This window comes from Piliocolobus tephrosceles, chromosome 2, assembly GCF_002776525.5.
Source record: "Piliocolobus tephrosceles isolate RC106 chromosome 2, ASM277652v3, whole genome shotgun sequence".
NCBI classification, from domain to species: Eukaryota; Metazoa; Chordata; class Mammalia; order Primates; family Cercopithecidae; genus Piliocolobus; species Piliocolobus tephrosceles.
Genome location: NC_045435.1, coordinates 99,878,401 through 99,950,489, shown reverse-complemented (window position 1 = coordinate 99,950,489; position 72,089 = coordinate 99,878,401). Strand labels below are relative to the sequence as shown.

Here is a 72,089-nt window from a genome sequence, read left to right as displayed (position 1 = left end):
GACATTATAAATAAGAGGGAATGTGTTAAGTTCCACTTCTCACCCTGTCAAGTAGTAGAATGGTGTTTGTGAGTTACCAGTTACTGCAAGCCATCTTAAGGAATATGCAGAATCACATGGAGCAATGGTTTGCAAACTCCTTTTTGGTCGTGGAACCCTTTTCTTCTTCAGGGGGAATCTTATGAGGAACACATAGCGGAGATGAAAGTCCAGAGCTTCCCCTATTTGAGACATACCCCATGGCCTCAGCCAGCTTCTGAGACCCCTCTAGAAATGCCCAGGACTCTACAGAGCACAGAAGTAAATCAGGAGTGAATGAGAGAATATTGGAGATCTAGGTGCCTACACCAGCCTGACCTATATCAGCCTATTACACTGGGCTAGTTATGTCATCATTCAGAGTCTTGCTGTCTTATCTATGAGATGGTACTCCTTTGGCTCTGGGATTCCAGTTTCTTTATTATATTGTAGAAATACTTCATATATCAACCTTTGATTGAAGGTTAACCCCCCAACCCTGCTAACATGATTCACAGCTAATCCTACTCATCCTTCAAATACAAAATTCAACTGTTTGATAGTCCCCATGCATCAGTAACACTGCTGTGACACCTACTCTCCTTTATTGTTTATTTGATGAAATACATTGTCTTGTCCCCCTGCTACCAGCAGGGGTGCAGGGTCCTTGATCCTGGGAGATTTGGGAGAAAGAATTCAGCCAAGAGACAATTAGTAATGCACGCAAAAGTTTTATTAAAGACATAAGAGTACAATCCAAGAGAGGATTGGGCTGATGCAGCTGCAAAACAGCTTCAGGCTGGCCCAGCTGGAAAAATAGCAATAGCAGTGTCGTCGAGAAAATATTTACAGAGACAGTACAAAAAGGAGTCAGAGTGGGCTGCCTGAAAGAGATGTTGAGCCAGTAGCAGCTAGTGCCGCAGGACTCTCTTTATGAGAATCCTACATGATTATTCATGTAAGGGCATGAGAGGGTGTCACTTGCAAGCACGTTTTAGGAAGTCCCCTTGGACATGCATGCTCTGTGGTTGTACGTGCTAGTACACACATTGCATGTCCCACTAGCATTTAAAATCTCCACCAAGGGGTGTGTTTTTACTATAATGGGCAAAAGGGTACTCTATGGTGAGTTATTGGAGAAATGTGCATGCTTGGCAGCAGGGAAATTCCCTACCATGGTTATCTCCAGCAAGGGCCCAATAAGTCCCCTTCAGGGTCAGAGGAGCCCAACCACAAGGCCAGAAGCAGCCAGTGTAGCCATTGTCTTTTTTTTTTTTTTTTTTTTGCTGTCAGTGGTCAGCATCTCCAGGACTTCTTTTCCCAGGGACTCCCTTGCCTGCTCATTTCTGGCTGTCTGCCTATTCTAACACCCCCATGACTTATCACAATAGGTACATAGCTGAACATTAGGACAAGGCTAAGCAAAATCTTCTGTCTCTTGCTTTCAATTTTCCTTGGGAAACAAGGGAAAATCATGGCAAAGCTACATGATTAATTACTAAATATACGGAGCAGAAACTAGAGAGCTTCAGGAACCCAAAGATCCATGGACGATGGAAAATATAAGGGGAACATTTTTCAACGGTCTACTACATGGACTTAAGGGTAAAATAATATAATGTTTGGGGTTGCTTAAAAACTCTCCAAAAACATAAAAAGTGGAAGGACTGATGAAACAAGATTGGCAAAATGTTGCTAGCTATTAAAGCTGAGTCTTAGGTACAGAAGTTTATAATGTTCTCTACTTTAGAATATATCTGAAATTTTTCATTATAAAAGGGTAGATTTTTATGGACACTGTGTATGATGCCCGTCTTAAACATTTGGCACATTATATTGTTTCATCTTTAAAAATGAAGAATCCAAGAGTCAGAGTGATTAAGTAATTTACTTAGAGTGATGAGACAGGATTTCCCTTGAGCTCTCTGACTCTAAAAAAGGCCCCAAGAGGTGGACTTTGAATTGTTCTTTGACTTCTAGGAAGGTAAAAATATTCCAGGAGGACAGCAACATGAACAAACCCCAGGATAATATCCACAAGTTGGGACCAACAGTATAAGGAGATGGTTTCACAGCTCATAAATATATATTTTATTATCCAGTTAACATAAGCCAATTGTCTCATCACCTAATCAACCCTGAATAAACTAATTGAGGCAGATCAATAAGGCTGAAAATCAAGTACTGGAATAGAAGAATGATCAGTTTGAGTATTCAGGGAAATGAAAGTAGGACTTGAAAATACCCCATGAATTGCTCTGTCTCAGCTGTGTCCTAACTCCAATGTGAGAATGAAAGGGACAGGGTATCCTGGATGAGGCAGAGGCTCTGGATCCTCTTAACTTTCCTTTCTCCTTCCTTTCTCACTCCCAGCTCTGGGAAAAAAAATTAAAATTAAAATTAAAATTAAAAATTAAAAATAACTTACTAAGCAGTCGGCAGCATGCTAGGTGCCAGGCTGGATGCCAGAGGTTTGGAGGTACAATAGACCTGTCCAGCCCTCCAAGAGCTACAAGGAGGAAGCAGACCCTACATTTCACTATGAAGCAAGAATGGAGCTTAGGTAAACAACTAGAGAGGGCTGCCCAAGGAAAGGTAGGCATGTTTAAGATGTATTTGGCTGGAAGGTGAAGGTGGGAAGTGTTACTGAAAAGTGGTAGAAAATAAGATTATATAGGATGGTAAAGGATTGCCTTTAGACTTGAGTGCCAGGCTAAGGGTAGTGCAAAGCCATTGAAGTTTTTTGAGCAATACAAAGAAGTATCTCATATGCACTGTGGTGGATTACATTTTGAGGGCCAATTTTTTTACAGCTCCCTATGTCCACACTCTTTCCCATGTGATTTTCCAGTTCCATGTGTTGACATCAGTGGAGTGTATTTCACCAACCCTTGATTTTGGGGTCAGCTCTGAAAGTTGCCAATGGGATCTGAGCAGATGTGTCACGAAGCTGAGGCTTGAAACATGCTTTTGCAGTGGAGTATTCCCTGTGTACTTCTGCCATTGCCATAATAAGAACATGCCCTGGATAGATTGCTGGCCCAAGAAGCATGAGAGACACTGCCAAAGAGACCTACAGACTTGCAGTGAGAAGTAGAGCTTCCCCAGCCATTGCAGTCAAAGCAGATCCACTCAGCTGCGTAAGATCAGTCAATCCTCAGCCAACTCATGATACACAGGCAAGCTCAGCTGAGATCAACAGACACGTCCACTAACCTGTAGATGAATAAGCTAAATAAATGCTTTTTGTTGTCTGTTTCTGAGATTTTTGTGGTTGCTCGTTACATATAATAGCTGACTGATACACTACCATATTTCCCTCCAAAAAAATTATGGAATACTTTGTCAAGGAAACTAGTCACTACGTGATCAACAGTGAGTGTTTGTGAGGTTAAGGCGAGGGAGAATTTCTCTCCTCTTTTTGTGGAAGGAAGGGTAGGAGAGTGCTGGAAACAACTGTGGAGAAGTCATGGTTCTGGGTGAGACAATGTGCTGATACCCCTCCGATGTATCTGATCCAGCCTAACTCTCCCAAACTTTCTAGAAAAAAAAAATATATATATATTCTAGAGGGTTCTGGGAAGTGTTCAACCAATCCTGGAGAGTTGACTAGCAAACTGCCCTAGAAAAGTAAATATAAGTCACCAAAACCTTGACACCCTTCCACACAACTTTCAAACCTAAATATTTCTCAGGTTTTGCAGCTTGCATCCATAAAAAACACATTTTCATCATATCAATGGAAATCTGGTTTATAACAAATTGATCTTTTTCAGCATATGAAAACCCACATATCTGAAGTCATAATCAACATGGCCAACATGTCCTGGGCATGTCTAACTCATTTTAGTCCTCTGATTTTAAAATGTTGGCTGACCTCAACTATTTTAAAAGGTTAAAATGGTATAGTCCTCATAACTGTCAGCAACTCTGTTATTAGAAAAAAAAATTGTACAATTTGAACATTTCAGTCCCAAGACCTTATCTTCTCTTCATGACAGCTAGTTCCAGGCAAGCTTGGGCAAAGCAGCCCTATGCATTTATTACTACCCTGGTCCAGAAATTGAGGTTTTTAGCTGGTGAGAGAAAGAGAGAGAGAGAGACTGACATTCAAACCCTAACAAATTTTCTCTTTCTCACAGACAGAGATGGGGCAGAAATGCACCTCGAGTGCTTTGCAACCCTCAAGTGTGGCCACAACCTCACAGCTGTCTCCAGGCCCCCAGGCCCTGTCCTTCCAGACATCCCTTTATAGCAGATGCAGCTCAGCTCACGTCCTGGTTAATCCCGGAAAACATGCTCTCCATGGCTGGCACTGCCCATAGGATGAATCAGAAGATCTCAAAGCAGCAATTTAACAAAGCCCTTCTAACTTTCAGGACTTTAATCTAGCTTTTTATAGCAGCTGTAACAAAATGGACCTTATCAAAGTGTAAAAACCACTCTTTTATGCTTTTTTGTAAATGTGCATAAGCCCCTCCCACAACCCCACAGCTTCCTCCAGCGTCACTCAGCATCTGAGCCCTTCCCTATCAACAGCCCCATCCTCTGAGCCCCGACAGCCTCAGCTCATCCCTCTCCGGCTCCCTGTCAAAGCATCAGCCCATCCCTGGCCCTGGTCCACCCACACTCTCCCTCGCTGACCTCTGGGATGGAGGGAAGCTAAGCCAAGGAGATTGGGTGAGTTATCAGGGACCAGGTCTGCACATTTAGAGCTTATCCATGAGGCTTGTCATTGCCATGAGCAAGAATATCTTGTTATGATGACACAACCCTTATCTTGTCAGACAGAAATATTCCATTTTGAGAGAATAAACCTAGCATGGCATAAAATGAGAAAGATACCAAACACAGATTGTCAGGGAAAGCATTTATCAGAAGCCAATATAGCTCCAATCCCTCAGGTTTCGGGTCAGGGAGCATGATGCAGGCCCAGGCATTGTGGCACCTAACAAACTTCAGTTGCTGCCTGATCACAGCCAAGCTAGCGCCCCAGGCCAGACACACAGTGTCCCCTGGTGACAAGGATAGATTTTCTCCTTGCCTGGGATGAGAGGAACACGGTACTGCACATGGCACCATATCCTGGCTCCTTGATGATGTGCCAAAATGCAGAGCCTGAAGACACCAGCAAAACCTAAACCAAAAGGGTATACCCTAAAAGTCAAAACTTCACCCTGCTTTTAATTCTTTCTCTCACCTGCTCACTCTTGTTCAATTGCCAATATTTATCCGGTCCTGGTAATGAGTATAACAGGGAAAACTCAGACATATCCAAGTTCAATTTGAAATAAAGCAATTTATTCATTTTCTTTGTTGGGGTGCATTAGACATCAAATCAGCCAGGACCACTGTTGGAATGTGCCAAGATGTGTTCTTTCCACCCAACTGGGTGTAGGAAATGACTATTTCCAGGTAAAAGTATTCATGAAGTCCCTGCCATGATAACTCTTAGTCTTACCAGGGGAACTCTAGCAGATAAAGGGGACACAGAATGTTCTGAAAGTGAGCAGGAAAGAGAACCCTGCAGCATTATAAGCAAAGCAGGTCATCAAGGTACCATAAACACTTGACAAAGAATACATCCTTTGAGATATTGACTTGTGTTCTGTTCAGTGCTCTTTTCCTCTCATTGGATTTCATGCAAGCAGCCTTTGTAAATCTTTGCCTTAGGGCATTTTTGCAGAGCCAGAGACAGAAGCTACTTGAGGTCAGAAACCTGTTCTCCTGTTCCCTGTAACAACCCCCTGATGAGGAAATACTGGGGGGTTCCAAAGACAATGGAAAGAGGGATCCTAGGCTGGCAACAAGAGAGTGCAGGGCAGAACTCCTGATGGTAAAAATGTCTATGAGCCCCATGAGTTTATGGGGACAGTATTCCATGTAGGTCCTAAGACCTCCAGGGGATACTAGGGTCCGGGGACTGGACCAGTGACCCAAAGCACCAGGCCTCCTGGCCTCACCAAAGTTTATGGTGTCTCAAATGGAATGTAAACAGGTCTCAGCACTAGCCAATGTGGACCCATGGCTCATGACTGGAGAGGTTTCTCCCTTTGAGTATCTCCATGAAGGACCCCAGGACCTTGGAAAAATCCCAGGGTGAAGAGATGCCCACAGTTATACCAGAAGTGAAATTTCCTGTCAGCCTGACAGAATGGAGCTTCTAATATTACAACATAAAAAGGCTGGTCATGGTGGCTCATGCCTGTAATCCCAGCATTGTGGGAGGCCAAGGCAGGTAGATCACCAGAGGTCAGGAGTTCAAGACCAGTCTGACCAATATGGTGAAACCCTGTCTCTACTAAAAACACAAAAAAATAGCTGGGCATGGTAGCGCACGCCTGTAATCCCAGCTACTCTGGAGGCTGAGGCAGGAGAATCACTTGAACCCGGGAGGCAAAGGCTGCAGTGAGCCAAAATTGTGCCATCATACTCCAGTCTGGGCAACAAGAGCGAAACGCCATCTCAAAAAAACAAAAAACAAAACAATATTACAACATGAAAAAGTTGATCCTCCCTGCACATCTTACATTAAAAACTCAGGTTTATACCACCCTAAACACATAGGCAGGAACAGACTTTGCAAAACCTGCTACTAGAATTATAGGGACCCAGGAGGAAATACAAGATGGAGACTGAGAACAAAGACTCAGAACTAAGGAATTAAAATCCAAGCATTTAAAACCCATAGCCACACATAGTGCCCACAGTGGACCAAGACAAACCTGGTGTTTGGCCTATATTAGTGAAGAGTGACTGGATCCTTAGTGAGGGGCACCTGGAAACACAAATCAGAGCCTCTGATTAGCAGCTACAGCTGTGTGTGTGGTCACTTTGCCCTTTGAGTTCTAAATAAAATTGGCTCAGGCATGTTTCTCACAATGTATAGGAGGTTTGGTGAATTTCTGGAAACCCATAATCAGAATATTTTTCTTAACAAGACCAAGAGAACTGGCAGGGTCTCTAAGATTTTTGTCTTTCTTTCCAGACAGGCCTTATGTAAGACTTAGATCTATAATCAGTTTTGTTCTCAAAAGGCAATTACTCAGTTGTCAAAACTCATCAAACTAAACATTTAAGATCAGTGTGTTTTATTTTATGTTAATTAGCCCTCAACTTAAAAAAAAAAACAAAAAGCCATACTTGCTATGGGAGTTCCTAAAATCTGGAAGCATAGACATATGTATGTCATCAAAGATATCTTCAATCTGATGTTATAATGTCTATGAATCCCACACTTGAAGACGCCCTAGGCTTGAGTTACATTATTGGAAACTGGATGTATATAATATTGTCGGTCTATAGCATGAGTTCAATCTATTTCAACAATAGGGATTACCTGGGCAAGACAGACCCAGGTGAGCAGCCCCTAGCACAATGCCAGCATGACAATGTACATAGGTTTTGCACTATGGTGGGGGAAAATTCTGGTGTTTTTAAAAACCGGATTGGAAAAGACTTAAGCTGTGTTACTCATCCACTCAGCTCCCTTGAGCAAGTTTATTTCCCCTTCCTGGGCATTAGATATCCAGATGCAAGAGGAATAGGGTGAACAAGATGATAGCTACATCTTAAACTTTATGATTCTACGTTTAATATCTCCAGAAAAACTCAGGGTGACTTTCATCATAAATCATATAAGTGAGACATCCTATAAATGAGCATCCTTAAGAAGATGCTGTTATTCCAAGATTCCAAATAGAAAAACAAGCCTTAGTGTAGTTGAGACCACATAGCAGATTGAAAACAAAGTGTCTTATGATCCCACACTGTTGAAGAGAAATGTATACTGGGATTTTCATGTTGCTAAGGGTAAAATTACCAGATTTACATTTTAAAGCCGCTTTGACTGTTTGCAGACTAGAGCAGAAAGGACTCATACCTATGCCTTAGCATGAGAATTGACCCGCTAGCCTACAAGTGTGGGGCTCTGGAGTGGACTAGCTTAGAAAGATCCAGCCTGCCTGTATCTAGGGAGGTACAAAGGTCTCCCCAGCAAACCACTGGCTATCAGGCTTGGGCCGGCATTGCTTTTATAGCCCAGAAAAAAAATACATATATATATATATAGAGAGAGAGAGAGAGAACGTAGCCCAAGGACCAAACTGCAGCCCAGCAGTCACTTGCTCATGCTTCACTAGGCTAAGCTTGGCTGACTCAGCCCAGATAAGGTCATCACACAGAGGGTATTTTTAAAAGATTAAAAAGCAAAAAGCCCACTGCAATGCAACACCAGTAAATTATATCTCATAGACGACCAACGCACCCAGAACGGCAGGCGCTGTGTGATTCCAACGTCAAGAGCACCACCTGCTGCCCACGCTGCGCAAAGTCTGGTTTGTCCTTCCTTTCTCTTCAACATCAACAAAAAGTGCTTCAACGGCGAGCATCTCAAACTGAATGAGTCTACTGGGGTTTCAAAGTCCAAGATGTGTGATCTATTGCATTATTTTTCATTTTTATGAGACATTTTTAAAGTTAATCGAAACATATGCCAGGTTGTCAGACTGATAAAGGAAAATCGTAAAACCAGATTCCAGACCTTTATTTTGCATTGTTAGGATATTGCTAGGAGGTCGGGTCAGGTGCTATTATTTTAATTGTTGAAGTTTAATGAAACAGAACAGAAGTGGACTAACTCATTAAGGAAGCATTTATACTAACAAAAGCCAAAGGACTCAGCTGCAGGCTCCACAGTGATTATGGAAAAGTGATGTGAGACTTAAGTGAGGCAGGGTTCACAAGGGTATAAGCACACCTAACTCAAAAGAACCTGAGACAGAGCAGTTAGGAGTTTGTTTGTAGTGCAAAAAACAATTTCATGAAAGAAAAGCATCATGTACCCCATTAAGTTGACACAGATATTTTAACTTAATTTGCAATGTTATTTTGCTTTATGATTACTGATTACAAGGGTAAGAAATGTATACCTAGTATTGTTTGAAATATTTAAGTTTCATTGGATAAAATTATTTAATTCCTTCTAACTGGTCTTTCTCTCTCTCTCTCTCTCTTTCTCTCGCTGTCTCTCACACACACACCCAGTATTATCTGTTAAATGAATTAATAAGTGATATCAACACAGAGAGTTTGCCAGAATTTCTTTCCTCTAAAAAAGATCCATACATGACTCAGTATTAGTCGGGTTTTGGCTGAGATAGTGCTATGCTGTGTAACAAGCAGCCCCAATGTTTCAATGACTTACAGTAATAACCATTTGTTTTTCTCATTCACAGGTCTGCCATTCACTTAGGGCCACTCTGCATCAGTCTACAGGCCAGGTTCATGTCTGCTCCATGTGTCTCTCATCTGTGAACCAGAACTTCTCAGAGCATGCAGATGGCAGAAGCACAAGAGGTCAAACTAAACAGGCAAACATATGTAAAGCCTCTGTTCACATCTCATTGGCCAAAGCCAGTCACATGGCTAACATCAATGAAGTAGAGAAGCACATTCCCTCCCACGGAGGTTGCCTAGGATGAGGGAGAGGTGGAAAGGTAGAATCATGGGTAAATAATACATCTATTGCAGATCCATATTTTAGAAACACTGCTTTCAAGGAAAGGAATAATTCACATTCCCATGACTTCCTTTAAAAAATGTAGAACCTCCAATCTAAGTGGTAAATTAAGTCCATGTAATTTATTCTCTTCCCCCATCAAATCGCCATCAAAATAAACTTAGGGTAAAAAATTCTAAATCGGCCGGGCGCAGTGGCTCATGCCTGTAACCCCAGCACTTTGGGAGGCCGATGCGGGCAGATCACAAGGTCATGAAATCAAGACCATCCTGGCTAACACGGTGAACCCCCGTCTCTACTAAAAATACAAAAAATTAACCAGGCGTGGTGGCAGGCACCTGTAGTCCCAGCTACTTGGGAGGCTGAGGCAGGAGAATGGCGTGAACCAAGGAGGCGGAGCTTGCAGTGAGCCGAGATCACGCCGCTGCACTTCAGCCTGGGAGACAGAGCGAGACTCTGTCTCAAAAAAAAAAAAAAAAAAAAATCTAAATCATAACAGGCTTCTTAATGGGAAGCCAGAGAAGGGCTTTAAGCCTAAAACTTAAAAACTGAAATAGGGGTTAAACTGATATAGGGAACTTAGAAGAAGTGCTGTCCTTTTCACCATCTGCTGCATGGACGTCTAAGAAGGGCTCAACTGGACATGAAGTGATGGGATCCCAGGAACCTGGCTTTCACCCGAGCTTGGGACCAAAGACGCTAGAGATGGAGGTGGATGGTGCTTGCAGTCAGTGGAGAACAATGCCTTTCAGGAGTGGCCCTGTGGCCTGCTGCCAAGGTCCCATGGAATGGAACTGAGGGTGACCTCAGCTCTCATTGGCGATCACCCTGCATACACTGTACACGGGGATAGCCAGCCCTAGGGTGCATGGGCCCTGCTATAATGACTCCTGCCATTGGCCACTGGGCTGGGTGGTGAGAAGACCTTGATCTTGGCAGCCTTGGGCTGCTGACATGAACATGGAAGAGAAAATGCTCAAAGGTGGCACTCCTATGGTAAGATGCCTCCCTACATGGAGAGGAAGCCCTCCACTGACCCTCACTGGACCTGTCCCAGTGTCCAGTATTATGCATATGAGACCAGACTTGTCTATGAAGATGAACAATGGAAATAATCACAGGATGTGAGAAATGACTCCACAGTTCAAAAGAAGCAGCCCATCTGGGCACGGTGGCTCACTCCTGTAATCCCAGCACTTTGAGAGACTGAGGCAGGAGAATCACTTCAGCCCAGGAGTTTGACACCAGCCTGGGCAGTGTGGTGTAACTCCATCTCTACAAGTACAAAACTTTGCCAGGCATGATGGTGCATGCCTGTAGTCCCAGCTACTGGGGAGACCAAGGCGGGAGGATTGATTGAGTCGAGGGGGTCAGGGCTGCAGTGAGCAGTGATTGTGTCACTGTACTCCACTGTACTCCAGAGTGACAAAGTGAGACCCTGTTTCAAAAAAAAAAGGGGGGGGAAGCCCATACTAACCAAACTGTTGCAACTCTGGCACATGGATTCACAGGTTAATGAAACAGAATATGGTCTGCATATAGACTTAATGCATAAGAAAATGTGGTATATAATAAATGAGATATTCTTGAAAATTTTTTTTAAAAAACGAGTAGATCAATAAGAATTATGTCAGGATAAGTGATGAGCTCCTGGAGGAGAAAAATAGAGCTGGATTCCCTATTTAACTGCTTGCACCAAAAAAAATTCTGGATGGATGAAATATTTACTGTTTAAATATTTAATAAGTGTATACACAGGACGGTGTTTTAATATTTAAGTTGGTGCGGGGAAGGCCTCTCTAAGCAATCTACCAACGTCAGAACCCAAAACAGAAGGCCAGAGAGTGAGAGTGAGACTACAGAAGACCATGTTTTCTTGAAAGGAAAGCTTACCGGGCTGTGCTCCAGAGTGATGGGCAGAAAGCAGGGAAGTGGCACTTAGGGATGGCACTAGACACTCTAACCATTTCCTACACACCCAAGACCCTTCTCTTCTTTGAAATCTACCCTCACTCACTCTTCTATAAAAAGGCCAGCCCATGTACCATGTGACCTGCCGCCACTGGCTGACACAGCTAATTGAACTAGAGGTGGACACCTGACCCAGGCTGAGCCAGTTTCTTCCCCAGGAATTTGGATATGGAACCCTGAGAATTTCTTTCCTCTAAAAAAGATCCATACATGACTCAGGTTAGCTCTGAGGAGACAAGCTGTAAGGTCATGGAAGCTCGTTGGGCTGCATGACACCCATAAACGTGAGTGAGCAAGACCCATGAAGTCGGTGTGAAACGCACCGGCGTGCAGCAGAGAAACAAGAGAACGCCCTGTTCTGAGGCCTTGCCAAGAGCCCACTGAGCCGCAGAGGGGCGGCGAGGCTGGAGAAGCCAAGCAGGTGACCTTCTTATTCTCAGGAAGATCTTTTCCTGGAGATTCCCGCCATCACCTTTCAATAAGCCCCCTTTCCAACTGAGTTGTTTGGGCTGTTCATCTTTCTGGCAACTCCCTGATTCCTGATGAAGATGCAGCTCATAAGGCATGGATCCATTGTCAGGAACAGTGCCATAAGCGGGAAGGAACAAAGCAGAGGTAAGGGGAACCCGTGTGTGAGGGACGAGACCCGGCTGCTGCCTCTATTCTGTTTGAGAGGGATGTGAGTCAGTCATGAAAGCACAACCTGGGAAAACAGAACCAGGGAAAACAACACTCCATCACTCCGAGCTTATGGAAGGGAAGAAGTCTGTGTTGGGAAGCCTGGTAAAAGAAAAAACCCTCAGAAGCAGCAAATGTGGGACAAAATGTCCCATGTGCTTCTATTTATTTTCAAGGGAGTAGACAAAGCAGAGAAACAGAGTGATGTTCAGCCCTTCGATGATTTTTATGAGGGCTGAACGAGTCAAGTCAGGCAGCTTGAAAGCAGCTGCTTCGCAGGTACAAAGACCCAGAATCCTCTGATTCCAGGAGGATCCCTGGAATCCTCCGTTGACTTTTTACAACCTTATATTGTTTCTCTGATTTTTATTTCTTCCTCCTTGAGGGGAAGTTTGAAGAGAGAAGCACAATAAAAGGAATCACCCACACGTTTGAAGCCTCCACGCTCCCTCCTTAATGATAGTGCTGAACTGGAGCCACTGGGCAGAAGTTGAGCCTTTTATAAAAATAGAATCAAACTTCACTGACCTCAATTTGGGGAATGGAGACTCTTCTTGAAAAACTGTTTTTGGTTTTGTTTCTTAACGAGTCCAGAAGTACAGATCAGCCTCGGGCCACAGCCAGAAAGTGAGGAGTTGAGCCTCAAAGAAATAAGGAAAAATGAAACTAAGAGACATCCAGCAGGTCATGGGCCACTGTCATTTCTTTTTTATTTTTTATTTTTTGGGATGGAGTCTTGCTCTGTCACCCAGACTGGAGTGCAGGGGCATGATCTCAACTCACTGCAACCTCCACCTCCCAGGTTCAAGCAATTCTCCTGCCTCGGCCTACCCAGTAGCTGGGATTACAGGCACCCACCACCATGGCCAGGTAATTTTTGTATTTTTAGAAGAGATGGTGTTTCACCATATTGGTCAGGCTGGTCTTGAACTCCTGACCTCGTGATCTGCACACCTCGACCTCAAAGTGCTGGGATTACAGGTATGAGCCACCGCACCCGGCCCCACTGTCATTTCTGTTGTAACTTTACTAGCAGTGAGACTGTCTCAGCTGGCTATGTCTCCACAGCCATGAATCTGAGCTGAAAGGCAACTTTAATTCCAGCTGATGATTGAGGTGGATGAGGGAGCAAGTGTCTTCCTTTTTACATACCTATCCAAGATATCAAACACAGCCTCATCCTCTCCCTGGTATTAGAAGCATAGGTGGGAGAGCATTATATATATATATACTCTTGAGGAATGAGCTCTTGAGATAAAGCCCATCCCTCTAATTCTATGTGTGGCTAAATAACATCCGTAGATAGTAATTATATGGTTTTTCCACCTTAAATTTCCCCTACCTTTCTCTCATTTCCAACTGGTTCTTAGGATACATGGCAAGAGAGAAAGGAGGCATGTATTAGTCCATTTGCTTGTGATACAGGAATACCTGATACTGAATAATTTATAAAGAAAAGAGGTTTATTTTGACTCACAGTTCTGCAGGCTATACAGAAAGTGTGGTGTGGGCATCTGCTTCTGGTGAGGCCTTAGGAAGATTACAATAATGGCAGAAGGCAAGGGGAACTACCATGTCACATGGTGAGACAGGGAGCAAGAAAGAGAGAGAGAAAAAAAAAGAAAAGAAGCAAGAGAAAGAGACAGCGGATTCTTTTCAGCAACCAGATCTCAAATGAACTCATTACCAAGTGGAGAGCACCGAGCCTTTCATGAGGGATCCACCCCATTCCCCAAACACCTCCCATCAGGCCCCACCTCCAACACTGGTAATCACATTTCAACATGAGATTTGGAGGGGACAAACATCCAAACTATATCAAGAAATAAGCCTTAGGATCTACCGTGTTTGTTCCCAAAATCCACAACCGGAATTAAGGTGAGGTGAGTGAGGCACTATCCTCAGTTACAAATTTTTTTTTCAGCCTCTGGGTCAGCCTCTGTTGCCCAGACTGGAGTGTAGTGGCATGATCTTGGCTCACTGCAACTTTCGCCTCCCAGGCAAGCCATCCTCCCACCTCAGCCTCTCGAGTAGCTGGGACAATAGGCACATAGCACCATGCCTGGTTAATTTTTTATTTTTTATAGAGATGAGATCTCACTAAGTTTCCCAGGCAGGTCCCAAACTCCTGAGCTCAAGCAATCCTCCTGCCTCGGCCTCCCAAAGTGTTTGGATTACAGATGTAAGCCACTGCACCTAGCCTCCTCAGCTGCAAAATTTAAGGAGCTACCAAAACACTCAGTAATCAAGGTAAGTAATATTTTCATGCAATAGTTTAGAAAAACAAAATAAATACCAAAAGAAATCTGATTTTTGAGGCACACCCTTAAATATAGTGGGTGAGGAGGATACCTGATTCACCTCACCTGATCCCAGCCCTGCCCAGAGTAGGATTTGGAGGTCTGTGGAAGATGTAGGAAGACAGAAAGGAGTTTACAGAGAGAAAAGAAGAAGAAAAGATTCTCCTGAAACCATCCAAAGAGAGCCTTCCTAGCTCAAGGAAATTGAGAAAAAGAATTCTATAGGCTCTGGAAACCCAGGGAACCAAGTGCTGACATAGCAAGGGGTCAGGACAGCAAGGAGGAATCATCAGTGTGCCATGGAAAGAGGGCCATGGGCAGTTGTACAAAGTATTCTTCGACCCTAGAGAGACAACGAAGCAGCAGGGAACCACTGGGCAGGGACAGTAAGTGAGTCAGTAGTAACCTCAGGGAACTAGTGACTAAAGGATGCACCCCATGACTTAGCACTTCACAAGATGCAGGGACTGCAGTCCAATGTGAAGTGACAGCTAAGATCACCGCCTGCTGGCCAGCAGGATGGAGGTACACAGTGAAAACATAATTAGGTTTACAGAAAATAAAATTAGGCAATAATTAAGCAGCTTGATTTAAGACTGGATAATCTATATTTGCTGGAAAAACATCAATTTAAACATGTCAATTTAAAAAGACATCCAAGGTTGAGGAAGTATTCTTATTAAAATCATACTTTCTGTTTCCAGAGTTACCTCCATGATGCTCCTGCATAAATCTCTCACTGTCAATCTCTCACTCCCACCAAAGTTCTTTTGGGAAGTTGGAGCTGAGAATGTATACAGCATGCTTCTTTCTATCAGATCAGGAGAGAGACCAAGTTCTCACAAGTGAAATTTGCTTTCAGATCATGATGAAGTTATTGGCTTTCTGTTGACATAAATTACACAGGTACCACATTGGAAGACACATCATTTTCTCTGTGCTGAATGGCTTTTATAATAGCAGCTGGATTTCTCAATGTAATTTTTCTTAAGGTCAAATTTTCCTCTCTGAGTATATTCAGAGATATGAAACTTGTCAGAATGAATCTAGATATATCTTTATGTTCTTTTATTATTTGATTCCAAGATTCTATCAGGAAGATAGACATGGAAAAAAAACAATATACCATTAACAACAAAATAAATATCTGATGCTACTCTGTACAGTACCTGTGTAAAACAGAAAGAACACAACCCAAGGGAAAGGGAGAAATTTCCACTATTTATCTCAACTACCATTGCTTTCTGGAAAACAACTACAGGGTTTTCACTGCAATCTATTTCCAGATTCTAGGATGTCGTCACTGTAAGATACACCCTGGGTTTAATAAGATCTTTCAAGGGGAAAAGGAAACAATATTAAGCATTCATCAACAGTAAAATGCACTCCAATTGAAGAAATTCTAAAATGTGAAAAAATATTCATTCAGTTCAGGAAAAACAGCAATGGAGATTCTATCTCAGAAACTCAGTCGTTAGTATCTGCCATAGAGGAATGACCATGGGGATTTTACATCAGGACTGAAGGCAGGATGCTAAAACTTGGGATCAAGATACAGGAAAGGAGAGAGGTGAGTTTTCCAGGTTTCCTAGGCAGGGTGGCATGGAGGGAAGATCCATTGTCTTTGATAATTATGAGTTCAGATCTCAGCTCTGCCATTTATGACCTGTGTGACTTGGAGCCTCAGTTCCCTCACTGATACATTGGGAATTGCTTCTTGCATACAACAAATATTTATTGTGAGCCTACATTTTTCTAGGCTCACAATAATACAAAAGGAACAAGACAGAGAAGCTTTCTTCCTGTCCTCCTGAAGCTTACATTCTGAAAGAGGGAGTGGTGGGGAGCAAGCAGGTAGACAAACAAAATAAACGAGATTAGTTCAGAGGCTGGGGAGTGCACTGGAGGAAACGAAACAAGGGGATGGGACAGCATCTGAGGGAGGCCGTCTCTCAGGGGAGACAGTATTTGTGCTGAGACCTCAAAGAGCTGGAGGAAAATCATTCTGGAGAAAGGAAATGATCAGTGCAAAGGCCCCAAAAGGAGATGACTATGTATGAGAAGCCACAGAAGCATTTGTGTGACTACAGCAGAACTAGCATGTGGAGAGGGTGGGAGATGAAATCATTGAGGTAGGGAGAGCCAGGTCATTTCTCTCCTCTAGGCCATGGTGAGGAGGCAGACTGAGTTCTAAAATGTATTGGGAAGCCATCTTAAGCTGTGGGTGACATGATCAAATTTCTGTTTAAAATTCATTCTAATGATGGTCATTCATGCAAGAGATGCTGGGGTGGGATAATAATGCCTATACAATGAGGTTGTTTGAGGATTTGCTGAGAAAATGTCAAGGACCTGGCATATAGTTGAAACTTGCCTGGCTCAAAACAGGACAGAAGTGGCAGGGAGTTCACACACCAAGAGAAACTCTCAAAGAACAAAGGACAGGAGTTGGTGGATACAATCCAGTTTCCTTGTGCAGCAGTGGGACAGTTCTGAGGTGTGTTCTAGAGGGCTCCCAGTGGACGTGAGCTCCAGTTGCCCACAGCGGCCCTCACAAGTGAATGCACGCTTTCTTGGCTTTCCTCTCTTCCTGGACTCACTTCCCCATTCCCTCTCCACACTTCTTGGGTTTGCCTCCCAAATAAACTATCCACCTATGTCCTTATCTCAGGGTCTGATTGAGAGAACACCGTGTCCCCAGATTTCTCCAGGTAGGCTCAGCTTTCTCCCACTCTGGCCAGCAGCATCTAGCACTACCTGGGTGAGCTGCTGTCCACTCCTCAGCACAGCTATTGGGCTGGACCCCAGTTACTCACACAGGCCCAGCCCGTCTTGCTCACACACTGGAACTCGTTCTAATCTCCCTTTTAAATAAAGAAAACCAGAATTATTTCTGCAAACCCTCTGAGTTTGCTGGCCCTGGATTACATGGCTAAAAGCTTCCTCAAAGCCAGCAGTTCTGGGACTCAGAGAGCCCTGAACCCAGAGCCGATCTGTACCGTGGTCCTCTGGGATCAGCCTCAGTCTGGGAAGCCAAGCATTAGGCAGGTCCATTCCAGTCAAGAGGGGCTAGATGGTCCCCAAGCTCAGTGGCCTCCTGCTCATTCTGGAAGCAGACACTGAGAGAGAGGTGTGTGCACAGGAAGTTTACTGGGGACTGTTCTGTGTCAGCACCTGCTGGGGAAGAAGGTATGAATGGCGTGGGACTGAGTAGAAGAAGTAGCTAACTGTGGTCTAGTTGAAGCAAAGGCCATGTCTGATCCCACATGGAGCTACAGGGTGGCCCTATGGAGCTGTCCTGAGTTGAAGTAAGGGGACTGGACCTTTTTAACCCAGTTCGACCAGTTATTGGATGTGAGCTTCCCTGGAGAAAGATATGACTGAGTGAGGAGACTCAATTCAGCCCAGGGAAGCACCAGGATAGTGGATGCTTCAGGGATTGATAAGGCAACCAGAGTCTCCACATCAGTGTCATGAGTTTTCAGAAGAGAGAATCAGAAACTCCCCTGCCACCTAAAGCAGGTAAGAAATACAAAGCAGTTGCCTTATGATTGCCCAACTCAGGAGGAGCTGGAGCCAAGCCCTAGAAAGAACACAAGTCACTTGACAGTCACCCCTGGGGCTTCTTCACTGGAAGTGTCCCCCTTGGAAGGATCAACCATGACTCCTAAGCCACTTCCACATTCACCATCAACTCCCAACCAATCCATAGGTGACTGGGTTGCATGTGACGCCCCTGGCCCCGCAGTACTGGCCACTGGTTCAAATACAGCCTTCTAGGTCTCATGAAGTGGGAGGACTGGGGCTGGAGTTAAAGGAGCCTCTAGAAAAAGTACCTCTGTTGCAGAAAGGAGTCTTTTTAGTATTGCTCATCCACAGGCATTTGGGATCTGGCCTTGCAGGATCAGACACAGAGCAGAGGCTGGGAACTGAAAGGATGGTGCCGCTCTGCACTGTGGTGCTTATCTGGCAGCTGGCATTTTTTGTAAACCAAGTGATGATAGGCAAGTCAGGTTATTTCTCTGCATCTCAGTCTCCCCATCTGTAAAGTAGGGCTGAGAATCATAGCCAGCGGTGCCATTGTTCTGGGTGGAAATGAGATACACACTGGAATTCACTCCAGGAGCTCTATATTAAGTGCTACGCAATTGTCAACATTTTTAACACAGCTTTGTGGTAATAACAACACAGCTTCTGTGTTATTTCTCAATTATGTTCAAATATTATCATTTGGGTAATAAAAAGCAAAACCATGCGGTAAACCATGAGAGAAAAGAAACTTTCATCACTGTTTATGGGAGGATAAATTAATTCAAAATCAAGTTGGCAATATCTGATCAAGTTGGAGATTTTCTCTCTAAGAAAAGAAACTCTCCTACACACGCACGAGGGATGCATATAGGATGGATGGTAAATACAGCATGTTTGTAAGAATAAATAATTACTGAGAAACAGCCTAAATGTCCATTGGAAGAGAAACTAAGGAAGTTAAGTGGACAGATCCAAGCAACACTGAGGAAGTAAATCAATGAGGATGGACTGATTCAGGAGTCAGAGAGTGAGGTATCAAGGGTGATGCCTGTTTTGAACTTGCTGAACACCACCATTCCCTGAGCTAGGGAGAAATAGGGGAGGACCAGGCTTGGGGACTCTGCTGTAGAGGAACTTCTGATGGCTGTGCACGGATATGTTCTGTAGGCAGTTGGAAAGGTGGGCCTAGAACTTAGAGAAGCCTTGGATGGAAACATAACGGGGGGCAGGGAAGGAGAGGCTCATCCGCAAATAGATAGTGAGTGTAAATGAAGTTGCCAGATGAAATAGAGTGAAAATAGAGTCTAGGACTGAACTTTGAGGACCTGCAACTATATTTTTACCAACTTTATTGAGGTATAATTGACACACAATAAACTGCACATAGCAAAAGTGTACAATTTGGTAAGTTTTGACATATATACCCCCATAAATCCATTATTACATCAAGAAAATGAACACATCCCTCATCCCCAAATTTACCAAGTGTTCCCTTGCAATCCCTCCTCCCCGCTCTCCCCATTTCCATCTCCAGGAAACCCCTGATCACTTTCTGTCACTGTAGATTCACTTGTATTTTCTGGAATAGTACGTAAATGAAATAATCAAAATGTAGTCTTTTTTTTCTTCTTTCATTCAGCCTAATTCTTTGGCGGTCCATCCATGTTGTTCATGTATGAGTAGTTCATCCCTTTTTTGTGGCTGTTATTCATTGTGTGGCCATACAATCTGTTTATCCATGCACCAAATCATGCACACTCAAGCTGTTTCCACTTTGGGGCTACTACAAATAAAGCACCTATAAATATTGTGAAGTCTTTATAGGACGTATGCTTGAATTTCTCCTGCATAAATATCTAGAAGTGCAATTTCATATGGTAGGTACATGTTTAACTTTTAAAGGAACTACCAAACTGTTCTCCAAAGGAGAAGTCCCATTTTATACTCCCAGCAGCAAGGTACGGGAATTCCAGTCACTCCACATCCTCGCTAGCAGTTGGTACGGTCAGTCTTTTCATTTTAGCCTTTTAATTTTAGCTATTCTAATGGGTGTATAGTGATCTTTCACTGTGATTTTAATTTGCATTTCCCTAGCCACTAAGGATGGAACTACAGCTTTTAGCAACTGGAAGAAGACTGAATCTATACAGGAGATCCAAAGGTATAGGAGGAAAAAAAAAAAAACAGAAAAATGTGCCATCATGGTAGTCAACAGGAGAAATTACTCAAAGAGAGAGTGGTCAATAGGGTCAAGTGATGCTAATTTGAGGATTGAAAATTCTCTTTTGGATTTAGTGAAATGAAGGTTACTTGTGTCTTTATCAAACGATGTTCTAGTAGCAACTGAATCCAGCTTCCAGCCTCTTCATGTTTTCAGAATGAGTCCCATTACACTGCCTGCTGGGCAGCACCCTCTCCTCAGGGGTCTGAGTCCCAGCTCCACAGGGCCCCTCCTCCAAGCTTCTGAGGTTAAAGCACCAGCTGGTACTTCTTTGATGTGGTTTCAAGTTTCTAGGGAGTGTCAAGGGTTTGGTTTCCTGAGAAGCCAACTCTGAAATCCAGATTAGCATCCAAAAGGCCTATTAGGGAGTGGTCTCAGGATCATTGCCTCTGGAAGGAAAAGGAAAGAAGCAGGATTGGGCAAGGGAGAAGCTGGGCTGTGATGCAGTCTCAACCAACAGTTCAGCCAACCCCCATGAGCAGGTCAGTAGTTGGATGGCCCTTCAGTATTGTCCCTATTTGGGACAAAGGAGCTGAGCCGCCATACCCTACCTGGACTAGTCATTTGATACGGCCTGCTTCAGGAGGGAGCTGAAACGTGTCTCTTCCAGTGGAGGGTAATTCCTGTACAGGGTTGAAAGCTGAGGGCCATAATCCAGCAGCACCCCAAGCAGCTTATTCCCTTCAGTCTTGGAGGACCTGAGTGGCATACTACAGTGTCCACTGCAAGGAATTTCTCCTTCAATCTCTTAGGTTCTAATAACCCCAACTTCTTCCCTTGGTTCTCCACCTAAGAATGGGAGCCACTTCCCGCAGTTACTATCTCTAAATTATACCAGAGCCTCCTTTGTGCTTTTTCCATTTTCCAAAACCTGATTAAGCAATTCCTTATGTTGAATTCTCTAGTACTGTTCCTGTTTTCCTAACTAATACACCCCTCCACCCAGATGGCTCCAAAACTGTTAGGGAACATAGAAGTGAGACAGCCACACTCTTGACTGGATTTGTGGCCTACTGACCAGGGCATTCATAATCTAGGAAGGTAAATTTGGGAAATATTAGGATATGTTTTGCTGTCAGCCCACACATACTCCCAGAGTCATCTGCAAAGACCAATATTTCAGCACAGAAATCTGGAATGTGTCCTGGGTGTATGTCCTGCAGGTAGGAATGTGCTTGAACTCTGAGCTCCTTCAAGTCTCTGTGTAATCCATTTACTGCATTTCTGACATATTAATGTACTAAATGGCTCCCTCGTGATCTGAAAATGTTAACACAGTCACAGCCTGAGTGCCTGACTTCACATAGAAGTGACTCAGGCTCAGGGATAATTGGGCTGAAAAGCAGTATAATGGTATTGCAGGAGCAAGAATGATTCAATAGTTTGGTTTTTTCTTTCCATGTCTCAGACTGCACCAAAACTGATTTTTGGTAAGACTGAAATGCTAGAGACCAAGAATAGTACATCCTAAATAAACACGTCTTGTCAACTCATCAAGTGTCCTTCACATCTATATGTAGTCATATCAGCCTCCGGAGATCATTCATTCCCTGGCCGTCGTCACCAGCACAAAGAAGTAATTGGAATACAGGCCCACTTCTGTTATTCAGAGCACATTTTATTAACACGGAAAGACCACAATGCACCTTATTAATCTCACAGGGGGAGTTTAGACCCTGGTAAGCACCACTCCTGTAGTACAGAATAAACTTGGTTACAAAGAGGAAGCAAAACACATCATTATTACCAAAATTCCTCACTGATGACAATGCTTATCCCCCAAAAATGTATTAAAGGCTTTAAATATACAAATCTAAAAATATGTTGACATTTAACATTTACTTAATTTTTTTAATATGCTTTAAAATACACTGAGTGTCTCTCCCTCTGATTCGCCAATTATGTGAAGAAGCCTCTTTCATTGTTTTTCTCTCAAACTTCCCTCCTTATCTCTGTCTTTGAGCAGAACTGGGGGCTGAACAGATTCCCGAGGCGGTGACTACGATACCTGTTCCGCAACCCTCTTGTGCTGGCTCCGGAAGTGACCCTCGCTGCTGGGGGACACCTGCTTCTGTCGTTTCACTGTATTGGTCTTGCCAGCCGTTTCAATCCAGGGGTGCTGAAGAACCTGATGAGCTGTGTAGCGCTTTTTGGGGTCTACCACCAGCAACCGGCTCACCAGATCTTTGGCAGCTGTTGGAATGAGTGAAGGGAAAAATGTGATGAATGTAAGTGGTTCTGAATTTTTCTTCCCCACACATGAAATAAGAACACAAACATTCACGTCAGCACCATGGCTGGCTGAAAGGCTCCTTCATATTCTAGAGCAGCACAGTGCAATAGAAGGCAGGAACATTCTCTATCTGCACTATCCACCTGTGATTATTGAGCATTTGAAATCTGGCTTGTGAAACTGAGGAAGTGAATATTTATATGATTTACTTTGAGTTAATTTACACTTGCATTTAAATAGCCATGTGTGGCAGCGGATAGGGGGCTACCATGTTGGACAGCACAGCTCGAGAGGATGCTCATTCATTTCTCTAGAATCACGGGGCCAGGCCCACTCTTAACATCGCAGGCACTCAGGGCAAAGGAACAAATGGAGACCACATGCTATACATCTACATACTTTAAGATTTCAAATCAAAACTAACACATTGTTAAATAAAATATGTTCAATCTTCCCAAGTCAATACATATGCCTTCACGTTGACAAAACTGAAAACCGTGTAAAGAAATCTAAAAAATAAATAGTGCAAATTCAAAATTAATTTTATTTTCTGCCGAAGACCATGACTGGATTGACTTTAGAGAAACGAGGGGCCAATTGGGGAGCCCAGCAGCAGGCAGAAAGCAAAAGAGATTTCCCCCTGGCTTGCTGGCTCTCCCAGCCTGGCTCATTGAGCCTGCTCTTTCAATCACTCAAGAATGCACAAGAAGAAAACATCCACCTTTTTGTTGTTGTTCTTTGCCTTTATTGAAGGCTGTCTTTTACTCAAGACCAGCTGCTCACCCACCAATCACCGCTCCCGTACACCGATGTCCAGCCACCTCCTGAGCACAGAAGGCCCAGATTCCTCCTACACCACCCAATTCAAGCCGGGAAAATTCTGCCCACAAAAAGCCCCAGCCCCACTGCTGCCAGAACCACTCTCTCCGGGTCCTCAAATGACTCACTCAGAGGCTGGAAGGCCAGATTTAAGTTGAGAATCCTCAGACTCTTGTGTACAAGTGTGGACAACCAGACCCCCCAGCCAACATGTCCAAGCTCTGTCTATCCGCTCCAGACAGCCACTCCTTGGCTACTTTACGGCATAGTGGGAAGAGGCTGGAAAGAGGTCTCACAAACCTTGGAAGTGGGCTTGGGCCATTTGGACAGGGAATTCATGGGTCTTAAGGAAGTGACCTAGAAGAGGGGACCTGGGCTCTGGGGGCACACCCCCTAAGCCCCATACTCTCCTCACTCTGTAGAGAAGGATGTGACTAGCACAGGCCCCAGGACGAGGGCCACCCATGCCCAAATCTAAGGAGTGCTGCACAGAACTTTCTAAAATGATTTTTAGTCCCTCAATTCCCAGTTGCCACTGCCTTGTCAGCTCAAGATCCTCATCTACTGTGACAAGCCACCCTCTCCCTACCTTATTTAGAGGGGGAAAAATGAAGATTTTCCCTTTCCTCATCTTCCAATCCCAGTGAGGAAATAGAGGCTAGGGATGGAGGCAGTTCAATAACTAAAATTAAACAGCATGTTTAGGGAAAATTGAAAAACAAAATGTTATCATTCTTATTCTACTTTATTTTTATTTTTATTTTGAACCAGGATCTCTGTCACCCAGGCTGGAGTGTGGTGGCACCATCATAGCTCACTGCAGCCTCAAACTCCTGGGCTTAAGCGATCCTCCTGCCTCAGCTTCCAGAGCAGCTGGGACCATGCCTGGTTAATTTGCTTTATTTTTTGTAGAGAAGGGGTCTTGCTAGTTGCCCAGCCTGGTCTCGAACTCCGGGCCTCAAGCAATCCTCCCACCTGGGCCTCTCAAAGTGCTGGGATTATAGGTATGAGCCACCACACCTAGCCTCCTATTCTACTTTTTAAGCTAAAGACTCAAAATCCCCAATTATCTAGTTCTCAGTTTTACAAGGACAGGGAGTAGTACAGACAAATCCATAGAGACAAGGGGAAGGATTTCATTTGGAATCAAATGGAACAGAGGGCCAAAAGCAGGGAGGACCATGCAGGCTCCAGGTCACTAAAAAATAACTGAGATCTTCATTGCAGAGCCCCTGTGCTCCAAGTGTGCTGCTATAGGACCCTTGGTTATGCACACGTAAAATAAGCATTTTCAGTCGTTCCATTCACAAACACTTCTGTATATAAGATGGCCTTTCTCTTTCCAAAGGAGAGTTATAATGTTTCTGATATTTTTCAGTTCTAAGGTTCTTGAATTACCTTAAGGAAAAGTACTTGGTGACTGTAACTGGTGGTTAGGCTTTTTCACTAAATCTCAAAGCACTAAACTTTTTCACTAAAATCTCAAAGTTTTCAGAGTGCTACACAAACCTACATGAAGCTACTGAGGAAGTAAAGGATGAGACATGACATGGTGACAGTCCAACTCTGCGCCGGGCACAGTGGTGGGTCCTCTACACATCTGACCTGAAAAATCCATCCCCTCCTCTGCTGTGTGAGGAAGCCCCAAATCTCACCATCAGAGATATTGTCCCAGTAAGGGGGGAGGAACTCAAAGTGGCCCAGCTGGATGATGTTAAAGAGCTCGTCCTGGTCCCTCTCAGGGCTGCGGAATGGCGGAAAGCCACACAGCAGGATATAGAGGATCACACCAGCAGCCCACATGTCCACCTCCAGTCCATAACCTGTGCAGACAGAGGCAGAGACACAAACAAACCTGAGACCAGGCAGGGTCAAAGGTGACAAAATAAATGATGGAGTATTGTGGTTCTAAATAGATCTAAGTTACAGAGGATCCCAGCTCTCAGCAACCAAGAGCCACTTCCAAACACAGCTCCCTTCTAACTCCTATAGATAAGGATTCTACACCATCGTTACTCAAAGTGTAGTCCATGGGCCACTGCCACTTTGCAATGCCTTATTACTGGTCTGTAATAAAATGAGCACAGAAACACTTGAAAGCAAGTGTTTGGAAACTCTTATAGCAATTTAACAAGACTGTGACATTCAGTTGCATGATTGAACGGCACATCTCGTTGAACAGCACATACATCGGTTCAGGCATTGTCACACACATGTGGTGAGTCACATGTGGCATGAGATGTATTCTAGTCACATGCAGCAGGACTGTGAGTCCACACTGTACTGGAAATTTTAAAACTTCATCCTTCACCAGAGATAGTTAGAGAAGCCCGAGTCTATACTAGCAATCTCTGCTTCCTATATATCCATTGCCTTCTCTCTCACTTAAAAAATATCATTTACTGGCTTTTTAAATGATTTTTAAAAGACTGATGTTTACTAGCTGTATCCCCCACATGTGCACACACTAGTACACAACACACACACACATATGCACACACCCATATGGAGACATGTATTCTTTTCTAAATAACATTTTTATTTACTTTTCTACATAAAATTAGGATCACGTTGCACTTACACTGTATTTTATTTACTTAATATTATATAATGGCACTTCCAACATAAGAATTTCCTATGAAAAATATAAAAAATATTTTTTACAAACATGATTTCTAACAACTATTAGTATCCCCTTTACATAATAAATTGCTATGTTGTAATTTAAGTTTTTACTAATTTTTTTACAACTGTAAGGAATTTTCTGATGAGCATTTATTAAATATTTGTGCACATGTCTGATTATATTCCTAAAATAACCTTCCAGCAGTGAAATAGACAAAGCAATATAAAGATTATTAATACATATTACACATTGTCTTCCCAAAACTTATCACAGCAATATATACATTTTCAACACTTTCTAACTTTCTACAGTTAGAAAAAGAAAACACTTGACCGTTGTAATTTAGAAGTTAGATATTCATGATTAAGCCCCAGAGTAAGTTTGACAAAACACAAATCAGCAGGAAAACACTAAGAGAATAAGTCACTAACAACCCCTTGTGACCTTTTCTCAGTTCTCAACCGTTCACTGTTGAGAGGGACTGATTTTCCTGGGTCTCATCAATCTCTAGAAATGTCCCTTGGCCTCTGTGACAATGCACTTTCCAGATCCATTCTGGGCTACCCACCCTTTTCTCTACTGACCCCTCCTTCCTTCTCTCATCTCTGAGCTCTTGGCCTCCTCAAGAATACGTCCTTGGCTCTCATTCCTGGCATTACCAAGGAGCCCATTATCAACCACCTCTCTGTTGAGGAGTCTCAAAGCCACATGTTCAGCTCACAGCTTCACCTCCTTGCCAAGTGGACAACTCCATTATCCATCCTGATATCTCTACAAAGTCAGTGTGTTCAAAACTAAACTCACCCCATCCCCCTGTCTCCCAAAAGAGCTATCCTTTCCAACACCCTGTTTTAGTTGGTGCTACCACCAATATGTGATTTTCCCAAGAATTCATGTTGCCTATATGCTTTCTTTTCTTCTCTTAACCAGTTCATCGATGCCACACCAAGTCTAAACACCTCTACCCAGCCTTCCCATTTGTGGAGAATTTAAGCTCAACCTATCCAACTGATATAGTTTGGATATTTGTTCCCTCCAAATCTCATGTTGAAATTCCATGTGTTGATTCCCAGTGTTGGAGGTGGGGCCTGTGGGAAGTGATTAGATTATGGGGGTGGATCCTTCATGAATGGTTTAGTACCATCCCCTTGGTGACAAGTGAGTTCTCACTCAGGTGCTTCACTTAGGATCTAGTTGTTTAGAAGTCTGGGACCTCCTCCCTCTCTCTCTTTCTTGCTCCCAGTTCCACCATGTAACATGCCGGTTCCCTGTCACCTTCCACCATGAGTGTAAGCTTCCTAAAGCCCTTACCAAAAGCAGAGCAGATGGCTGGCACCATGCTTGTACAGCCTGCAGAACCCTGAACCAACTAAATCTCTTTTCTTTATAAATTATCCAGCCTTCGTTATTTCTATAGCAACACAAAAACCTGACTAATACACCAACCAATTGTGTTTCTCTCTGGTCCACTGAGGCTAGTCTTCTCCATGTCTCTAACACCTGACCTCATGCATGTCATCTCCTCATCTTTTGGTTTTTTGTTTTTGTTTTTGTTTTTGTTTTTTTTCTGACACGGAGTTTCACTCTTGTTGCCCAGGCTAGAGTGCAATGGCGCAATCTTGGCTCACTGCAACCTCCGCCTCCCGGGTTCAAGCCATTCTCCTGCCTCAGCCTCCTGAGTAGCTGGGATTACAAGCATGTGCCACCACGCCCAGCTAATTTTTTTGTAGTTTTAGTAGAGACGGAGTTTCACTGTGTTGGCCAAGATGGTTTCGAATTCCTGACCTCAGGTGATCCACCCCGCCTTGGCCTCCCAAAGTGCTGGGATTACAGGTGTGAGCCACTGTGCCTGGCCATCTCCTCTTCTTAATTGTCCTGATGGTTCTGCTGCTGGGAAACTATCCGTCCATCCCTTCTCCCTGTCACCAACCCTGCAACCCAACGAAGGTCTTCCCATCTTACAATGGTGGGTAAATTGATTTCTCCTGAAGTGCCACAGTAGTCAAATAGTCATTCATATAGTTAGAGCCATATCATAACTATTATTTCCTTTTTAAATGTTTTAGAAACTATGTCACTAAAACAACTCATTGGATCCTTGCATAATATACAAGTAGGTAATAAATATTCATAGAGTTCATGGAGGAAAATGGGATCCCCTTTTCCTTTAAATGGAAGGTTGGTGAAGAAGTGTTTAAACCAAGTACCATAAGGACTACTTCAATTCTCTCCTGTTAGAGACAGCCTTGGGTCAGTAGCCCAAATGGCCTTGCTTGCTTGAGTTCCCCATCCAATTCTCCATCATCTTTCATCTCACTGTCCTGCCTAAACACACTAAACACACACATACACACACAAACACACACACATACACACATACACACACACACACACACACACATACACTGATCCATTCACTGTAACAGGGGCAGCCCTGATGAGGAGAAAGCTCTCATGCTTTGATCAAGCCTACTTCAAATATTTTCACTGAAGTCCAAATCCAAGCCTAAGCATCAGTTCTCTGAGATTTATTCCATATTGAAAACTAGTAAATATTACAAATGAAACATTTGTTAGTAAGGGAACTAGAGTCCCACAGATCGATGTGTAACACTTACCTTTCTCAGAAAGAATTTCAGGAGCTACATAAGTCGGGGTCCCACACACAGTAAATATAGGTCTCACCACATGCTTTGCTAGTCCAAAATCAGCCAATTTCAAGGTAGTAGATTTGTCCTCATTTCGTTGAACCTGTAAGAAACCAAAATCCCCAAACCACCACCAAAATCGTGATTAGAACAAAGAACGGATACTAATGAAACAACAGGCATGCAAGGTCAAGATAAGCAAACGATAAACCTATGTGGGATTACAGCTTAGCCCAACACTGACAAAGCTAACTTGACCTCAATGACAAGGGCTCACATTTTCAACTAAAGAACCAATGATTTAGATTTACTATGCCGTCCAATATGGTAGCACCATATTGTCACAAGTGGCTACTTAAATTTATTAATTAAAATTAAATTAAAAATTTAGCTTCTCAGCTGCATTAGGCACATTTCAAGTACTCAAAAGCCACTTGAGGCTTGTGGCTACCGTATTGGGAAACACAGATAGACACACTTCCACTGTTGCAGAAAGGGCTATTAGGCAGCATTGAGTTAGAACAAGGATCAAGGATACTTTGAGCACAGTCTAGCTTTCATGAGCATTAGAAAATGCCTCTGGGCAATGCAAAGGCTGGGCAGACATGAAAAAGAAAGGAAAAAGACTGGGAATGAAAATGAAGAAGTATGGGGCAGGGATGGGGGGAGGTGAGGATGGTTAATTGGTACAAAAAGAATAGTTAGGGACGGGCGCGGTGGCTCAAGCCTGTAATCCCAGCACTTTGGGAGGCCGAGACGGGCGGATCACGAGGTCAGGAGCTCAAGACCATCCTGGCGGTCAGGAGATCGAGACCATCCTGGCTAATACGGTGAAACCACGTCTCTACTAAAAATACAAAAAACTAGCCGGGCGAGGGGGTGGGCGCCTGTACTCCCAGCTACTCCAGAGGCTGAGGCAGGAGAATGGCGTAAACCCGGGAGGCGGAGCTTGCAGTGAGCTGAGATCCGGCCACTGCACTCCAGCCCGGGCGACAGAGCAAGACTCCGTCTCAAAAAAAAAAAAAAAAAGAATAGTTAGAAAGAATGAATAAGACCTATTATTTGATAGCAAAACAGGGTGACTATAGTCAATGATAATTTAACTGTACATTTTAAAATAACTAAAAGGGTATAATTGGATTGTTGGCATTAGGATGGTGCAAAAGTAATCACACAAGGATAAATGCTTGAGGGGATGAATACCCCATTCTCCATGATGTAATGATTATGCATTGCATGCCTGTATCAAAACATCTCATGTACCCCAAACATATATGCACCTAGTATGTACCTTGATATGGTTTGGCTGTGTCCCCACCCAAATCTCATCTTGAATTGTGACTCCCACAATTCCCACATGTTGTTGGGGAAACCCAGTGGGAAGTAGTTGAATCACGGGTGTGGGTCTTTCCCATGCTGTTCTCATGAGAGCGAATCGGTCTCTGACAGTTTTAAAAATGGGAGTTTGCCTGCACAAGCTCTCTCTTTGCCTGATGCCATCCATGTAAGATGTGACTTGCTCCTCCTTGCCTTCCACCATGATTGTAGGAAGGCCCCCCCCACCATGTGGAACCCATAAGTCCATTAAACCTCTTTTTCTTCCTGGTCTCGGGTATGTCTTTATCAGCATCAGGAAAACGGACTAATACAGTAAACTGGCATGAGTAGAGTGGGGCACTGCTGAAAAGATACCCAAAACTGTGAAAGTGACTTTGGAACTGGGTAACAGGCAGAGACTGGAACAGTTTGGAGGGCTCAGAAGATAGAAAAATGTGGGAAAGTTTGTAACTTCCTAGAGACTTGTTGAATGGCTTTGCCCAAAATGCTGATAGTGATATGGACAATAAAGTCCACACTGAGGTGGTCTCAGATGGAAACTAGGAACTTGTTGGGAACTGGAGCAAAGGTGACTCGTGTTACATTTTAGCAAAGAGACTGGTGGCATTTTGCTCCTGCTCTAGAGATTTATGGAACTTTGAACTTGAGAGAGATGATTTAGGATATCTGGTAGAAATTTCTAAGCAGTAAAGCATTCAAGAGGTGACTTGGGTGCTGTTAAAGTCATTCAGTTTTATAAGGGAAACAGAGCATAAAAGTTTGGAAAATTTGCAGCCTGACAATGCAATAGAAAAGAAAATCCCATTTTCTGAGGATAAATTAAAGCCGGCTGCACAAATTTGCCTAAGTAATGAGGACCCGAATGTTAATCCCCAAGACAATGGGGAAAATGTCTCCAGGGCATGTCAGAGGTCTTCATGGCACCCCATCCTATCACAGGCCCAGAGACCTACAAGTAAAAAGTGGTTTTGTGGGCTGGCCCCAGGATCCCCATGCTGTGTGCAGCCTAGGGACTTGGTGCCCTGCATCCCAGCCACTCCAGCCATGGCTGAAAGGGGCAAACATAAAGCTCTGGTTGTGGCTTCAGAGGATGCAAGTCTTGGTCACTTCCATGTGGTGGTGAGCCTGCCAGTGCACAGAAGTCAAGAATTGGGGTTTGGGAACCTCCGCCTAGATTTCAGAGGCTGTATGGAAACACCTGGATGTCCAGGCAAAAGTTTGCTGCAGGGGTGGGGCTCTCATGGAGACCCTCTGCTAGGGCAGTGCAGAAGGGAAATGTGGGGTCAGATCCCCCAAACAGAGTCCTTACTAGGGCACTGCCTAATGGAATCTTGAGAAGAGGGCCACTGTCTCCAGATCTCAGAATGGTAGACCAATGACAGCTTGTACCATGCGCCCGGAAAAGCCACAGACTCTCAATGCCAGCCTATGAAAGAAGCCGGGAGAGAGGCTGTATTCTGCAAAACCACAGGAGCGGAGCCGCCCAAGACCATGGGAATCCACCTCTTGCATTAATCAGCATGACCTGGATGTGAGACCCAGAGTCAAAAGAGATCATTTTGGAGCTTTATGATTTGACTGCCCTGCTAGATTTCAGACTTGCATGGGGCCTGTAGCACCTTTGTTTTGGCAAATTTCTCCCAGTTGAAATGGCTGTATTTATTCAATACCTGTACCCCAACTGTATCTAGGAAGTAACTAAGTTGCTTTTGATTCTACAGGCTCATAGGTGGAAGGGACTTTACTTGTCTTGGATGAGACTTTGGACTGTGCACTCTTAAGTTAATGCTGAAATGAGTTAAGACTTTGGGGAACAGTTGAGACATGATTGGTTTTGAAATGTGAGGACATGAGATTTGGGAGGGGCCAGAGTGGAATATGATTTGACTGTGTCCCCACCCAAATCTCATCTTGAATTATAACTCCCACGATTCCCACATGTTGTGGGAGGAACCCAATAGGAGGTAATTGAATCATGGGGGCAGGTCTTTCCTGTACTGTTGTCATGATAGTGAATCAGTCTCACGAGATCTGACAGTTTTAAAAATGGGAGTTTCCCTGCACAAGCTTTCTATTTGCCTGCTGCCATCCATGTAAGATGTGACTTGCTCCTCCTTGCCTTCCACTATGATTGTGGGAAGGCCTCCCCAGCCATGTGGAGCCATAAGTCCATTAAACCTCTTTTTCTTCCCTGTCTCAGGTATCTCTTTATTAGCAGCATAAAAATGGATTGATACATACCCACAAAAATTAAAAATTACAAAAAAATGAAGAAGTAGACCAATAAGCAGGAGACAGATGTTAAATACAGGCCCTCATTGGGAGAGGTGGGGGATTAAGAATCAAACAGGCCAGGAGTCTTTGAGCAATTCCAACTCCAAGACTTGCAGCTGAATGGCCTTGGACAAATTTCTTTACTCATCTGAGTCTGTTTTCTCATTTGTTTAAAAAAAAATGGGGGTGGGGTAGGTGCAGTGGCTCACACTTGTAATTACAGCTCTTTGGGAGGCCAAGGTGGAAGGATCACTTGAGGCCAGGAGTTCAAGACCAGCTTGGGCAACACGAGGAGACCCCATCTCTACAAATAGTAAAAATATTAGCCAGGCGTGGTGATGCATGCATGTGGTCCCAGCTACGTGGGAGGCTGAGATAGGAGGATCACTTGAGCCTGAGAAGTTGAGGCTGCAGTGTGCCATGATTATACCACTGCACTCCAGCCTCAGCAACAGAGCAAGACCCTGTCTCAAAATAAAAGACGGAAGAATGGGAGTGACAGTTTCCAGCAAATAGGCTTATGTCACGAGTTTCATTCAATGTCTGCAATTTGCCTAGCAAAGTATTAGCTCTAAAGTGACCAAAAGGCCCAGTGTGACTTCCACCAGGTTTTAGAAAAGGGTAGAATTGGTCAATTTTTAAAACAGAGAAAAGGCACACTCACCTTCACTCTGAATGAATACAGAATCTGAAATGCTCCCTCCTTTTTCCCCTTCAAAACTTATCTCACCTGTCTCATTCCTTCAAACAAGTCCAGGCGACTGACTTTCTCATCTCTGGTAAGCCAATTCCCATTGCCAAGTTAGTATGCCCTGTCCTCCTTCCCCAACAAGTGATTTGATATAAGATTATGACTGTTAGGAAAAGCTGGACCTTAACCTAGAAGAAACTAATCTCAAGAGGTAAGTGTGGCAAGTATTTAGGTCACTATGCTGGAAAATAAAACTAAATTTCACATGAAAAAACTAACCATGAGGGCACAAACCCAGCACATCTTGCAGCAAGTAAAAGATGCATCAGTGCCCCTGCCTGAAAGAAGTTTTCCAGTTTGAGGGAAGGTTAAATAATCAGACACAATTCAATACTCCAGCATCCTTCCAAACTATCTGGTACCTGCATACATAAGGTCCAAGGGTAACTGCCCTGTTTCTCATGGTAGAAGCTGATTGCTCAGACGAAGGTGAACTAAGCAGTTAGTTAGACCACTGTGTGAAAACTTACTACAATTTGGGCAATCTTATCCAAGCAAGAGACTCATTAGTGCCACCACAGCTATAGGAGAAATTATCAACTTGTCTGCAGGCATACGCCCTCACATCTCTCCTGGAACTGGGGCAAAGGCTCCCAAGGCTCCTACCAGTGCCTGGACAGGTGGGCAGTAGGGGAACTCTGCCTCTCCCTGGGACCCATCACAGCCATGGGCAACACCTAGAATGGCAGGGTGGAGCCGCCTTTCCCCTGTCTCTCCAGACCAGAATAAATTCTCCACACTTGCTTTGGTTTCTGTCAGTGAGCTTACATCTCCATAAGCAGCAAGTGTCTTAATTACTGAGCCCAAGTCACCACCAGACAATCTAATCAATGTCTCCATAATTAACCTCACCAAATGGAAAGTCATAAATTTAGAACTAAAATGAAATTCTGCTTGGTCTGCATATAGAAACTGACATAGCCCAAAAGGAGACAACAGGGTAATTACCAAAATAATTTAAGAAAACCTTGTTTGGAAGGGAAGGAAAACAAAATAATGTGATGCCTAGAATGACCAGATGGATCATATGCATTAATCATAGTTGCTGGGTGACTGCTGGAAAAATATGTCTCTCACAAATATTTATAAATTAGCAGCATTAAAAGCATTTGGCTGACTGGCCGGGCATGGTGGCTCATGTAATCCCAGTACTTTGGGAGGCTTAAGCAGGTGGATCACTTGAGGTCAGGAGTTTGAGACCAGCCTGGCCAACACAGTGAAACCCCATCTCTACTAAAAATACAAAAAAAAAATTAGCTGGGCATGGTGGTGGGCACCTGTAATCCCAGCTACTATGGAGGCTGACTCAGAAGAATCACTTGAACCCTGGAGATGGAGGTTGCAGTGAGCTGAGGTCGAGCCACTGCACTCCAGCCTGAGTGAAAGGATGAAGCTCCGTCTTAAAAATAAACAAATTAGTTTTAAAAATAAATAAATTAAATAAAGCTTTCAGCTGACTTAGTACACCAAAGTAATAAGTGTGTTCCTATTGTGAAATAAGTGAAACATTACCTTCCTCGTGGAAGCCCTCAATTCCAAAACCTGGCTCCACTGAGCTTGTAGCTGATTAAACATTTTGGAAACTCACATTTTACTTTGAAAAGTTATTATGTTAACTATCCAGAGACTGAATGATATATTTTCAAAATGTAAATCTGTTTTTAGAGTATGATATGGACCTATGTGAGATATATTATGCCTTTTCTAGTTTCTTCATGCTATAGCTTTTCTCTTTCAATCTCAGGATCATCCCCTGAGCATCAACAATTGCATAAGCAGAACTGGGGGGGCGGTTAAGATCAGTGGCGCCACTTGTCCCTTCCAGAAAGTGGCCCCAGGTGGCCCGATGTTTTTAGTTCTTCTGTCTCCAGCTTCTACTGTCAAGAGTTATTTAATATTCTTCAGCGTTGTCATTTATTTCCTCTACCTAAGCAGCTTAATTACTTTTAAGGTCGCACACTGTCTGCAAGTTTTTTGGCTTATTTTTGCAACAAGCACCTCACATATTTGGCTTCAGAACAGTTCCTATCTTAAACCTTGAAATCAAATGAGTGATGTTGTCCTAGAATAATTCTTCTTCCCAGAATCTGTGGGACATCTGATACCATCAAATCCAAACCTCCACCCAAGCAAAAAACGTGTCTCAAACATCCTCCCACCAGACTATCGTTCATGTCTGAATGAAATCTCAAAATGGAAAAGACTCCACAACTCTAAGCTGTAGTTCATCCCATTTATGGCACACTTAGCTTGTGAGGAGATTCACCCCATGTTGATTCAGAATTCCTTTCCCACTCCTGTTTTCTAAATCTGCGCTCTCCAGTGATGCTGAATAAGAACACATCCCTCCAAAGATGGGAAGCAAGTACCGTGATCCCCAGCTCGCCTCTGGCTTCTCCAAGCTAGCCTCTGTGATGATTAATTTTAGATGACAACTTGACTGGATTAAGGAATACCTAGTACTGGTAAAGCATCTTTGATGGGGGGGCGGGGTGAGGGCAGTGTCTGTTAGGTATTTCCAGAGGAGATTGGCGTGTGAGTCCAGGTGGACCAAGTGCAGAAGATCTGCCCTCAATATGGATGAGAGCAGCATCCAGCCAGCTAGGGCTTGGATAGAACAAAAGTAGGGAAAAGGCAATTGGTGTCTCTGTCTCTCTGTCTCTCTGTACCCCCTCCTCCCCATCCTCCTGGGACATCAGAACTGTAGGCTTTCTAGCCTTTGGGCTCCAAGACTTATACCAGTAACCCCTGGGTTCTCAGGCCTTCAGACTTGGACTGAGCCATGCTACTGGTATCCCAGGGTCTCCAGCTTGTGGACAGCCAGTCATGGGACTTCTCAGTCTCCATAACCATGTGAGCCAAGTCCCCTAATAAATCCCCTCTTATACATCCCTATAAACACATATCCTATTGGTTCTGTCTCTCTAGAGAACTCTGGCTAATACAACAACCAAGGATACTCTAGTGAATCCTTACAGGACCTGGTGTCCTGGTCACCCTCCCTCACTCATCCCTTTTCCCAGTGCAGCCCCTAGACCCTGGACCAGCACCATCAGCATCTCCTGTGAGCTTGTTACAGCTCTCAGCTGCCCCAGAGCCCCTGAGCCAGAATCTGCATTTCCTCACGACCTCAGAGAGATCTGTGTACACGGTAAAGTTCTGGATGGCCCCTATGTCATTGATGCCTTTCTTAACCAAGAATGTCCAGCACCAAATGCCACACAGCAGGTGTGATTTGATCAGAGCAGAGGATCTCAGGACTCTCGGTTGACCAGGCACTCAAGTGGTCATCAAGACAGCCAAAGACCCCATTAAATGACCCACTTCAATGTCCCTGCCTGAGAAAACCTTTCAGGGCTTTCCCAGGTTGTGTGGTGGGGGCGCACAAAAGCCCCCTTTGAACACATCTCACTTTGCCCTCACCCCACATCTCCCTGTATCTATTTTGCAGCCTACCTAAACTTGCTGCTCTAGGCCATGTTCCTGCTGGGGGCTCATTTTCGGTTGTTCTCTAACTGAAAGTGTGTAAGAGATTACATGGCACTGTAATGACTATTATCTGTCTGCATCTCTCACCCTTTTCCAGCCACATCAAAGTGTCTTGCTTGGAATCCAAGTGATCTACATTATTTACATAGGCATTCAGATAACATCTGGATAATCTCAAAGCTTCAAGAAGAATCTTTATTTTTCTCAACAATTTGCTCTCTCCTTCAATGGTACCTCAATTTAAATGTGATCTTGCAATTCTCATCTCTGAACAGAAGATGGCAGCAAAGTCCGGCCCAAACAACAAATGGCTCCCTTAAGGATTAAGACATGGATAAAGTTTATTTATCTTTGCCACCTTCTTACTTGATCCATCATGGTTTCTTGTACTTTTTCCCTCCAAGGTCCATTTTCAACTGGCTGTGAAGAATGAAATGATCTTAGAAACCAATTCACATTAAAATGCCAATACCTAAAATCCATTTATATTTCAACGACAGCAAAATATACCATAATACAGGCTGGGTACAGTGACTCAGTCCTGTAATTCCAGCACTTTGGAAGGCCAAAGCAGATGGATCACTTGAGTCCAGGAGTTTAAAGTGAGCCTAGGCAATATGGTGAAACCTCATCTCTACAAAAAATACCAAAATATTAGCCAGGTGTGGTGGCTCATACCTGTGGTCCCAGCTACTTGGGAGGCTAAGGTGGGAGGAGTCTGGAAGGCGGAGGTTGCAGTGAGTTGAGATCACACCGCTGCACTCCAGCCTAGGTGACAGAGTGAGACTGTCTCAAAATATATGTACATACACCATAAATAACACTTTTATGTGTATATATATATACACAAAAATAACACCCTTGTGTATATACCTACACACAAAAAATATATATATACACAAAAATAACACCCTTGTGTATATATCTACACAAAAACAACCCTTATTTTCTCTACATCTCTCTTTAGCTACTGTTCCATATCTATGATCCCCTTCGTGCGTGCACACACACACACCCTTGAAAGAGGTGTCTATACACACTGTCTACATATATATGTATATATATGTGTATATATCTATATATATATAGATATATACACAAACACATAAACATACCATAATACAAAAGTATGACTGAAAAAAAATCAGTGAGGAAAAAGTCTTCCCTGGGACTTGTCACATGGCATGCTCACAAAATGCTTTTGGTGTCTGTTTACTGCATCCGCTTATTTCTACTTAATTAAAATCTCCTGTTCATTCAACAAATACTTACACACCTACCATCTGCTAGGCAGTGTTTGCAATATTAAGAATAAAGTAGTGAATGAAACAGATAAAGTTCTTTTTCTTATGAAGCCTCCTTTCTATTAATGAACAATATTCAAATAAATATGTAATGTCGGGCAGTGATAAGTGTTTTGAAAAAGTAAAAGTGGGATAAGGGCTGCGTTGTCTAGTACAGTATCCACTAAGTACACATGGCTATTGATTTTTACATGAAACTTAAAATGCAGTTCCTTAGACAGGAGGAACTGCCCATGTGGCTATAGGCCACCACATTGGGCTGTGGAGATACAGGAAATCTGTATCTCCATCATCACAGAACATTCTACTGGCAATACTGGCACAGACAGTGGCAGGGTGTTTTTTTTTAATAAGGTGGTTAAGGAAGGACTCACTGATAAAGTAACATCTGAACGAAGGCAGGGGTGAGCCATATTAAGATGTGAGGAGCAAGTTTTCAGGTAGAAGAAAGAGTAAATGTGAAGGACATGCATGATATGATGTAGCAAGCAGGGGCAGGAGCAGGGCAAGTAAGGAGCTGGGTGGCTGGAGAATGGCTTTGAGAGGAAGATGGAGTCCACATCATATAAGACCTTCCAGGCCATGGAAATGACCTTGGCTTTTATTCTGAACGTGAATGTGAAGGGAAGCTAATGGCAGCTCTGAGCATAGAAATCACTGTGATAAACTGTCTTTTTAACCCAGTGTCTGGTCAGAGGTGGCTAGCCCAGCTGATGAAGGACTTTGGACTGTAGGTGTTTCCTGAACTTGATAGCCTCATATTTCACAGCACACTTTACTTTACCACCTAGTCATCCAATCGGATGATCATCTCAAATTCAACATGCTGGAAACTGATTTCACCTCGACCCTGCTTCTCTCCCACAGTTCCCCAACCCCGAGAATGGCTCCATCATCACATAAAGATGCTGTCATATCTCTCAACTTTAAAAAAACACAACTCTTATTTTCTCTGCATCCCTCTTTAGCAACTGTCCCATATCTATGATCTTCTTCGTGAGTGCACACACACATATACACACACACACACACGCACACACCCTTGAAAGAGGCGTCTATACACACTGTCTACAGTATATCACCTTCCATTCTATCCTAATTCAGTCAGACTCTCATTCTCATAACTACACAGAAACCACCCTCCTCCATTAGAAAAATGGGGCTGCGACTGATCCAGCTTCAGGTCAGAAACATCTGTCACCCTTGAGTCTTCTCTTTCCTCATCCACCGCATTCAATCCACTGACAAGTCTTGTCTTTACCCTTAGGATGACCACTTCTCCCCATCTTTACTGCAGTCCCCAAGACCAAGCCACCATCATCTCCTGCTGGGACCATGGCAGTGGACTCCTCACTCTTTCTTTTCTCCCTCTCCTCACATAACCCAACCCCTAACATGTGGGACTTCCACAAGAAGATGACCCAGAACCTGAGGGTTTCTGTTGCAATTAGACAACTAGACCTTAGATCTCAGAAACTTGAAGAGATTTACTGAGCTGTTTCCTCAGCTTAAGACCATTTTCCGAATGCCCTTAAAGAGTTTTAAGAAACTTAATCTTAGATCCTCAAGTGACTCACAAGAATATACTCTTTTAGAGAGGTGATAACATACATGAACACAGGGATTAAGTGGACTAAAGGAAGGTGCTGTTATTTTCCTTTACCAAATGACCAGATCTTCAGGCCTCCTTGATGAAATGAAGTCACAGTTTTAGATAGGAATCATACTTTAAAATTGTCTTTGTTGTTGATAACTTACTGCAGACATTAACTTATTAGACACCTATCCTTTCAGGTGGATGTTTCAAAAGGAACTTACAGAAGAAAGAAAACCTCAATCCTCAAGATGACTCAGTATCTAGAATTTTGAAGACTATGAGAAATTTCCTGTAACCTCTGCCTATGTGGCCAAACCCTGGAAATACATAAGTTCACTGAGTGTACAGATACTATTATTGTCCTGGAAATTGCTGAAATGGATACTGAGAGCCTGTCTTACCAATGTAAACCTACAGTCATAACTGCAATGATTTTTGACAAGAATATACCCCACAGTTCTCTAGAGTTCAATCTTTTATATAACAGCATTCTCAATGACTTGATCAAAATGGGCCAATGACCTAAAGACTTGTGTCACTGTACTTTTTCTTTGGTAATTTCATGTTATTACTGAAATTAATATTTCTTTATTTTATTAAGTAGAACTTAAGTATACTTCATAGTTGTTGTTAGTTTTTTTCTTAATGTGATTGGGGTATAAATGCATTCATGAATACTTGGACTATTAATGAGAAGCTAAGGGAAAGGAGATTGAAACTGAAGCTGGTAGAAGAGAAACCTTGCTGATCAAGGAGAATTATGCATTGCAGAACCAGTGACTACCACAGCAATAATCAGTGAGTCCTTCTTATATATCAGAGTAGAAGGGAAAAAGAACTTACAGAATTCAGACCAAGAAAATGATTGAAGAGGTTCATTGTAAAGGGAGAATGAGCAGGAAGTGTGATTGGCTACTTTTTATCCTTCCAGATTTTCCCTGCCACCTTTAGGGACACCAGTCACTGCCCTGTCCTAGTCATATTCACCAGTAAATATATAGACAAGCCTGTTTCTTCCTAGAACCAGCAGGAGACCAGAAAGAGGGTACAACCTTTGTCCTTGACCAAGCTGAGACCTGTTCCCACTATCCCCACCACCGTCTCTCCTGGATTTCGGGGATCTCTGCTCCCAGCACTCCAGGGCTATAACAGCTAGTCTGGGGGCAGTAGCAGAATTAGAGACATGAGCACCCTATATGCTAGTGGAGGTGTAGCAGCATGCCCACCCTACTCATTCCTTTCCACTCTATTTCCAGGCAGGAACACATCCTTCTCTTCCCCTTATTCTGGAAGAAATTTTCTCAAATGACCGTACTCAATGCTCATGTCTGACATCTCCTCAGTCTCTTTCCCCATCCCGCTCACCCAGCTTTCTTTGCTGAATACAATCTCTCAGCCATCAGCTATAAATAACCTGGCCTGTGCTCTTCCACCGTGTGTGTGAGCTGGTCTAATCATCATTACTCTTCCAGCTCCTGTTTGCTTCTCCACTTCCTTCCACAGAGCCCAGCCAACATCACCCAGCATATTCCAACTCCTCCTAGGAGCACACACTGGCAGAAGCAGCAATTAACACTGGTATTTCTGCAAGCTGGAAATTCTTATAATTAAAACTTCTTTTGTAAGATCTCAGGAGTCTAAATAACCCCAAGGGAAGAAGAGCACCATCATCTTATCAGGAAATGTGATCAGTAGAAATAGATAAACTCAGTAACGTAGGCCTAAAATTTTCCTCTAGGGCCCAATTATCAGATATAAATATTTCTGTTGATTAAAATATGATAAGCTTGCTATATTCATTAGGAGCTTTTAGCACATACAGATAGTCTCTAAAAGCAGCAACACTTTGCAATCAGCCGTGTAATCAAAAGTTAGTTCTGACATAACCACTTCCCAAAGCTTAACAAAGGCAGGTCTTAGCAGACACAGCAGCCACCCATTAAAGGCAGAAACAATTAGTTTGACAATATAAAGCTCAACACAAGTGCAAAACACTAAATTAAAGGCAATTGAAGAACATCAACTTATGGACAGTAGTCACCAATGTGATGTTTATTAATATTTTAAATCTTAGAAGGCCAAACAAATTTGCAATGTAATTATATCAGCAGCTTTAGAGATGACACCTTGCTAAACCCGGACGAGTCAACTGTCAATCCAACATTATCTCTATCTCTTTCTGAAAAACCAAAAAGCGCTGACATCAGATAGCATTTAGACTTCTGACATAACAATATGTTAAACTTTACTCACCCAGAAAAAGGATAAACATGTTTTATAAATGTGCCAGACCTGTCCGTTTTGATAAATGCAAGCTGACAAATTATCCATAGGAAAACAAATATATTAACCTATTCCACAACAAATATGTAGCTTTCTACAGTTTCTGAAGAAGCCATAACACCACAAAAAAGATTTTTTATTTGAAATATATGTATATAGGCTTTCTTCAAAATAAAAAAAAAGAAAGGGTCTACATATCAATTGGGATCAATTCCGATAAACAAAAGCTCATGCATTTAGAATGAAAAAATTACACCACTTTGTAGTCTGCCTTCTCTCTCTCTCACTTTCTCTCTCTCTCTCTCTCTCTCTCTCTCACATACATATACAATTCCATTGCCTGCCCCCGAGCACTAAAACATGCACATACTGACATTTAAACCATGAAGAACTACCCAGAGGCAAGTAGCTTGTCCATATTAAACATATTCCTTGCTGTTTTCCTACTTCCTCAAACCACCCTCCATGTGATCTATAACAGTGCTGACTTTCTCCATCTCAGAAAGAGCTGATAAACCCCTCCACACAAATGAGAGCTTCTATTGCCCAAGAGATGGGTCGACTCAAATGACTGGTGCCAGGATCTTGTTAGAAAATGCAAACTAAGCTAACTCTCTCCAAAAGACAGTGATCTCATTCCACATAGCTGAGAACTTGTTTAACTGTTATAATGCTATAGTAGGCACATGTCTGAAATGTTCAGCTCAGGGGACCTCCTTAGGCCTCGAAAGGGATCTCTCCTGCTTAGGCTATTCAGTGAAAGAAGCAGAGAGTTGTTAAAGAACACTGCTCTGTTGCAATTCCAAAGTGTCCATAATAAAGAGCATACGGTACATTGCACATAGAAGACATCTGGGCTCAGACCCAAAAGACAGGAACAATCAAACAGCGAGTAAAGAAAGGACGAGGACTTCCAGCTAATGCAAAAAATGAAATCGTTCAAAGAGAGTAATTCAGACCACTCATTCAACCAGTCAAATTGCTTCTGTAATTCTATGAGTTAGGACAAAAACACAAAAACAAGGTTGCTCGACTTAGTGGTCAATGTAGACCTAATTTCACCGGATAATTAGTTTGACTCACTCAGTGTTTCACCTGCTTGTGAGAGCAGTTTACAGACAGGCGAATGCACCAGGATAGTGTCTCCAGGCTGAGTCTACAGCCATGGAAACTAAAGAAAATAGCATAAATCCCTTCCCCCCGGGGGACCTTTCCAGCTCCTCGCCAAAATATGGCCCATGAAAATCACTGTGTCCATTCACTATTGCTTTATCTGCAGTGACGTGACTTTGAATGCTTACTCATGAGATTCACCTTGATATCAGGGTTGTTTTTAATGTAATAATAGTGATAGTCTCTGCCACTGATAGAGTTCTTGCTGCTTCCCAGGCAGCATGGTATGGCCTTTAGGTATTCATACAACTAATACGTATTAAATGTCGACCAAGTGACAGAACTGTTCTGGGTTTGAGAGCACAATCTGAATGAAACAAAGTCCATGGTGTCATGGAACTTTCTCTCCAATAACAGGAGGGAGACAGAAAGGTAAATACAGACTCTATCAAGTGGTGATCAGGGCTATAAAGAAGAAAGTGGGTGAACATGCCAGAGGTGACAGTGTCATCATGACAAAGACCTCCTGGCACACACTTGTACTCAAACACATTAATATACCAACTCACTGCAATAAGCGAGAACACACACGGTTGGGATTTGGGAATCAAAGTAAGAGAGTGTTTAAAGGACTCATGACAATATGTGGGCTGTGTTAAATGATTTGGGGGAGGATTCGTGAAAGCAGGGTTTTGCTCTGGGCTGGATAGTGTCAGCACGTGGGGGTAATTCTATAATCAGGTATCTTAATAATTCTTACATGAAGGTAGGAAGGATGAAGCAATGCACTCAGTCACTCACAGCAGCCACAAAGGGGACATGTGACCTTATTTGTGGTTTGGACAATATTCTTATTTTTATCTGCTTTTGGATATCAGCATAAAGGGGTTTTGCTTTTGTCTTGAGCCATTATGGTCACAGAGTGGCCTTATCTGATGCCCTGATCTGTGAAATTGCTTATGCTCAACAGGAGAATGGCATAGCTGAGATAAGAGTGTCAGGCCAGCTCCCAGCCGTCAGGGGCTGCTTTTCTTTTTCCCACACTCAAACTGCAGGCAACCTTCCAAAATAGGCACTATTACCATTTCTCTTTTGCAAAATAATGAAACTAGCGTCCAGCAAGATAAAGGGCTTATCTTAGAGCAAGCAACTAAGAAAGCCAGGATTCAAACCCAAGTTATCTGACTCCAGAGCCAGCCTCATCAGCACTCCTTACACAGACCCTTACAGTACTGCACCTTTTGAGCTGCTCAGCAAAGCATTATCTTCAAAGAGACCAAAGTGGCATCTCAGTGGGAGGGTGAATGATGCACACAAAGCCTCAAGGGGAAGCTGCCACCAGTAGGCATCCCAGTACCTAAGTACCAAGAAATTAAGTTCACGTGGTCATTATCAAGACAAACGCATTTTTCTCCCAGAGATGAGGAGACATTTTCCATTTAATTTAATTTGGAAGGTTTCTTTTTCCATAAGTTAATCAAAACTAATTTATCTCAGCAACTTATGACCTATAACCATAGTTTTAAATACTGGAACAGTATGTTGTATTAACATAAAAGTAAAGTTCTAGTGTGTAAAGGTGACAGTGTACAAAGCAATTGATATCAATTTTATCCCATTTTCTAAAAACACCCTCTCCCATATCATCCAAAGTCAAGGCTTACCAAAAGGTTTTCCGGCTTGAGGTCCCGGTGGACAATGCTCTTGTCATGCATGTGGACGAGGGCCTTGCATAAGTCCATGATCATGAGGGCCGCATCGGGCTCCGGGAACTTCACACTTTCTATGATGGCGTCAAAAAGGTCTCCTCCCTGCACGTACTCCAGGATCAGGTAGATTTCCGTGTCTGTTTCGTAGACTTCATGTAGTTTCACGATGTTGGGGTGAGAGAGGCTCTGGATGATCAAGATCTCACTGTCCACCATGTCCTCCTTGCCCTTGAGTCTGGACTTGTCAATGATCTTCATCGCATAGGCCTGCCTGGTCTCGCGGTGCCTGCACTCCTTCACGACAGCAAAGTTCCCGTCCCCAATGACCCGGCCAGTCTCATAATGCTTCTCCACATTGGCGGCAATGATGCCCACGGGTCGCGGCTTCCGACCGCTGGGCCTCTCTGGCTTGTTCTCTTCTGGCCTTGTCTTGGGCTCCTTTTCTAGCTTTGCAGGTTGGTCATCTCTGAGAGTCGTCTTTCTGCCTCCAGACATACATGGCTTTTTCTCCTTCTCTGCCTCCTTCTCTTCTCCTTGGGTCCTGGGGAGCTTCTCAAAGCCTGCCTGGTGCTCTCTCAGGAGCCAGCCACCATGCTTGCTCCTGCTCATGGGCCTGGTGTCTTTCTTCACCTCCCTCAGCCCTTCCTCTGTGACAGGAAGAACTTCCGCAAGTTCCTTCTTGGCCTTGGCTGCTCCCTGAGCATGGCTTTCTTGATCCTCTGGGTCTCTGTCCTCTTTCTTGTCCGTGCTCTTGCTGGGTCTCCTCAGCTCTTGAGTGGGATTCCTGGGGCTGCTCCTGTGGCTGTCACCCTTCCACCCTTCCTCCCCACCTGCAGGATTTGCCTCGGGAGACCTCCTGCAGCTTCTGGTCCTCACCAGCTTCTCCACCTCATACATTGGGCCCTTCCCCATATCCAGCTCACTGGTCCCCAGAGAAAGCCTCTCGCGCTCCAGGCTCTGCTGAAGCTCCCTCTCTCTCTTGCACTTCTCACATCTGATAACTTCACCCGAGGTCTTTTCAATCTCCACCCCGAGGTGCTTCTCTCCCCTTGCGTGCCTCTCTTCTAGAGTGGCTTCCCTGGGCAACTTGCTACCGGGTTCCGGCTCCCGTTTCCCCCTCCCCCACTTCTTCTGGGTCCTTGCTCTGTCATCTAGTGAAAGCTCCTCGGGGATCTTCCCCTGGTGCCTCATGGCTGCCTTGCATCCTGCAACCTCACTGCAGCTTTTGGGGGTCTCGGTTTCCCCACAGCGGTGGTCTCCTTTCAGAGCCTTGCTAAATAGCCTGCTCCTCAGCCTTGGAGAAGGGACACGGCTGTGCTGGGCCAGTGTCAGGGCCCGGGCTTTGTTGGGGTACAATTCTTCTACAGCCACCTGAATGCTCTTCAGTGTCAGTGGTTCTTTGCCCATAGCTATGAAAGCATCCCCTTCCCTGAAGAAATCAGAGACACTCCTGATTTCCCTGCCCTTGAGGTTAAACAGTTTCCTCACACGGTCATTCTTCCATCTGGGAGAGCCCAAGGCTTCTGAGATGTCAGCTAAGAGCTGCTCGAACGTCTGCACTGATCGCCTGTTGAGGAGCAGGGTGATCTTTCGGGGGCGCTGCCCACCCAGCTTCACCACAGTCACGACCCTGGGCTTCAGCGGGCTGTTCTCAGGATGTGCCGAGTGAAGGCCATTCCGAGGGCAGAACAAGGGCACGACGGGGCCACGCGGCCCTAGGAATGGTTTCTCCAGATTCCCTCGGCTGGCAGGCAGCCAGGAGCCTTGCAGCTTCCGCTCTGTGATTCTCGAGCTTAAATATTTTAGAGAATGGTCACATAGGCCTTGCTGTCCTGCAACAGGAAAAGGACAACAGAGTGTTAGTTAAGATGGGTTCAGAGAGCCCTCAGCCTTCACCAAAACTTTACTAAAGATGACTGATTCTAGTATTACAGTTTATAAGTGTGGTTTCTGAGAGTCTGTTAGAGATGACGGAGCCTTTATACTTAGGTCTAATTCCCAGTCTCCTCTACACCAAGAGTGCAGAACAGAGTCAGCATCGGGCCTGTAGTGATTCCTGTAGGCCTCATAGAGGCCCCCAGGATGGGCCACACTTCGGGAGCTGATACAGTTTGGCTCTGTGTCCCCACCCAAATCTCATCTTGAATTGTACTCCCATAATTTCCACATATTGTGGGAGAGACCCGGTGGGAGACAATTGAATCATGGGGGCAGTTTCCCCCATACTGTTCTCATGGTAGTGAATAAGTCTCACGAGATCTGATGGTTACATCAGAGGTTTCTGCTTTTGCATCTTCCTCATTCTCTCTTTGCCTGCTGCCATCCATGTAAGGTGGGACTTGCCCTTCCTTGCCTTCTGCCATGATTGTGAGGCTTCCCCAGCCATGTGGAACTAACTGTGAGTCCAAGAAAACCTTTCTCTGTAAATTGCCCAGTCTCAGGTATGTCTTTAATACAGGAGCCCTCTCAAAGTGAGGCCTGACTCTGTAAACACAACTCCAGCTACCCCAAAGTGAACTGACCTTCAAGGATCTACAACTGAGATAAAAAGAGCCAGTTGTGCTGCCCATGAAACACCAACAAGAGGAACATTCTAGAACTTTGAAAGGCCAGGTTTGCTGCCCACGAAATGCCAACAAGAGGCAGGAACATTCCAGAACTTTGAAAAACCCAATCTTAACCATCTCCTTGCCAAGAACAGTTCTTTTTCAGCTTGATTTTGAACTCACTCAAGGTCGAGTAGTAGGCGAAGAGGTTATGGTCACAGGGTTTAAGACAGATCTGGATTTTAATCCCGGCACGGCCACGGACTACTTGTGTGAACTTGGGCAAATTACTTGTATTTCATTTTTTTTTTTTTTTTCATTTATAAAGTAAGAATGCTACACCTCTCTCCCAGGGTTTCTGTGAAGAATAAATGATCAAATTACAATTTACCTAAGAGAGTGTCTGACGCATGGTAAGGACACAATAGTTGCTAGTTATTAACACCATCCTTATGATTTTAATATCTATTTCATATTATAATTTCACTTTAGTAGTAGTATAATCTATCAATAAGGTAGAAGTCTACTGTGCACAGCTTCACCTGGCATCACAAGAACTCATGGGCCAACATGATATGGTAGGTATTTCTTAAACCTCTGACTGAGATCCACTTGCATTAGAGTTAGTATAGGAAAACTGAAGGGGGTTTCAATCTAGGTGTAAAAATTTCCTTGTTCAGATGGCTTTCCCTCTTCTTATTAAAAAAAAGTAAAGAAACCAAGGTTCAGAGCTTAAATAATGAGAATGTACATGAATAAAACAAGACTTTTGTATTTCCTGATTGACTATGCCTAGCCAGAGTAAAGCAGCTGAGGCAGGAGTGGTTTAATTTCCTCAGTTTCTATCCAGGTCAGGAAGAGAAATTGGAAAAGAACAGAATGTGTCACTCAGTTAAGCCACAAGGGCGGGATGACAATTATTAAAGTTACCCTACAGGACCTATATGTCATATCCTACATGGAAGAATCTGCTGTTTATGCTTCCTTTAAAAAGAAATTTGAGATAATCATTTATAAGTGTACTTGAATCAACTGTAGCAGAAACTCCAGTTGTGCCAGGATGGGATTTTGGCCCAGCAAATCTACACAGAATGTTTTTTGTTTTTTAATTATAATGTACAATCTGTTCTGAGATGATTTCCATCTAGATGCAGGTGTCAGATGAGATGACAAGGTAGCGGCTGATACTGATCTTCCCACACGCCACAAATTTATGAGCTTAACAATCACATTTACAGTTAAACTGTATATGGACATCTGTTATCCCCTTTCTTCTCACAGCCTCTTTAATTAATCTGCCTCCATTTTTGTCTGAGATAGCCGATGTTAAGAGAAAGAAAGAGAGCTACAGAAGGAATACTAGCTTGTATTTCCTGCATTGGGGAACTGAGGAAGGGTGTCAAGGAAGGTGACCGTCAAACTCATGTGCACAAAAGGGCTGGTGTTCTTGTTGGTTTTTCTTATGTGCTTCACACACAGTAGGATCCTTTACATACTGTCAGACTAAGTAAATGAAGTCCTGATTATTTTCCCAGAAGACTCAGTATAGGGACAGAGAAAGAGATTTTAGCCTATATCCTGGACTGAGCTTTTTCCAAGCAGATGTGGGAAAAGGATAGGGAGGTCCAAAGGATCAACTACTGGCTGTGGTCACAAGAGGGCAAACCTACCAGGAAAACCTAGAGGCATAAAGAGGATGTAATGAAATCAATGAAGTACCAGGAGAATGAGCAACCAAGAGTGCTAGGAAGACAAGATTTGAGTTGGGCTTTCAACACCTGATGAGGTGGAGGCCACCCAGTACATAGCAAAGGAACCAAGACATAGGGCTGGACCAGTTGTCCACATGGCCACTGAGGTCAGTACAGATGAAGGTAAGACTCAACGTGGAGATGAAGACACTGGTAGCATGGAGAAATGAATGGCCAGCCACTATATGACAGTGGCAAAGCAAGGGTGTATATTGTATCACCGGATGATATAAGCCTCAGCTAAGGAAAGGTGTTATAGGAGGGAAGAAAAATAATAGTTCTGAAGCAGACCTGGGGAGCTAAATTCTGAGCTCTACCTTCAAAATCTATAGTCCCTGGAAAGGAAGAATTATCCATTATAGGGAAGAAATAGGAGAGGGATCCTCAGGGGAGAACCAATAGGACAAAGGAACATTCAGTGAATACCTTAAGGATGTTTGAACATTTAGCATAGAATGAGGTTCAGGAGAGCCCCTGAACCCTCCTAAAAGGTCCAAGATGGGATGTCAGAGAGGCATAAAGCAGTGCTTATGCAACAGGACTGACAGTAATGAGCTTTATGTATTGAGTGTTGACATAAGAGTGACAAAGAGGCCAAATTACAATAGGACTAGTGGGCTCAAGTTCCCAAACATTGGAATTATAGAGTCTGAGTGTGGTAATGGATGACTTGGCACAAAGGTACCCAGAGCTGGGTAGGGAGAAGAGGGGATGTTCTCTCTGGGATTTCTGTGCTCAGTCAATCTCAGCAGACCCTAACTCAAAGCTTGCCCTGATCCCTAGTGGTTAGGAGAGCAACCTGGGAACACCCCATGCCTGAACAAAGAATGGGCTCCATAAGAGCAGCCTCCATCCCAGGGCATGTTGTAAAAGGATGTAAAGAGAGAACAGCTCAGCCCCCACCACACCAGCATCAGACATGCTCATTCCACTGCCCAGGCATTCACAAGCTCATTCAAAAGCTCCTTAGTCTGCAGCAAAAGTGAGAATTCGGTCTCCACCTCCTTAGCATAACTGGGACCTACTGAAATTGCACTTCTAGCTATGACTGCTTCAAGGTACTGGGAAGCACCAGGAAAATGCAACCTTGGGATGCACTGATTTTTATCTTCTCTTCCACAAGACCTCTTTCCTCTTTTAAAATAGTCTTTACAGGTAAGAGAGAAAAAGAAGAAGACTCTGAATGCCTGGTCCATGGGCAGGGAGAACGAACATCAGGGAGAGCACAGCATACCCTTTAGGCCTGGGGCTCAGTCTCCAGGAACGTGCTTATGCCCTAGGACAACTGCACAGAGTGCTTTCAGTCTCCCACTAAGCACCACTGTCCAGAACCTACCCCAATCAACCTTACTAGAAAGCCACAGGCCTGCCCGAGTCCACTCAGCTCCAGCAACACCTTTACTTAGAAAATCAGTAAAATGGAACCAAACGAAACTGCTGGTAGTTCTACCAATTTTGAACTATCAAAAACAAATTTCATGTGGCTTACCCTCATACCGGTTGAGCATCCGAAAACCAAAAATACCAAATCTAAAATGCTCCAAAGCCTGCAAACTTTTTGAGCACTGACATACCTACCAAAGGAAATGATCATTGGAGCATTTCAGACTTCAGATTTTCAGATCTGGGATGCTCAGCTGGTAAATATAATGCAAATATTTCAAGATCAAAAAAAAAAAAAAAAAACTCCTTGAAATAAAAAAAAATAAAAAAATAAAAAACCACTTTTGGTCCCAAGCATTTTGGATAAGGGAGACTCACCCGACCTGTATAATCTAGGATAATAATCTGTACTCTGTCCCTACATCAACAGTAAATTGTTTATGAAGCCATAGATAGTAAAAATTAAACATGCTAATTCTGTCTTCAGCCACCAAGCCAGCCACGTCCCAGGAAGTAACACAGGGAAAATATGTTCTTATTAACATCTTATTTTTCTGTTAACTTCCTACGGCAACATAAATTGGCCTGGACTTGAAAAAACTGCTGCTTCTACTTCAATACACCAAGATATAAATGTTTATAGGGTCTCTCCTCAATGCCAGTCTAACCCCACACATACAGAAGAGCAAGCACTGCTTTTGATAAGCCATCCATCTGCTCAATAACCTACAGTAGCTCCTTACTAGCCTCCTTGAGGTCCAAACCCAAATTCCTCTGCTTGACACATAAGGCCCTTCACAATTCCAACCCCCTCCACCTCCATTCCCCCCCCATCCAAGCCTCACCATCTTGTAAAGCCTAGACCCATCTCTACTCCCAAACTTTCTCTGCCCTCATAAGTTCGCAGTGATAGCTCCCTCCTCTGAAGACCTGCTCATTCATTAAAGCAAAATTTAGCATGAATGCCTGAGACCAACACCTACCACAGAACATGGAAGATGTGGTTTTGCCTGCTGCACATCTCAGCTAATTGTTGCTTCATCTTAGTAGGTGTAAACATTCTCCCTCTCAACTAAACTGTAGGCTCTCCAAAAGCAGAGACCAGAGTTTATGCAAACCCCCCAACTCTGCCCCAATACAGAGAGCAAGCACACAAGATTTGGGGAACAAATTCCCAACCCTAACATCAAACACAAATGTCTAGCTTCAGTCTTCCAGCTCTCACCATAAATAACAGCATTGCTAATTGCAGCACCAGTAAACATCACACAAAAGACCTCCTAAATACATTAGATAAGTGAGGTAAAAAGAAAATATAATCACAAACATCCATCTACCACAGGAAATTTGACAAAGTAGCATTTCTGAAGAATGGCTAATACAGGTAGGGGACAGCAGTACATTGCTTCAGGTTGAGAAAGCTTCATTTTAGCGCAAAGAACACTGACCATGGGCCAGAGGACTTCTGACAAGCTGTTATTAGCTGTGTGACCATGGGAACGTTAATTAATCCCTATGAACCTCAGTTTCACGACCTGCCAAATGGCATTGTCTTACTCACTGCTGAGGATGTCCAGTGCATTGCTCTGCCTAGAGTGAGCACTCAACTTGTGCTTATTTTTCACCTGTTCATAAAGAAAATAAGTCCTGTAACCTTGAATTTCCTCCAAGTAGATGTACATCTCAAGGCCAAAGAGAATATGATGCTAAATGTGACTCGGCAGGATGAATTTGTCACTCATATAGTGGCTGAAATGAAAAACCAGTAGGGACTGGATAATAAAAGAAACACTCCAGCAAACCTAAGCAAACAGGTCTGCTGGGGAGATAAACGGAATTTCTGCTCATCGATCCTAGGATGCTCTGATTCTGGGGTGAGCCAATAAACTCAGTAACTGCACCAGCATGGCATGCCATTATTGCCTCTAATAGGTTTGATGTTCAGAAAGTGGGTCTCTTATCTGCTGCCACAATTTAGATAAAGTAACATAACCTGATTCCTCGATGATCAGCTCTCCACCTTATTATGCTAGAAAGGCTACCAGAGTGACTGTAAGTCACATTAACCCAGTTTCCTGTCTAATTACTTATAATTATTTTTCTCTGTTACAAGATTAGCTGCTAATCAAGTTTAGCATCATGAAAAAAATAAAAGATTTCTCTTTTATATTGTCTTTTTAAATCACAATTAAAGAGATTTTACCTTTTCCAAGTCATTTTAAAATAACTCATGTGTCTAATTAAACGCAAAGAAACCTATCTCTGTGGTCATTATTAACTTCAGAATTTTCATCTTGGCTCCTAAAAAGCTATAATAACACAAGAAAAATAAATGAGAGATAATCAAAATTATTATAGGACCCAAGTAACACATGCTGTCTCTATAAACATTTACAAATTATGTGTACTAAACAAAATGAATTAGGTGTTTTAAACTATCTGGTAATATTCAATACAACAAAAAGATGACTAAAAAAGAAAGGTCAATGCATCTAACACCACATTATTAACCCCCTCTTCCTAGCAGAAAGGTGCCCTGAAAATACTTTCCCTTTTATCAACTTTTTATTTCTTTGTGGTTTCACCAGATTAATCACTTGTGGCCTCAGTATGCAGTGCTGAGAGACTATTCATGTCTATTCTTCTGTGGAAGATAGAGAAAGACTGGCTGAAATAATTTTACTTTTCGCTGCGTAATCATTTGTCCTGGGCATTTTCCAGGGGCTATTTGGGAATAAACTCATTTTGCTCATATGCAGAGATGAGGCAGGAGAAACATTTGTGAACTTACATTTGATTATGCCAACACCCCAAGGAAGGTTTTGTAAATGAATAAAAAATTGGAATGAAGCCTCTCTCACTAAGCCTCAAAAATGCTACTGTTTTGTAATTCAGAAGCCTGGCCCATGTCTATATTGATCAAAGTTGTAGAAATTAATAAAATGAAACTGCCATGCTGTTGACTGACTGTCATCACTGATGACACTCCAATCTCTAATTAACATCCTCACTACCTGTCCTCTTTATTACCAACATGACATTGACTGAGACATCAGAAACACAGTAATTAAAGAGACTTCTTCCTGCTCTTATCTCAGAAGTGCCTCTGTCCAGGGTTGGCTTTTATCTCCTGATTTTAGTCCCCCCAGCATACTGGCACAGAACCCTGTATGGTCTCTGACTGAGAGATATTTGCCAGGCCTTGTTCTAACCCACCTAACAGATGCCTGATACTTTTTTCTCAGCTACTTGCAAATTTAAAGATGGGATTGACTGCTCCATCTCATGATAACTTTGGAGTTATGAGTTTTATGTACTGCATCAATTGTTTACATGAGTGTTTTTAGGTGGACATTCCTTTTCTCACTTTTAAAGATTATCCCTGACCCCCTCGATAATCCTCATCCCGCTTCCCTCGGTTTTCCTACTCACCCTTGTCTAGTATAGGCCACCCATCTCATCATTGTATCACCATTACCACTTCCTCTTCTGCTGGCTTTATTATGTCTGAAAAACCCTCATGCTTCATGCAAACCAGAAAGCATTTTTCTCTCTTTCCAGAGATCCCAGAACATTGGGTTATACCCTACAAACACCCCATGACAACAAACAGGACTGACAGACAAAGTCTGAATTTTATCCTGCTGTCACCGACATGTCTCTAGAGAATCCTACTGAAGTGGTTAAACTGGAAGCTTCCATTTCCAATTTACTATGTTCTACAGAGCAGAGCTTCTCAAATGTTCATGTGCACACAAATCACTTGTAAATCTTGTTGAAGTGCAGGTCCTGATTCAGTCAGTCTAGGTAGGGCCTGACAGTCTGTATTGCTAACCAGGTCCCAGGTATTGCTGATGCTGTTGGGCCTGGACACACTCTGAGCACCAAGGATATATAGTGAAATTCCAGAGTATCCTTTTGGGAGTGCAAGTTGCCTATAAGTAGTTATTTTCATAAAGTTAATAAGTAATTTGTGATATGTTATAAAAACATGGCATCAGTGCAGTGAAACACAAAATCCAGCCATGGTTCCCTTGACAAAAGATTTTAAGTACAGCAAACGGAAGTGGCAAAGGAAATGATCTAGAATTTGCCCACTGTTAGAGGGGAACAAACCTTTTTATCCTCTACTCTTTAGGTTAAATGATTGGGGCCCTGCCAAATAAACCGACAAAAGACAGATTGACAGGCAAAAAATGTTTCTTTCATATGCATATAAGGGCCTCACAGAAATGAAAATCCCAAAAAGGTAGTCAGACTCAGAGACTTATATACCATTTTAACAAAGAATGATAAACTTGTGGAGAAGTAATAAAACAAAGGGAAAAGATTTGAGCTTCTATGGGAAAAAAAAAAAAAATATATATATATATATATATATATATATATATATCTCATATATATATATATGAGAAACTAGTGGAAGATAAAGATTATTTTAGTAAGGTTTGTTATGCATATTCCTCTCAGAGCCATCTCTGGGCTGATATGAGTCTAGAGTCCTCTCTGGTGATTAATAGTTGTTCAGCCCTTCCTGTTAGAAGACAACTGAGAGGAACAACTTCACAAAGGAAAATTTATGTCCACTTTTACGTAAATAGGGAGAGGATAGAGATCTTTTCTTCCATCTGCTGTTTCTCAAATACCTTCAGCTTAAAATAATTCTTCTGACAAAGTGTCATATTTGGGGGTAGCATATTTTGATCCCCTTTATGACCCAAAGTGGACCAGCAGCATCAGTATCACCTGGGAGCATCTTAGAAATGCAGAATTTCAGGCTCCACCCCCAATTTACAAAAGCAGATTCTGCATTTTAAAAAGACCCTCAGGTGGTGTGATGCACATTTGCTTGAAATGCACTGCCACAGAATATCTCTTGCTTTGCCAAAGTGGTTAGTGAAACCAAAATATGCAGCCCTCAGTGGGCGTAAGGGGATCATAAAGCCCTTGGACTTGTATGTATCTATTTCATTAGCCCTTAAAGTATGGCAGCATGACCCAACTAAACCCAAACTGGGACCCAGGATCACATTTGGCTCAGAAGTGTGTTTATTTTTCCTGGATCTGTTTATTTGTACAAGTTGCCAAATGCGCAGACAGGGGTGTGAGTGAATGGGGAAGGAGGTGTTTTGTGCACAGGCATTCACAGCCCCCAGGGAGGAGATAACAGGCCTGGGAGGCAATGAGAAAAAGGGAACAGTATGGCCTCTGCCCCTGTGCTCCCAATCCCAGAACAGCTGGTTTAAGTGCTGTTGGAATGCAGGGTTGAGGGAGAATGCTGAAGGAGCTGTGTTTCAAAGACTGTGTGAAGCTCTGGGATCCAGGTGACAAGGCACAGCAGAGTGAGAGGAGAACCAGACACCTGCCTTGCCCAGAACAGGCCCCAGGACCCAGGGCAGCCTCAGCAGAGGAGGGTGATGCGGGGCCTTGGGGAGATAGCAACAGCAGGAGGGCCACAGGGGCAGGGAACAGGAGGAAGGATTCGGAACAGTAGCCACAGTGTACATGAGCACAGGTAACATCCTGCCCTGGGGACTCTGAGGACACTGGCAGAGGGCACACCAGGCATTAATATTAACATGGCCTCATTTCCTCCCAAGGCTGGTGAGGCCTCGGATCTGCCAGCAACCATAACAATAACCTTTCTCTCTAACCACCTGACCACTTTTCCTCCAGGTGAACCCTTCTGCTTTCCAGTCATTTTTCATATGCTGTCTTTGGGCTTTTCTTTTCTTCCATAAATTCTGAAGCAGGTTGGCCCTCTTTCCTTTTCCAACAGGATTCTCTTCACCTGCAGCTCTTTGTGCCAATGCATGGGGAGCTTCTCCAGATGCCGCCACCCTGTCCCCTGCATTGTCCTTCTCTGAGACATCTGATGCTGGTTGGCTTTGACCAGAGCACTCCTTAGGGACAGCTTCTCTTTCAGTCTCACCCCGGGTTTCATGTTTCCTCCCAACTCTCCCAACTCACCCATGATCACATCCCTGGGGCTTCATCGCACACTCAGTAAAATTCCAAAAGGGCATGGCTCCCAGGCCAGGCTGCTGTTTCCTACGGCCTGAATATTTAATCCCAATTGTCTGTTGCAGTGAGGAGATTCACAGTAACCTTGATTGGGGCTGAGTTTTGCTTTTCTCAGTGCTATATGCAGGGCGGTTCTTTGGATGTACTCATTTGGAAGGGAAGCCCTCAAGTACTCTGGGGCTACTTTCCCTTCAGCTGACTGGATGCTCGCAAGACTTCACAGTTTCCTTTCCCTCCCTGGTTATCAAACCCTAAGGGCCCTCACCACCCCACTAATGTCCACTGACCTGTGTCATGCAATACTTTAAAATACACTAGGCTAGACAGACCCTCACCAAATTCCATTCCTACTGGTGAGGTTGCAGAAATCATTCTAAAAGCATACTCCATCTCCTTTTTTCTAGAGATGAAGCACATCAATCTCATTTCTACATCTTCACACTTTGGCTTGAATGGATCTTAAATGGGTGTAAGGATACTTGGAATATTTGAACCATCTGTCAGAGCCTGGATCTGAAGACTCTCGCACCTCGTTTATCAGATGAGGGGTCAGTCTAATAAATGAGATCTGAGGTGGAAACTTCCATGATCCATTTGTGTACAGGAACAAGGAGGCAAACAGCCTGCAGATTCTTCAGAAAGTGGTTTTAAATGATTTTGACTTCTTGATAAGGCAACCTCCATGTCCAACACATAATTAAATGGCAAGCCAGTAAAATAATTTGAAAAGAAATGTTTTTTAAAATATATAGCCTTCATTCATATTAAGGAGAGATGATACACTTGGGAAACACTGGAGCTGTTTATGTAAAATAATAATAAGGAAATAGTATGAATAATTTTATGCCAGCAAAGGAGACAACTTAAATGAAATGGATGGATCCCATGAAAGACTCATTACCCAAATTTCTCAAGAAGAAATAAATTTCTTTTACTTATTAATGTAATTATTTTAATGTTTAATTCTTCTTTATTTCTTTTTATTTATTTATTTGAGACAGAGTCTTGATCTGTCACTCAGGCTGAAGTGCAGTGGTACAATCTTGGCTCACTGCAACCTCTGCTTCCCAGGTTCAAGCGACTCTCCTGCCTCAATCTCCCTAGTAGCTAGGATTACAGGCATGTACTACCATGCCCAGTTAATTTTTTGTATTTTTAGTGAAGACAGGGCTATGTTGGCCAGCCTGGTCTCAAACTCCTGTCCTCAAGTGATCCACCTGCCTGGGCCTCCCAAAGTGCTGGGATTACAGGCATGAGCCACCACACCCAGCCTTCTTAATTTCTTTTCAATTTATTTCTCAAGAAGAAACAAATAAGCTAAATAGCTCCACTGTGCTGTTTATTGGAGGTTTACATCCACCAGACTGAGGAAGGACATTCCATAAATAGTTAAGACTCGGTCATTTATATGATGATTAGACTTGCTGGTAAAAATTCTCACAAACTGCTTGTGTTGAAATACGCATCTTTTGTAAACAAAAGTAACACCACAGATCCAATCTAAAGAGGACATGTGTGTGGGATGCAGAAGTTGTGTGGGTGCAGATCTTTGCATTTTAGAACTGCAAGGATAGTAGCCCAGTTTCCCCAGCTGTAAAATATAACTGTAGGCCAGAGAAGGTAAGCAACTAGCCCAAGGCCACAGAACCAGTTAGTAAGAACCGAAACAAACCTTCCGCAGATACTGAATGTTTTTGAACAATGACATCGACAGATTTAGAGGTGTCATTTATAACATGGAATGTTAAGCTCATGGGGTCATCCAGAGAAAACAGAGCAGCACTCAGACGCATCAACAGGCATCAACGCTGAAGCAAAGCAACCTCAGTTTAGCTCTGCCCTAGTTGTTAAGCCAGCCAACATCCAACTGGGCAAAATTAAGTCACACAGTGTTCCTGCAGCTGGCAATAAACAGATGAGCTTTTCCCTGATATCCCTGTAGACGGAATGATCTAAAAAAAGAAAACAACTCCTCAAAGTGTATTAAGATTCCAAACAAAGAAGAGTGATGTTGGGGTAAAGCAGATTAGGTGAAAACTTTTCTTCTTTTTGGGAATTCAGACTGGGTTTGGTTTTCCTCTAATTCAAAAGTAGAGAAGTCATGGTACCAACACCCTGATGAAGTCAGGCATCCAATTGGACCCATAAAGCTTCAGCAGTGGCCCGAATACCCATCCTGAGTACAACGCATCTTTGCTGGTGGAGTACCCAGCAGTCCTCACTGCCATGGGAACCTGCATGGCCCCCACTAGCCCGTCCTCCCAGGATAGCTGTAAAGATTGTAATGAGATGACAGGCATAAGGTTGCCCACATATGGTCAGCACTCAGATTAAACCAGATTGACAGTGGTGACACTAAGGCAGAACTGCTTCTCTGCTGAGAAGCCAACCTCAGTGGGCAGAAACTGACACAGTTCCCTCTAACAGCCCAACTGCTACATCTAAGCCTTTTGAAAGCATCAGACGCAAATGTTTCAACACAGACTGTTGCCTTCAGAGCCTTTATAAGGATAAACCTTAGCAGCTTTCAGCTTCTGCAGGAGTTGTGGTTAAGCTTCTTCAGGATTTCTTGTGATGTTATATCATGACATTTGCCAAATATATATAAATTGTTGAGATGGAGTCTACTAAATAAATGGGCCTTGCGTGGCAAGATTCTAAACACAGAGACCTAGTGCCAGGTATGTGATAGGCTGACAATGAACAGGTGTTGCATGAAAGAACCCAATAAACCCACAGTAGTGTTCAATGAAAACAGACGATTGGTTGGGTCATCAGAATTTACTGGGTGATCATCCAAGCATGCACTCAGGATTTTTCATCTATTTCTGCCCCAAAGTTTATCTAAAGCTACACAGCCATCAACATTCTATAGGGCCAGCACACTGTCATGGATTTCGTTGGTACCCACCCAGATTCCTTTACCAGGGCTGCCCCTCTCCTCCAGCTCTTACACGTGTTGGCAGCCCATCGCTGCCCAAGTCTCCCAAGAGTTACTTTGGCTGACTGGAGCCACTTTACCCAGGAGGTCACACACCCAACTCTGCCTTCACAAGGACAGCCCATAATCAATGACTGATGGACAGGGGTTTGGGGAGGGGTACAAAAGACCCAGACTTTACCCCAGGGTGGGACAATTCCATGGTACAATGCATGTTCCAGAGCTCTCCATGGCTGGGGCTGAGATGTGACTCCAGCTGAGACCACTCCCTTGCTTGGCCGTACTCCCTACCCACCTGACTCCCTTCTCCTGAGAGCTGTCCCAGAATAATCACATGCACAAGAATCCGCATCTCAGGTTCTGCTTCCAGGGAAACCAGACCCTCACCATTGCCCAAAATTATGAAAGGTCTTTATATTTTACAGTAAGAATGAGCACTGATGGTTTTGTGGTATTTTTAGAATTCATAAGTAGAAGACATTCCTTCTCTCCTGTTTCATTAAAAACAAATGGCAAATAATTACCCAGAGGTGCCTGGAGTGTCTTGAAACTATTTCTCTCATGAACATCCTTCCTGCCTTTGTTCAGGTCTGTGATGGATCTAATATCATTACTCCAAGAGGCCTTACCTGAAAGATGCTCATATTGCTCCATCCCCCTCCCTCACCAATCTGGTTTCTTTCTGCATAGCACATATCACCATTGAAATGACAATTTACTTGATACTTTAACCTGTTTCCCCAAGTCTCTAGAGCTCTGCAATGTTTAATACCATAACCGCTAGACACATACGGATATTTTCCATTTAAATTTAAATTAATTAAAAGTACTGAGCCTACCACAGTGGCATGTAGCAGATAATAAACATATGTGAGCCAATGAACAAATAGTTCATGGTAATCATCAGTGATGTCACTGGCATCTAATTTGGTAGCTTTTATACTAAAAATTGATATTGTCAAGAGTAGGAAAAGAACTGTAAGAACATTTAAGAAAAAATTCTTAAGAAGCTATGAAAGGATATGACTATTACTGGCTGAATTTTTAGCGGATGGTAGTTAATTGTAGGTTAAAAAAACACAATGCCAACCTCCAGATGGAGACAGCTAGCTAGCCAGAAACTGCTGAGAGTTTTTTGACAGTTATTCAAGGCAGCATAGAAAATATAAAACTTTCCTTTTTTTCCTCTATGAGATGGGCAGATATTTAAAGTCCCACTCCCTCCTCCCAACAGAATAAAAATCCAACATGTATGTTTTTTCTTTCATTGTTAACATGCTCACTTAAAACTATCTGAAAACCCACACATCGAGTTTGTGGCTAGGTGAACATGTTGGGAGCAAAATACAAAGATCCTACTCTGTCTCCTTACCTAGCCCTCTGCAGCTCAACACTAACACCACTTTCCTTTCTAAGGAAACAGCTTAATAAAGACATCTACTTTGTACTCATGACGAAGAAAGAGCGAGAAAGGAAACATAAACAGAACCAAGAAGCCTCTGCTGTTTTTGCATTGTAATGCAGACAAAGCAACTGGAAAAAAAGCAAGTAACTAACAAGCATTCCTGAGAACACAGGAATTCCAGATGTCTTTCAGTTGGTTCTCAGATGCTTTACTTTATTTTATTTATTTTTTGAGATAGGGTCTTGTTCTGTTGCCCAGACTGGAGTACAGTGGTGCCATCGTGGCTCACTGCAGCTTCAAACTCCCAGGCTCACGCAATTCTCCCACCTCTGCCTCCCCAGTGGCTGACACTACAGGCATGAGCCATCACATTCAGTTGATTGTTGTTGTGATTGTTGTTAATTGTTGTTGTTGTTGTTAAAGAGATAGGGTCTCACTATGTTGCCCAGGCTGGTCTCAAACTCCTGGGCTCAAGTGATTCTCCCGCCTTGGCCTCCCAAATTGCTGGAATTATAGGTGTGAGTCACGATGCCCAGCTGTTCCCCACTTCTTAATATGCATATGTATTCCTGTTTTTCATTCATGCTACAGAACTTCTTTGGAAAATATAATCTTCAAAACCAGTAAAACATCTTCAGTTATGTAGTCTTTGCAGAAAATGGTCACATCTTTGTATTCTAAGTTAATATTAATGGCATTAAAGAAAAGGCACTAAAAGTTCCCAGCAGCCATTGCATAGCATACTTATAGGCTAATACTGAAGAGTTTCCTTATAAATCGGATGACTTAGAGGTCTACAACCCTTGGACATCAGTTGACTCCAAGAAAAAGGAGCTTCAACCTAATATATTTCATTTCTTTCTGTTTCTCTTTTCTTTTTAAATTAATAAGTCCACTGATTTTGGTTTTCTTAACTTGAACACAAGGTAAGACCCCGGTTAGGGATGTGGTGACCTTTTATTTTACATTAAACAGTCTGACCTGCCAGACCTGTCTAACATTACTGAAGAGGTGGCATCCTCTGACATCATCTTTTCTTATCCAGACCAAAAACATAAACACATTATTACTGACAAGTTTCAATCATCTAGGAGAAGACTTTGATTTGGTGCTAGCGGTGTCTAGGACCAGTCAGAGACACCTACAGGTAAGTTTTAAATGTGTGAGAGATTTTGTCTCAAAGAGAAAACCCACTTGAACCCAAGTTATTTGTTTTCATGGCTCCTGTAACTCTGCACATGTTCTGTGATGGAGAAAACCTATGATTGCTACCACATAGCCAACTCCTTCATGTATCTTTTCTCTCCATCTTTCCCTCTCTCCATGAACTTATTTCAATTCTAGGATATACCTATGTGTTTATGCTGAGCCACCTAGAAAAGCAATTAGAGTACATGGACGCTCATGAAATAGTTTTTATATGTTTTTACTTCCAAATATAATTAGAAAGTAGTCAGCTATAAGGCAAAAAAATCATTAATTACATATATTAACTATCTATGATTTTCTATATGTATAGTGAAGCTTATATGTACATACAAGCTTTTGACAGAACTGCAATAAATTGAAAAATACATGAAAAAATTTATAAATATATATGTCAACATATAGAAAATTGCTAGGAATAACTAACAAAAAATGTGTATGAGCAACATAAGCAAAACCACAAAACTGTGAGAAGAATTAGAAAAGCCATTTAAATGACTGTCCATTCCAGAATGTAAAAGCCTAATAGACATATCAGTTCTTCCCATTTATAATTTGTAGGTTTTGTGCAATTGAAGCACTAATACAATTTTTGAGGGAGGACAGGAAGGAGATGAGTAGTGAGTAACGAAGATAGTAAAATATATTACAGAGCTACAATTACAATGTCTTGGTACTTGCACGAGAATTTAAGAAAAAAAACTGTAGCTCCAAAAGAGATATTACTTTATATGAGAATTTAATGTATACTGAAAGGTGATTACAAACTAGCAAGGAAGGTTAGAATGATTTTTATTCAATACTGGAACAACTGGTTAATAATTTGGAAATAAAATGAATTTAGATTCTTATTTCACAAATAATACCAAAATAACTTCCAGATGAATTAAAAACCATAGAGAAACATAAATTTTACTTTAATATTAATCAAACTACTGAAGAGGAGGGGAGTTTGGAAATGAGAAGCATTAAAGGAGGTCATGGGTGGGTAGCAGATTCCAAGAGTTCTTATGGACCAGTGTAGGATGGAGAAGCGGAGGATGGGCTGACATCAGTGGTGGCACCCAAAAAACGACAGGGTGACACTGTGTATCAGACAGACAGGTGCCCTAACTGATAAATATCAAAAAGCTCTAGGGCTACCACAATAAAAGACTCTTGCTTGTATGAATCCCAGTGTAAACCTAGCAGCTTTCTCCATCTCTAATCCTCCATTCAAAGCACATGGCCTCCAAGGTTGCCCGAGTAGCAGATGAGAAAGACAATGGTGGTACCCTGGCTTTCAACCACCTGGAATGGGAAGTGACACATGGCACTTCCACCTACAGTCCAGTGGCCAGAGCTGGTCAAATAACCCCAAACACCTTGGTCTCTCTTAAAAGCACAGCCTGGGGCACGGATATGGATTGATTTGGGAGGTGATCCCAGAAAGCACGAGAGGAGAGTGGAGAAGTGAAGTAGGACAGTGGCATCAAAGAGTAAGTTACTGCTATGGCCAACCTAGGCTCAGTTCTCCTGGGAACCTCTGGAGAGATTGGGTAGAACATGCCTCAGAGTTATCCTTCCAGAGGGGCAAGGAAACTGTGATATTCATCCATCCATTCCCTTCCATTAGTGATTGAGGGCTGCTCCCAGGAGATTAGCTGCCCAGCACTTGTGGGTATCTGCACCAGATGGGGGCCAACCATGCCCCTGCAACCAAAGAAAGCTGTCTAACAGTGTTGCAGTGGCTTGCAGTGGGAACCACCAGAACAGGAAAGATGTGTGCTCAGGGACCATGGACAGGGACTGATAGCATCTGCTAAAGAATGGGAGCACATTAATTATCTGGCAAGACCCACTGCCTCTGGCACAAATGGAGAGACCCAAGCTCCAGGGGACTTTTGTTGTAGCCCTCTGAAACCGAAACAACATCTGAATTAAAATGAATAACCAGCCTTGTCTAACCCATTCCTGGAAGAGACATTCGCAAAAAGTCATGGCTGTTATTGCTAGGAAATCTGCTCCTCCAACTAACCCTGAGACCCAAAGATACTTCCTCTAGGGTGCCCTGGACTAGCTTGTGGGTATGGAAACTACTGTTAGGGGAAATGCCCTCCTAGTTTGGGGGGATTCTGGGATGAAAAAACATGGTGCCATCCTCAAGTGGCATGTGGTGTCTGGGGGTGGGTGACAGGTATGCCCTCGCTCACAGAACCTTTATCACAAGTTCCAGATAGACTCAGAAGAGGGGAGGTTACACATCTCCCTGGAGGGCCTCAGAGGCTCTGCTATGAAAACAATGCCTGAGACCAGGAGAAAGCAGAAGTTTCTCAAGTGGAAACAGGAAAGTAAAAGCCACTTCTGGCAGCCTATTCATGTTGCTTCCCTCCATCAGTTGGTGCATTAGGTTAATTATTTATACAAAAAGTAAATACTAAGTTACATTTTAAAATATTTAATGCCAAAATTTTAATTAACATGACATTTCACTCTAGAAACCACAGGGGTTTATTTTCGGTTTGTGAAATTTTTGTTTGTCTGTCTGTGTGGCTTTGTGTTCTCTGCCCTCCACTTCCCCAAAGTGCAGTGTTTCCATTTTACTTCTTATGTAATTACCTAGAGATAATTTAACCTCTACTCATTCCTCAGAGAATTTTCAGTATCTCTGTCCAAAAACACAGAGTGGAAAGTTGATTGTTTGTGTTCTTAAAATAAAAACTGAAGGCAGAAAACTAACCTCACATTATATGGTATGACAGTTTCTAGCTCAGAACCATCTATAGTTTTCTCAATTTTTTTCACCTCCTTTGAACACATAGAGCACAAAAAAAAGTGTGTGCTTAATCAGGCAATATTGCCAGAATCTGCTCCTACAGGACAGAAGCAGCAAGCGCAATAGAAAAGCTAATAAAGCCATTCAAATCATCTTAATGAGTACTAATTAATGTCCCGTAGAAAAAAAAATAGGCACTGCAAGATGCAGCAGTTTCTCAGAAACTGGTTCAGGAAAAGTTACATCAATGAGAAAAGCTGGGATGGTGAATACAGCAGAACACAGTTCTGGTCTTGAGCTCTCCCATTCTTGCCATGGACATCTGACACCTGTGGTCCTCATCCTGGTCAGTGGTACCACCAACTACCCTCGACCTCCAAGACCAAGAGTCATCCTTGACTCGTCTTCCTTTCCATCCCCTCCCACATCGCAGTCAACCTCCAAGTTCTGTGAATTCCAGCTCCTACATGTCTCTCAAATCCATGCTTCCTCTCTCCCATTCCCTTAACTACATCTGAGCACCTGCCCTCATGACATCGTAGCTCAGCTACCTGCAAGCCACCCCAGATTCTGCTGTCTTGGCCTTCCTCTCTCTCCCCCTCAGCCACTCCACACACCCTGAGAAAAGTGATGTCTCTAAACCATAAAGCTGGACATCTATGTCCCCTTCATTAAACACTCCAGTAGTTTTCCACCTGTTTCTCAAATTCCAGGAGATCCTCAAACCTATTTTAGGAGGGTACACAAGTTCTCAAAATTGTGTTTTGTTTAACTTTCTGTTTTCACTTTCATAATCACCTTGTTTAAAGAATCAATAGAAACATATTCTGGATCATCTGAATGGCCATGTTATGACAGTGCTACCACATAATTTCACCATATATACTCTTGCATTTATACTGTAGTTGGTGCTATGGTTCTGAATAAACAGGAAAATTCATATGTTAAAACTTAGTCCCGATTGCAGTGTGGTGATATTGAAGGGTAGGGGTTTTGGGGAAGTGATTAAGTCAGGAGGGCTCTGCCTTACAGAATGGATGAGTGACCGACAAAAGAGCTGAAAAGAACTAGCTTAGGCCCTTTATTGGCTCCTATTCCTTCCACTGTGTGAAGACACAAGATCCATCCCCTTTGGAGCTTGTAGCAACAAGCAGAGAATGAGCCTTCACCACACATCAAGCTTATAGGTGCCTTAATCATGGCCTGCCAGCCTCCAGAACTGTTGGGAATGAATCTCTGTTCTTTACAAATTACCCAGCCTCAGGTCTTTTGTTACAGCAGCGCAAACAGACTGAGACAGTTGGCATCAAGAAACATTATTTTAATTATCATAGGCTAATGAGAAAATAACAAATCAGGCTTAGTGTATAGAGAGGAAACTGATGAGAAAATTGAGCCATCATACAACCTTGCGGCATGGCACACTGCATACCAAATTCCTAAGAACCTGAACAGCAGCTGTTATAACCAGAAATAGGGATTTCATTTTAGCAAAAATAACTTCATAAGAACTTCATAAGAACATTAATTCATGAAGTTAATCCAAATGTATTTGACTTGTAGCTGTGTTGATATTTTATTTATATATTTGTTTTGGTTATGTGGTCATATGACAGCTCTAAGTATAAAGAGTTTAGACTCATTTAAAACTACCACATATCTAAACTGCATTATAATAAAAATAATTTAAGCAACACTAGGAATCTACAAGAATTTTTTTCCTTTAAAGGAATTCCCATACCACTCTTATTTGAGAAACTGTGGCCTCAGAGTGAGGCTTAAGCTTCATAACAAGACATACGTGGGAGAGTTGATGTTCTCTGACTTTTTCTTCCATCCCAGCCCCCATCCCCTATTTCCCATCCCTCTCACAATTAGTTCTGACCAATGACCAATGGGCTGTGGACAAAAGCAACACTGCATTCATTCCAGAGGAGCCAGAGAGACACTCTCCCACTATCTCTTCCTGCACTGGTGACTACAGTGGCCACATTTTCCAGATGGCAAGGCTGAAAGCTGGGAGAAGCTCTGTCAACTTGGCTATCAATTGAGCTGTGAGGGACACACATTGTGTGTGAGAGGTAACCTTTGTTCAGTTAAACTACCAAGATGATGAAGTTGATTTATTACTGCAGCAAAGCTTAGAAAACCCTCCTGACTAATACTGCTTCATGAACTGAGCTCTGCTCCCTGACCAACTCCTCCCCATCACACTCTATGCTCCAAACAACTCTTAGTTCAATGACCTGAACACACCAAGCTGTTTCATCATGGCACCCTACTTTTGCACATGCTGTTCCTCAGTCTTAGAATACTATTCCACACACTTTCCTGCCCTCCTCCAATCCCAGACACAGTGATTCATCCATCAAAACCCAGTTCAGATTTAATTACCACCAGGAAGTGTTCCTCCCTTTCTTAACTCTCTTACCTGCCTCTCCATTACCCTAACGCCACAGAGTGCTCACCTTACCATGTCATAATCGTACATTTCTATGTCTAATCCCTCCTTACCCACTCCCCACAATCACACTGTGGCAGGGGCAGTTGTGGGCCAATGGCTTATTCATCTCTACATCCTGAGGGCCAGCATGCAAAAGTAGGCAGTATTTGGCCATTTGGCCAGAAAGAATTTCCTCCAGGAGGCTTGTCCTGGGCATTTGAAGGAAGCTGGGTTTGATCCATTACCTACCCAGTAGGAACATCCTACTCAACAGCAGCAATTACTAGCTATCTCTACCCCAGCTCCAGGCCAGACCTGCCTAGGAGGCCTGAACCCTACCCATCATCTCTCCAAACACAGTGCTCTTCAGCTCCCACAAAGGACTCAGATTTTACCCAAGAGGGAGTAGCCTAGGGCCTTGTATTCAAAATGTGGTCCCTAAAGAAGCAACATCTACAAGAACTTAAGAGCTAGGGAGAAAAGCAGAATCTTAGGCCCCACCCCAGATCTCCTGAATCAGAATCTACATTTTCATAAGATCCCCATTATGTCCAGCTATATTTGAAAAGTACTGGCCCCAGGCAGCCAAACAGAATCCATTCACCTAAAAGGTAACTTTAATAACAATACTTTCCATTTGTAATAATACTGGTAATTGCTTTACATCACTAAATCCTCAGAGCAATTTGAATATGCCCATTTTACCAATAAGGAAACTGAGGCTCAGAGTAGTTGGGTATCTCGCTCAGGATCACATGGGCTTGAGGGGTCAGAGCCCAAATATGAAGGCAGTTCTGATGGACTCACCCCCATAAGCACACACTACATGACACCCTTCCCTTTGCAAAATTCTGTCAACATTTAGCCTTCAAAAACAGCCCAAGCAGCTCTGGAGACTTCTCTGTCCCTTCATGCAGCCACCGATCTGGTGATTATCTCTATTCTACCACTTGCTATCCACATCATTATGCCTCTACATACACTACTGTCCCCAAGGGATTGCCAGTTGTCTCTGTATAAAGATTTCACGGGCTTCCTCTATAATTACTGGATGAGTCTATTAACATATTTCCCCTTTTGATCATCAGAGAACACTCTGAGGTTGGCTGGACAATTGTTATTAAATGAATGGTGAAAATACTGAGGTTCCTAGAGAAGTTTAGTGACTTGCCCCAGGTCACCAGGAGGCTTCAGAACTCTGGGGATGGAGCCAAACTCCCCTCCCCAATTCCCAGTACAGATGTCTTCTTCCTACTCTTTCACTTTCCCTAGATTTCTCTCTGCTGACCTACATTACCAAGCAGTTAACAAAAACATTCTTTTCAAAGAACTCCCCCACATATGCATCTTCAAAAGGGGCTCTGCTCCACCAGCAGATGGGCAAAATTTAGACATTATCAAGAGGCCACCAAAGGAAAAGGTGAGGAAACTCAGGATGCCAGATCAGGTACAATGAGCCTCCTGGATCCAAGGAAAGGAAAATGTCTTCAAGCAAGAGCCTCCAACAAAAGCAGCCCATTCAAGCCCCCACCCAGTAACCTCACCATCAAGACAAGTCCCCTCTCAGAGCCCCTGGAGGACGGTGGAGACCTACCTACCCTCTCTGACCAGGCACCACCACCCTCCTGCAGGCTGCACGATTGAGATTCCACGAGCCAAAGCAGCCCTTTTCCTCCCCTTTGTTGGCTTTAGAAAGAAACTAAGACTGGCTTGTCCAAAGAAAACCAAAACACCTGCCTGAAATATTAAAATATTTAGGGGAAAACTGGGGAAAAAAGAGGGTAAAATCCCTCTTTGGGGGATTTTTTTCTTGGGAAAAAAAGAGAAGCCAAGAAACGAGATCCTGGGACAACTAAGCAACTCTGTTTTTTGCTTTTCTGAGCACCATGCCACCATGACCGCTGAGTCCTGTGGGCACTGCCAAAGATGCACTGATCAGGGGCCTAGAGGGCACTGAACACCTGCCTGCCAATTCGTTGCCTGGGCATGGGGATCCATCTGCCCGGAAGGGAACACCTTTTGTGAATTCATACAAAACACCCTACAGGTTAGCATGGGCTACCTATGACCGATATTAGTCATATTTGGATAACATAGGAAGGATAAAAACATTGACAGTGAGAAGGGTCCATGTTTTTGTCTGGATTTCTTAGAATCAGATCCTGAGACAAGAATTCCTATGAAAGTGTATTAGGAGGTATTCCTAGGAAAAAAATGTCTGTGAAGAAGTAAAATAAGAAATAGCAAGCCAAGCAAGGGAAATAAGCCAAGCAAAGAACCATAGAGGTCAATTTGACACAACTCCACATTGGATCTCTGGACACAAAGGATGTCATGCTTCAGAGTGTCCTGATCAAGGGCAAAGAAGCTGGACTATTTATACTCCAGCACCCATCAGTCATTGAAGAGGGGCTGCCCCAGGTGAGATGTAAATTCCCAGGCACTCCGTGTTTTGAGTTCCTACAAAAATAGGCTCTGCAGCCCAAGGGTCATCCTCCAAAAAAGAGATGGAGGGACTGGCAATTGGAAGTGAAGGCACCGAGGGCACCAATGTGCACCAAGATGGCAAAGCTCACCATAAAAGAACATGACTCAAAAATCTTTCAAACCTAAATGAAAGGAGTTACAGAGCATCTTTCAGAAATCACTTTCTGTTCCTCTTTGTTCTTTCTCCAGTGAAGCAATTCAAATATTAAATTGAAATGCTTTTCTAAAGTTGGGCTGTGAGGCAAACCCAATACTCTTTTTTTTTCTTCGTGAGGGTCTTGCTTCTTGCTACTTTGTTCTAAGGATAAGCACAATGCTTGCCTGTTGCTCTAGATGCCTCATTGATTGAGATCATTAGCTCAACATCAGCCCAACAGATCTCCTCTGTAAGCAGTAACACAGACACTTCACAGCTCCTAATGCAATCATCAAAGTGCAGGGCCACCTAATTAATGCCAAAAGGTTTTATGACAGCCAATGATGAAGGTGGGACCCCGCTTCAATTTGACAGCTGTCATCTTGGACAATACATCAAGGAAAGGAAATGGAATCAGCTAGGAGGGGGTGAGGTGGAGGAATGACCAACTGTCAGGAATGAATAACAACCGAGTTCCCTCCACAAGTTCTCACACACTTCTCCCCTCCCAGCAGGCAGATACTCTGAAAAGGTGTCCCCAGACGCCTCTGCCCGGCACTGGCACAGCCCTCTCCCTTCCTTACCACATCTCGCCCCCAGAGCCAGACAATGGAAAGGAGTGTAAATGTGGTCCTATATTTGAAATTAATTGATAGGATATTTCACGAGCTCAGATTTTTTTATATTAATTCCCTAATGCTCTGTCTGCATCCTTTTTCCTAATCATCTTTGGTTCTTCTGTGTTTCTTTAGTTCTAAGGAGGGTCTTGTCATTTAGACGGGTCAGAGACCTCTAGAGAACTGGGTCCAACTCCAGCTCCGCAGCTGTGGAGCCGTGTGACCCTGGGCAAGGCACGAGGTCTGTGGGCCTCAGTTTTCTCATCTGAGAAATGGGTATAATTCCATTCTTTCCAGATTTGTGGAGAGGATGAAATAAGGTTAACTCTAGGTGAAGCGCTTGGCATGTTGAGTTGCACAATAAATGTCAGCTCCCTCCCTGCGCCTTCTCCCTTCTGCAGCCTCACCACACCTGCACCTTGAAAGACGCCCAATGCGTTTCCCAGGAAGGGACCCCCTGCTGGCGAGGGAAATAAAATCAGCTCCGGACAGCGTTATTCCCCCCAGCAAGCGAGTTTCAGGTGGTGTACACCCGCACGCGAGCGCGTTTACTCACGCGTACACACACATACGCACACACACCGTCCTTCGTACACCCCCGGGGAGTCTGGCACTGCTGCTCCATCCCGCACGGAGCGGGGTCCAGAATCAGGGCGAACCAGTCCTTCCGCCCCCGCCAAGGTGGCGCCCAGAACGGGTCGGCGCCGGAGCGCACGGTACTCACCCGGGGCAGGCCGCGCCGGGCAAGCTGGGGCTGGCCGGGCTGGAGGCGGCGGCGGCTGCTGGGCTGGAGTAGCGGCGGGCATGGCGCGGCGGCGGGCTCGGGGAGAGCCTGGAGCAGAGGTGGCGGCGCTGGGACGCGGCTCGACGGCCGAGCAGGCGCGGGAAGGCGGGGCGCAATGAGCAGCCACAAGCCCGCGCCGACTCTCCCTCTTCTCTCCCTCCCGCCGCCCGCCCGCCAGCCCCGCGCCGCGCAGCGCCGGGCGACAGCCACCGGGAACGTCTCCGGGGGCGCGGGGCTTAGCAACCGCGCACCAGCCGCAGCCGCCCTCTCTGCGCCGGTCCCGCAGTGTGCGCCGCTCCTGTCTCTGGAGGCCGGGCGGGGCCGGGCTTTGAACTTGCTCCCACAACCCCTGCTTCTCCAGTGAGCGCCCAAAGGCGGTCCCTCCTCTCCCCGCCCGCGGAGTCCAGCCTTTCTGCTCTCCTTCCCCGCGCAGTTCCGCCGTGGAACCTGGCTGCGCCGGGTTTTGAACTTGCGCTTTACCCCTGTTCTCTGTGGGTGGGTGGCAGCCCAAAGGCGACCCCAGGACCACCAGCCATCCTCGTGCCTCCTTGCAGTGCAGGGGCCAGACTTTCCACACCACTCCCTTCCTCCTATCCCATTCCCGCTACTTGCACACACTAACCCTAGGTCCCAGGGCAGTCCTACTCTAACACCCTTGTTGCCCCCCAGATTCGGTGACCTGCTTACACTCTGGTCCACACCCATGGTCTCAAAGACGTAGGCTGCAAAACGTTCCTCCAGCTAGAGGCTTCCTGGTACCATCTGAAGGCAGCTCGATGGCCCTTGGGTTGTTGTACCTCTTCCCAGCACCACACACTTGTTCCTCATATTTGCAGGTCCCTCAGGTCTGCAATGCGGGGTCTGGGAACCCATATTCCCAGGTACTGGCTCCCAGACCTCTCCTGCGAGAGATAATGAATTCACTGGATCAGCCATACCCTTCTCTCCACAGGACTGTTGGCATGATTACAGAGTGGTCTGGCTTTTGCTTTGATCAATCAAGTCACAAAGTGGTCATGTCTGTTGGGTCTGATGTTACTCTTCAGTGAAATTGTTTATGCTCAACAGAACGCCAAGGCCGAGCTGATAGAACCAGACCAGCTCCCAGATGGCAGGGGCTGTCTTTCTCTTTATCACACATAACAAGAAGCCTAGAAGAAGACTCCTCTGTGTGTGTTCAGTGCTCAG

At 43.6% G+C, this 72,089-nt stretch overlaps 1 protein-coding gene across 1 annotated transcript; it reads right to left on the bottom strand.

Annotated features, from left to right (window-relative positions):
* Window positions 1-19,361: 19,361 nt before the first annotated feature.
* Window positions 19,362-47,009, bottom strand: DCLK3 (doublecortin like kinase 3). Its single transcript, XM_023187682.1, has 5 exons — window positions 46,946-47,009; window positions 44,379-46,255; window positions 28,536-28,668; window positions 24,947-25,114; window positions 19,362-22,432 (listed from the first exon to the last, which is right to left on the bottom strand). The coding sequence occupies exons 2-5, from the start codon at window positions 45,828-45,830 to the stop codon at window positions 22,239-22,241; spliced, it is 1,947 nt and encodes a 648-aa protein (XP_023043450.1). The 5' UTR covers window positions 45,831-46,255; window positions 46,946-47,009; the 3' UTR covers window positions 19,362-22,238.
* Between the last annotated feature and the right edge of the window lie 25,080 nt (window positions 47,010-72,089).

What these genes read in the sequence shown, in the direction of transcription:
- DCLK3 (XM_023187682.1), bottom strand. Translation starts at nt 45,830, where the DNA reads ATGGGCAAAGAACCACTGACACTGAAGAGCATTCAGGTGGCTGTAGAA. An exon ending in TCAAGCCGGAAAACCTTTTG is followed by an intron (nt 28,669 to 44,378) that starts GTAAGCCTTGAC and finishes GGTTTCTTACAG; the next exon opens with GTTCAACGAAATGAGGACAA. An exon ending in TGAAATTCTTTCTGAGAAAG is followed by an intron (nt 25,115 to 28,535) that starts GTAAGTGTTACA and finishes CTGTCTGCACAG; the next exon opens with GTTATGGACTGGAGGTGGAC.